At 41.4% G+C, this 72,089-nt stretch overlaps 1 protein-coding gene across 1 annotated transcript; it reads left to right on the forward strand.

The window, feature by feature from the left end:
• Positions 1 to 11,449: 11,449 nt before the first annotated feature.
• Positions 11,450 to 31,489, forward strand: LOC126144029 (protein C10). Its single transcript, XM_049915465.1, has 3 exons — positions 11,450 to 11,849; positions 11,972 to 12,148; positions 31,067 to 31,489. Exons 1-3 carry the CDS (start codon positions 11,783 to 11,785, stop codon positions 31,189 to 31,191), a joined length of 369 nt encoding a protein of 122 aa, XP_049771422.1. The 5' UTR covers positions 11,450 to 11,782; the 3' UTR covers positions 31,192 to 31,489.
• The last annotated feature ends 40,600 nt before the right edge of the window (positions 31,490 to 72,089 follow it).

A 72,089-nucleotide genomic window follows, 5' to 3' on the forward strand; every position in this document is an offset into this window, starting at 1 on the left:
CAGATGATCTCTTGTTATTTATGTACTTCTTTGTGTTTGCAACGACTTAATCAATTATCTCAGGATCAAACAATTTGAGAAAACTTTCAATTTCAGTTTTAGCCTCTCTACCATTGCGTTTCGGACCAGGTAGGACTTTGATTATATTCTTACGTTTTGGTTTCCCTGGTAGTGCTAACGGATTATTTATCCACAAAGTTCCTTGGTCCTTACCAATACAAAAATGGCAGTCATCATGTGGCATTCCTTTCACTTCATTCCCGTCAACGCGTGACTGCTCAGATTCGCTGGAATGACCTGCAGTTTCAATTATTTCTGCTTCCTCATCGCTGTCAGAGAAATCTGCGTAATCTTCTTCGTCAGATGATTGCAAAAGAAGACGCTCAACTTCTTCTGGTGTTAGTCCTTTCCTTTGTGCGGACCTGGGAGCAATAAAATAATTCTAATACCAAAGCAATGTTAATAACTAGATCATCATTCACCCACAGAGTTGTAAAACAAAGCTTCTAATCATCAAAACATTCAACAGTGGTACGGCTACATGTACTTACATTACCGGGCGCGTGCGGTACGCAGTGCCGTCTTGGTGCAGTCGTCCACTTCACAGGTGAGTCACGGGTATAATGAGGGTAGCATTCATCTCACGCTAGGTGTGGAGAACCCTACGTCATAATGACGTAACGCTACGTCATCGTGACGCAAATACCCTAAATCGACTAAATACGTATATCGATCTTTGCAGTTGTACCGATAACGTCAAAGCTAAATGTAAATACATTTAGATTAGATTAGATTTACTTTCATTCCAATTGATCCGTAGTGAGGAGGTCCTCCAGGATGTGGAACATGTCAGAAAAACAACAATACATGATAAATATTTACAACTAAAACAAATAAGCTAATGTACCATTCCACAGGTCCCAAGTGGAATGATCGTCATTTTTAATGAACACTAAGAGTCATTTTACAAATACTAATGCACTGAATTTAAAATAAAAAAGTTTTTTATTTATTTATAAGATAATAAACATGTAATACAACTACTGTAATACTTATTTACAATGAACACATTACTGCACTGAAATGGTGCAGAAGTTAGATTATACTTACACACAACCACACACACACACACACACACACACACACACACACACACACACACACAGACACAGACAGACAGACACAGACCACAAATTTTCAGTGAACACATTACTGCACTGAAATTGTGCAGAAGTTATGTTGTACTTATATACAAATCAGTTGGTTTTACTAAGAAATTCATCAATGGAGTAGAAGGAGTTGGCCACCAATAAATCCTTTAGGCTTCTCTTAAACTGAATTTCATTGGTTGTTAAGCTTTTTATGGCTGCTGGCAAGTTATTGAAAATGTGTGTTCCTGAATAATGCACACCTTTTTGTACAAGACTAAGTGACTTTAAATCCTTGTGAAGATTATTCTTATTTCTAGTATTGATTCCATGAATTGAGCTGTTGGTTTGAAAAAGTGATATATTTTTAATGACAAATTTCATTAAGGAATAAATATATTGGGAAGCTGTAGTTAGTATCCCTAGTTCCCTAAACAGGCTTCTGCAGGATGTTCTTGAGTTCACACCACATACACTCCTGGAAATTGAAATAAGAACACCGTGAATTCATTGTCCCAGGAAGGGGAAACTTTATTGACACATTCCTGGGGTCAGATACATCACATGATCACACTGACAGAACCACAGGCACATAGACACAGGCAACAGAGCATGCACAATGTCGGCACTAGTACAGTGTATATCCACCTTTCGCAGCAATGCAGGCTGCTATTCTCCCATGGAGACGATCGTAGAGATGCTGGATATAGTCCTGTGGAATGGCTTGCCATGCCATTTCCACCTGGCGCCTCAGTTGGACCAGCGTTCGTGCTGGACGTGCAGACCGCGTGAGACGATGCTTCATCCAGTCCCAAACATGCTCAATGGGGGACAGATCCGGAGATCTTGCTGGCCAGGGTAGTTGACTTACACCTTCTAGAGCACGTTGGGTGGCACGGGATACATGCGGACGTGCATTGTCCTGTTGGAACAGCAAGTTCCCTTGCCGGTCTAGGAATGGTAGAACGATGGGTTCGATGACGGTTTGGATGTACCGTGCACTATTCAGTGTCCCCTCGACGATCACCAGTGGTGTACGGCCAATGTAGGAGATCGCTCCCCACACCATGATGCCGTGTGTTGGCCCTGTGTGCCTCGGTCGTATGCAGTCCTGATTGTGGCGCTCACCTGCACGGCGCCAAACACGCATACGACCATCATTGGCACCAAGGCAGAAGCGACTCTCATCGCTGAAGACGACACGTCTCCATTCGTCCCTCCATTCACGCCTGTCGCGACACCACTGGAGGCGGGCTGCACGATGTTGGGGCGTGAGCGGAAGACGGCCTAACGGTGTGCGGGACCGTAGCCCAGATTCATGGAGACGGTTGCGAATGGTCCTCGCCGATACCCCAGGAGCAACAGTGTCCCTAATTTGCTGGGAAGTGGCGGTGCGGTCCCCTACGGCACTGCGTAGGATCCTACGGTCTTGGCGTGCATCCGTGCGTCGCTGCGGTCCGGTCCCAGGTCGACGGGCATGTGCACCTTCCGCCGACCACTGGCGACAACATCGATGTACTGTGGAGACCTCTCGCCCCACGTGTTGAGCAATTCGGCGGTACGTCCACTCGGCCTCCCGCATGCCCACTATACGCCCTCGCTCAAAGTCCGTCAACTGCACATACGGTTCACGTCCACGCTGTCGCGGCATGCTACCAGTGTTAAAGACTGCGATGGAGCTCCGTATGCTACGGCAAACTGGCTGACACTGACGGCGGCGGTGCACAAATGCTGCGCAACTAGCGCCATTCGACGGCCAACACCGCGGTTCCTGGTGTGTCCGCTGTGCCGTGCGTGTGATCATTGCTTGTACAGCCCTCTCGCAGTGTCCGTAGCAAGTATGGTGGGTCTGACACACCGGTGTCAATGTGTTCTTTTTTCCATTTCCAGGAGTATATAATTCTTACTGCATGTTTTTGTGCCCAGGAAACTTTAGCTTGGCTTGATGAATTACCCCAAAAAATAATCCCATATGACATTATGGAATGAAAGTAAGCATAGTATGCCAGCTTTTTCATTTTTATATCCCCTATGTCTGACAAAATTCGCATTGCAAACAGAGATTTGTTAAGACGCTTCAGCAGTTCTGTGGTGTGCTCCTCCCAGTTGAATTTATTATCAAGCTGTAATCCCAAACAAACGAGGTGGCAGGAGTTGTGCGATTTGCTCATCCCAGCATAATGAGTTGTTAAATGTAATCCCATCAATTTGCGATGTTATTGTGTATTTCACGAACATAATTAATGTCTGAGCGAAGGAGCCATAACTAAATACAAAAAAGTTAGTCATTCTTTTTAAATCCGATGAATCGTGCATAAATCGTGTGGACAGAAAAGTGAAGTAATTAATTATTAAGCTGCAATCCAAAGAATGTGGGATGTTATTGTGTGTTTCGTGAACGTAACGAATATCTGAATGAAGGAATCATAACCATAACGAAAGTTAAAAAACTGTCTAGTCATGTTTTCAATCCGATTAATATTGAATAAATCATGTGGATAAAAACGTGAAATAGGAAGAAATTAAAGTGTTTCGTATTTTTATAAAATCCAATGAATTATACATAATTCATGTGGGCAGAAACGTTAAACTGAGAAATTGAAGTGGTTCTGAAGATAATTCCGAATGTTGCTAGAAACATTAAACCATCTAGTTCCATTTAATTTTGCCTTCATGTTTTAAATCAAGTAAGAAAGATAGTGAAATCTTTCAGACTTTCTTCATGGATCTGCTCGAAAGATCTCTCATCTCCGTTAGAGCCCATGTTCAGAACGACGTACACGCTAGCAATACCGGACAATAGGACATTGAAAGCACATAAACAAATAACAATGCAGATTCAAGACGCACACAATAGTCGATATATAGAGAATGCACACAACAGTCGATAGGAGAACTCGTGAAACTCATTATGATGCGTGCCTACCTGACTATGGCGTAGGGCTCTGCTCACCTAGCGTGAGATGAATGCTACCTGTATAATGACGGCGCAGTAATGCAGTTTGGTGCGTGACTAAACAGTCGAAGCATGTCTAGCATCACTGTTGTGTGCTCGGTGCGCTGACGTAAATATTAAACGAAAACAAAATTGGCGGCACTGTATGCCGCCACGCGCCTGTTGCAGGGTTAATGCTTTTCATGTGAGTTCGAACTCTAGACCATAGATGCATATAGACCTTTCTTTCTCCCGTCTTTACTTTGTTTATGCTTAAAACGAACATATAAGTCAAGTGACAGACGACAAAAAGTCGAGTTTCTGTCATGAAGTGGAGCTTACAGTCTCATTTATAGCTGAAATAAAGCATTGATTTCGTTCCACATCAGTACAATTTATCATGTAAATGAACATGAAACTCACGCACTAACTAATTAACTAACATTGAACGCCTTCTTGCATTAGTATTACACATGCCGTAATGCAGTTAACCTAATTGCTTCGAAATTTTTGATATTAATTCGGTGGTTACCAATTTTACATTTGACTAGATGCACCAATGGTCTTTTTCCGAGTGATAGAAATACAGTTTTTCAGTGAATACTTGTGCTTGTTGCCCTACAAGTCATTGAGTTCACTGCTCCCATAGGAGTATTATTGACAAAGCCAGTTTACCCTGGCCATTGTGCCACATGATGTTAAAATTTTCCACCGTGCATTTCAAAAGTCAGCATTCACACAGGTCTTCAGCGCACCGTTACATCCCGTCACGTCGCATCAAGGTTTCTTTGGAAGAAAGTTTGAATGGTGTCGTGATCTGCTAACAACGGAAGTTAATCTATGTTCGCAACGCTCACTAACTTTATATTAATGGATTTAGTGCTTTTGCTACTTCTTAATCTTTATTTTATTATCGTGCTTTATTTTATAGGAAATTCCAACTATACCATGACGACATGGATGTTTTTTCTAGTGAGTGTTCTTCCATAAACTAAGTCACTGAAGATGAAAAATTATTTCAGATTTACATTACCAGAACACAGCTGACACCCATTGCATAGGAAGAAGAGAAACTGGTTGAAGCAATTTTCTTCAAATAACATTTCACATGAAAAAGTCAGCTGTAATGAAAGAGGAAAATGTAGTTGTCTATGACGTTATTAGTTGCGTAAAAAAATAAATAACTGATAAGGTAAAGAAGCTATATTTATTCCTCTATAAATATTGCTTCATGTTTTTGTAAGTACATACTTTCGCAGACAAATATCAATGTTTTAAAATATTCTACTAATTCTCGGCTATTTACCATGCAAAACTGATCTGGATCATATGTCGTAAAGTTTGCTTTGGCCTTTAATAAACCTTGATGTAGTTACTTCCCCAATTCTGATACTATACTCTGTATCATAGCTGGTAAGTCATAACCTCAGTTTTACCATTTGCTGCTGGGCTAAGCAAATTGACGTGACATGATGTAGCCAACAGTGTGAATGCACCATGACACAATGGCAAAGTGATGTGATATGGAATGAAATGATGTTTCTGGAATGAAATTTTGACTCTGCAGCGGAGTATGTGCTGACACGAAATTACCTGGCAGATTAAAGCTGACATGCCAGACCGAGACTCGAACTCGGGGCTTTTGCCTTTTGTGGGCAAGTGCTCTACCAACTCTGTTAGCCAAGCATGACTCACAACCCATCCTTACAGCTTTAATTCTGCCAGTACCTTGTCTGCTACCTTCTGGACTTCACAGCTCTCCTGGCAAGGCACAGGTCCCGAGTTCAAGTCTCAGTTCTGGCACACAGTTTTAATCTGCCAGGAAGTTTCATGATGTGAAGTGATGGCCAGTGTGAATTGGACTTTAAGCATTTGGTCTTTGACTTTTGCTTAATCCATACAGATATCGAAACAATATCATGATAAGAAGAATAGAATATGAAACGAAATGTTGCTTCCTTCCACATGTGTGTCACTGAAACCAAATGCATTACAAGCATTTTCGCTATTGTGATAAAGAAACCTTTACTGGATATACTACAGTTAAGATGAACTGAACAGCATTCCAGAGGCTGTCAGCATTGGATGCCACAACTAATCAGCTGATTGAGATGTTGGTTTCAGTATGCTGACATCACGCACAGTCTATGTCATGTACAGCCGTAAGGTTAAATCCCAGGCATTTTTTAATTCACCTGATGAAATAGTAATGCTTTGTGATGTAATGGGTTCTCTGCTATGACTGGCTGATAGAAGCAAACCGAGTACCTGCCATCTTCATACAAGCGTCTGCATATTATAATTATAATTAATATTAATCTTCAGAAGTAATATTGGGTATCTCTGATAATGAATATAATTATTCATTTAAAATCCTATAATATTCTCTTTTATCTTGGAATCTGTAGACCTGTAGCATGAATTACTAATTAAATTTTGTGAAAAACTTCTCAAGAATATCCTTAGAACACATTCTAGGTTAATATTTTTTGCATGGACTCTGTCATATCAAACAACAAATTTGCAAAGTATTGTCTAAATAGAAAAGCCGTTTGAGATAAGGGATCTCTCAATCCATTGTTAAAAAGCTGAAATACAGAACAGCTTCGTCGAAATAAGACATGGAGAAAGGTTATATGTTATACGTGAAAGCTGGAGAAAGAAGATTTACAAAGAACGATGGGAATGTCAAATTATACAAGGCTTCCCATCAGCAAGCCATGCGACTGTTGGAGGATCTGGATCAAGAGGATTATGAAGCTTCAGACATGAAAATTAAAAAGAATTATAAACATTTACGTGTTTGAGAACGTCTAAATCAAAGTACTTCATCAAAATTTGTAATTTTTAGAAGATAATTAGATAAAATGAACGTTTGCAGGTTAAAAATAATTAAATATATCCACAGAGGCATAGTGTGATGAATAACCAAGCGAGAGTTTAGACTGTATTAGCTCTGCGAATCAACTTAAAGATAACGATGAAAAGTGATCAATCAGTGCTAACTAGTGTTGGAACTAAAGTGCTGTTCATGTGATTGTGAAAAATACTACACAGGTCATGACACAGGAGTGCGAAAATGTGGGAATGGGTTGGGAGGCAACATGATAGATATGCTGGAACATCAGCTTGCTGGCATTACAACATATGCTGAAATGTTGGGTTATATGGTGGAACAGTTATCTGAAACTTATGGAGAAGCGGAGTTTGAAGTATATAATCAATGCAGTACTGCTAACACAAAAAACTATTTAAACCAAAAACGTTCGTGAAATCAGTGTTTCAACATACAGAAACAAAGTTATTTGTTGAGCCAAAGACAGTGATATCTCTTGTATAATAAATCGCAATACAGTGAATGATAGAAATCTAATTTTCTCAGTCATTATCGCACAAAAGGATGCTTAATTCCATCTATGTGTGATGTAAACAGAAACTTCATTTGTGCAAAAAGATACGAAAATTATGCTCAGAATGAAAGAAATCATCTCAAGCGACCAGTTGGATGTAAAACACATACTACCGGAAGTAAATTAGAACAATAAAACTATAGATGTTGTCTTCTATGCCGATAGTAACGGAAGAGGCTTAGCCAAAACACTACAATATAGGAAAAGATTCATAGCTACAGGTTTCATCAAACCAGGGGCCTTTATGAAAGAAATTTTAAAAGACTGTAAATATAGTAATCAACCATTGCAAAATGAATGCATAATTATATTATGTGGTGCAAACGACATATACAAAAACGAGCTTCCTGAAGCTACCCGAACACCAAAGATTATCTTAACCAGAATGAAATATCAGAAAGTTACTGTAACAGACTTTGCTCACAGGCATGATCTAACGGAATGGTCTTGTGTAAACAAGGAAATCCAGGAAGCGAACGTGATTTACCAAAAAATCTGCAGATCGGTGGATAATGTTTTCTTTCTTGATACAATTGATTTGAAAAGAATGTGCTTCACAAAAAATGGAATCAGCTTAAACAAGTAAGGCAAATACTATTTATGTAAAAAAATATGGTGATTTAATGAACACTATTTACATAGACAGTGGAAGATACGATCCAATTCCACTGAAGACAAGAGAACACTCAGACAGAAGAGGTTGCACTCAAGGATATAGATAGCAACTGTCTATTGAAGATAAGCCTGCCCTCATACATGCAGATGCCACAGTAGCAACAGTTGCAAATGAAGCAGATTTGATGACATTGGCAAAAGATGAACCAGTGTCAGCATCAACAACTATAACAGCAGTAACATCAAGGACTGTAAAATCAGCAGCAACAGAAGATCCACGATACAGAGTAATGGACAAATGGAGAACAACAATGGTGATGGTAGGAGCATCATTACCACAAGCAGGGCAGGAATCAACAGCAGCAGTAGCAGAACTGTGGAAGAACTAGTGTGAATCAGTGTGAGTAAAAGGAGGACAATGCCTCCTTCCTATCTAAATGATTTTTTAGTATAAGGAAGGAAGGAAGAAGAAGGGCCCAAGATAAGTAACTTGAAATATTTAACAGTATTTTAATAGAATATACAATCAATAAGAAACAAAGTGTAACAATTAGAAACTGAGCTGGAAGCCACAGACAGCTTGGTTGTCTGCATTACTGAACACTGTTGTAAAGGAACTGAAACTGAATACACAGTTTTACCCACTTATGAATTAGCTTGTTTCTATAGCAGAACATTAAAGACACGTGGTGGTCTATGTATGAGGACTCCAATTCATAGTTAGAAGTGATAAGCTTTCTTTGACTCTAGAAAAACATTTCGAACTCTCAGTAGTAGAGTTAAAAGACCAAAATACGCTTAAAAACGGTTTATATTGTGTTTATGTAGGTCTCCTAATGGTGATGTGAAAACTTTTTTCACTAAATTAATACAAGTGCTTTACAAGATATGTAATTCTACAGGATATATTGTTATTTGTGGAGATTTATATGCCAATATGATGAAAGCAGATTATGTCAGCCTCAGATTCCTGGTTATCCTGTACAGCTATGGTACCTCAAAACGGGTAACAAATGCCACAGGAATAACCAGCCATTCATCAAACATAAATGTTGCGAGGTAGCTGTCAAAATTCTTGGGTTATCAGACCATTTTGGTCAAATTGCAGAATTCAAAACACCTACAAAAAAACCAAAAGTGCTTAGCTACAGAAGAACATTTTCAAAATAAAAAAAGTGTGAATTTGCAATGCAGATGACCAGTCAGGCATGGTCAGAGGAATATGCAGGAACACATGTGAATGAAAAATTTAACAAGTTCATGAACATATCAAAATTAAAATTTAAGGAATTATGTTGGGGAATGTAGTAGAAAGAACTGGGTAACGAAAGGTATCAGGAAACCTGAAACTCTAAAATGTCTCATTTCTGTTAAAGAAAATGAGAGTGACCCAGACTTCTTAATGTTCTTTCTCAGATACAAAATAGTGTACAGCAAACAGTTGTATGAAGCAAAAAGAATCCAAAATGATAAGACTATCCAGAACTCCAAACATAAAAGCAAAGATATTTGGAATATAGTAAAACAAGGAATTTGTAACACGAAGTCAAAGCAGATAGGCACAAAAATTAAAAATAAAGATAGTTTAATAGATAACCCTCAGGACCTGGCCAACTTTGTGAACAACCACTTTAGCAATACAGCAACCAAACTGAAAGAAAATATTCCAAAAATACTACATAAAGCTACAAATAAGTATGTACCTGACACAATGATGCCGCTACCCACCACTGGCAAGAAATCAGTAGGATTGTACATACGTTTAAGAGCAAAATGTCCACAGGACTAGATAAAGTTCCAATGTGTCTACAAAAAGAATGCATAGCAGTATAAAAGTATCCCTGACAGACATTTTAAATGAGTCATTCTCATCATGTTGCTTACCTGATAATTTAAAGCAGGCCAAAGTTCATCCTATACATAAAAAACGGTGATGCAGAAAATGCAGAGAATTACAGAGCAGTTTCATTACTGTCTTCCTTTCCAAAAATAATAGAAATTGTTATAAAAACAGACTAATGGGTTATTTAAATAAATAACAACTTCTGTGCAAAGAACTATTTGGTTTCAGATCTGGAAAAGGAACGTAAGCTGCTATAGCAACATTTACAAAAGTAGTTTTAGAAGCCCTAGAGGAGAATAAGTAACAGACAGTTTCACAGATCTCAGTTAAGCATTTGACACAGTCGTATTATTGGAGGAGTGTTATAATTCATTTCTCTTGTTTGAAGCAGGCTCTTCTGCTTTATATAATGCAGTGATAAAATGTGTATATGTATATTTCTGTTATGGATTTCTTATTTATACCCTGTTTTTTTTTCATTTTCTTATGTACCTCTATTATAAATAATGCATGTACATATGTGTAAGACGATGTGTATACAAAGAAATTTGTCATTGAATGAATGAATAAGTAAACATATAAATAAATGCGAACAAAACAATGTCCTCCTACATATAGGGACATATATGGTAAACATATTGTTGCAGAGATGATAAAACTATTGGAGAATTAAAATATTCAGACAGTATAGTCTATGGAAAATAGCTAGTTGCAGAGAAAAGAGTTTTAAGTCACTATCATTCAGTCACTATGTGATCAAATGAATATTTACACAAATATTTGAAGCTCTTGCATTAAAAAAAAAATTATCTTTTCTGTGACTGCAAACGACCTTCATATAGTGTAAGAAAAACTCAGTAGCACAAATATGAAAGTAAGAATGAAAATTAACTGTAGTAAAATGTTAGACTGTGGTAGTGCGGTAAGATCAAAGACTTAGAAGGAAAACAGTAACATACTGAAAGAGTTCACAAATTTATGAAGGTACCAGTACAGTAGTTTTGTGTATTCTGTATACTTTTGTGAGCAACTATTCGAAAACCCGCTGAAGATTCCAACTGCTGATATTTTATCATTAAAAAATTTATCCAATCATTAAGTGCATAAATAGCTGTCTGAGTGAAGCAGCCCTTTTCGAATTTCAATGTTACAAATATGTCTTTTTTTTCTTCATTTTCTGTTTGATGTCCTTACACAGTGTTCTTTAAGTTTAATTGGAAACCACTGGGCTATAATAATAACAACTGGTTTGCTAGTCGATAGAATTCTGGCGCTTTATCCATTTTCATTGATCAGATTTACAAATCTGATATGATTGCTCTGCGTCTCTAAGCCTTTGAGGAGTTTTGAACTTTCTTTTGATTGTACCCAAAGAAGTAGTCATCGATGGAAAATTTTATGAATATAATTCCTCGGTTTATGTTAAAAGTGCAACTGCTTTTCGTATTTGAAAGCATTGCCATCGCTAGGGACTGCAACAAACATTGTGTGTAAAATCTTTGACATTCCCAAAAAGGGTGTTGCTTGTCATTTAGTGCTCTATGAAAATAAAAGACGTATGATGTGCGTCGAATTTAGAAATGTCAACGAGAGTGTTATGGTTGTCAGTATATAGGTTTGATAGTTTTGTATGTATATTCGGGCAGACCTGTGAAGTCAAGAGGTGTGTTTGTTTGTAATGTGACACTGTGACGTATGTGTTTTTTAATCCGCGACATTCGATAGATTTGTAATTGCGTCGCCCACGAAGTCTGCTGGATGGACTAAATAGAATATTGTGTTTCCACGTCAATAACACGAGGAAAGCCTCAGCAAGTATTTTGCGGCGTGTATGGAAATAATAATGGCTAGTGCTCCGATAACTAACTCCTTTCAGTTCACAGCGGAGAAAGCCAGAGGTAAGTTGGTTAAATTGTGTAATTTTCCACATGCAGCTAAATATTGGCACTTTCCTTGCCCTAAAACATTTATTAATTACTAAAGGTACATGCATATATCGATCATGCTTTCCTTACCACAGTTGCACTGTCGAATGTCTTGGAAGCACTAGATTCTCCTGAAAATTCCGTTAAACTTGGAGAAGCGAAAGATAATGCCGGAAACGATATGTTAAAAATGATGCAGTATGTCTTCCCCATTGTATTGCAAATACAGATGGATGTAATAAAAAATTATGGATTTCAGGAAGGTAGAGAAGGTAAGTTTGTCATTCATTGATACGTAATATTTTGTACATCCAATCACGAACAGGAACGTTTGATATTGTGCAGTTATTTAGTGTTCATACTAATATAACTATCTTTAACAATGTTCTGCTGTTCATGCTTTAAAATATTGTCATGAATGTAGCTGGTATGTCACCTGTATTGAGAAACAGTATTGACCTCACTGACACTGAAGGGTAAGAAATTGATATGACATTAGGTTTGGCAGCTGTAGTCTATTTCTGCTCTCCCTACATGTTTATGAACTTCCACACTCTGTTATAGCAATGGTCTATGTTATCAACAAATTGAAACCTTTCAGCCTGCTTCAGAGACAGTTATTTACCATAATACTGCTGACGAGGATATGAGACCCATGAATCTAGATCATATATTAGAGTAAATAGCAATACTTGGTTCTAATTTAATACATTATGAAAGTCGCACACCTTGTCTGCATCTAGTTTTTGTATACAAAAATATACTGAAAGTGTATATTGTTTGCAGTACAAATTTTGTAACGGTATGACGCAAGCTCTTTATTTTAGAAAATGCATTTGCCTTTGGTCCATTTACAACATGTGTTGATACAAAAATCCAGTCTTGTCTATTGCAAAACTGCTTATATTCTTTGTGGGATACTGTTCTCAAGGTTGAAATGTGGATGATATCAGTCTTCCTTACTTGTACACAGCTGCCTTGTGTAGGGTTAGCCAGAGTGGATGGCATATGCTTGTTATTCCACTTGAACCATCATTTGGTTATACCAAGGTTGGTTAAAGATGAAGTGCTGTGTTCTTTTACCCATGAAGCATGGGCATGGAAGAGTGGAAGTTGAATTATTCTGTCTAGGTACTGATTAATATACAAATTGCTGTGGAAATATTGTAGAATACTATAAAACTTGTCAGTTAGCACCATCAGTGCTGTCAACTCCTCTGACAACTGTGGTATTCAGTCCCATGTATTTTATCTGTCGAAGTTTTGGGAATCCTTCAGAAATACGGAAGTTTTTGGGTGTTGTGTGTCCTTGGTATCAGTATCTTCAGATACATTAGAAACTTGGAAATATGGGACCACATTTGAAAACGGGGATTCATTGGAATGACAAAACGTATTTTTTTTTTTAAAAAAGTGTCATAATGTGGTCACCAACTATCAGTTAAATCATGATCTTGCATCCTAACCTCTTCCTTAAGCTATGCTAGGTGTCAGTCTGTTACCACAACCTCCATTAGGGGGAAAAAAAAGCCTTGGTGATATTGCTGATCAAAGCACAAAGCAGAATGGCAGCATTGTGATCTTTCATACAGTGAAAAAGTTGGATAGTTTATCTTGGCATTGCTCAGCATATAGTTTTCCAACCATGAAAGAAATGGTGTTTGTCTCTCCCAAATGATTCTGGCCCAGAAACATACTATATGTAGGTCCTGGCTAAACAGTTGGGATCACGTGCTTGGGAGACACTTGATTGCCAGAATTTCTTCATGTTCTCAAACATGGTGAGCACCAAATAAATCTGCCTCTCAGTAAAGAGTGATGCACTATTACCCTGCAGTCTCCTAAAATGCTATAATGTTCATATATACTTAGCATCGCAGTGAGATGAAATAAAATGTAGTCTTCACCATGTACGTATGGAATTCACATTGGCTGCTTCATTGATTCCGTTACTTGTAATGGTACAATTTCCCAATGAGAGTTCGTCATATGTCTGTGTTCCTTTGGCATATATGTTCCTGTGAGCTGCACTGCATAGACAGCAGTTACTAACAGTTGCTACTGTGTATTGATAAGAAGTTGACATTGTGACCCTTGTTGAAGTTTTAATGCACAAGTAAGAAAACAGTATAAACACTGACATCCTAATACATTGACTAGCTTCAATAATGTGTACTTTCTTACTGTTGGCTATACTATCTTGTCCAGTAATACAAGAGTGTACTGGGAAATCATTTCTAGACATATCCTGGTCTGAGTACACTGCTGCAAAAAATCTCTCCATTTTATGCAACAGTTGATGTTAATGCCTCATTACCTGTACTCAGTATACAAGTGTGGTGACAAAATAATTTTGTCCAGTGTAAAACTCCATCCTAAATCCTAGCCAATGACGGAATATTATACTCAGGTTGGTTGTATTGTAGTCAGTCTCCCACATCGCATATCATGTGCCTTTCTCAGAGATGGTGTTCATTTGTCTGTCTTGTTGAGTAGGTTTCCAGTTAGTGTCTATCTCTACTCTGCAAGCCATTGTAGTATGCATAGAGGAGGGTATATTATTGACTTTTTGTTCTAGTCAGTTTGGGTATTCAGCAAGAAAAAATGAGTCTGCATGCCTCTGTACATTCCCCAATCTCTTATGTTATTTACCTAATCCTATAATGGGAGCTACACAGTGGTGGCAGCAAAATTTTCTGACAAGCTACTTGGAATTTTTACTGGTTTCATTAGTCGGCTGTAGAAAAGATACGAGGAAATCTATACTGCCAGCCAGGCGAAGTCACTGAGGATGCTGGAGCAACTGCAGGAATGTGCTGTTCTGGAGCTCTGCACTTGTCACTCCTTGATTGCCAACAAAATGAATTTTCTGGGCCATGTGGGTGCATAAAGCATATTAAAGTTTCCTTCTCCTCAGAGGAAGTCCCACACACATTTTCAATCACCCCACTCTGTTTCATAAATGTTGCAACGTATTATCGTGGCTGGAGTAAGATGTTAATACACACTCAAGTTCAGGAAAAACGGAACACCTTGACTGACTCGAGATTTGGTGTACACATTCACAGGACATGTACATTAGTATGTTATGAAGAAATGATTAGCATTTCAGTCATCTCAGTTAGCATATGTTCTGTTGCCTAGTAGGCACAGGGTCCTCCATGGGCCCTACTAACTTGTTCCATGCTGCATTCACCTGGTTCCAAGGTTCACTTGTGGTTGTTGACATCTGTCTTTTCAACATATCCCATGCCTTTTCATCACACTTGTTACAGTGCCCTGGACACTCACCAACGGTGATTTGTGGTTGTACCCAGTGTCACCTCACACCATAAGGCCTAGAGTTGGCACTGTATGTCTTGTGTGAATTCAGTAACTGTGATGCTGCTCCCCTGTCTGCGGCAAACCAAAATGTGGCCGTCATTTTCAAGCGAGCAACCTCGGTGGAGAAGTGGAGGAAGCGTATGTAACCCCTGCCATCTTAAAGGACTACGGGCTGTCATCCCCTGATAGTGTACAATGTGTTCATTGTTCCAGTGTTGTGCCAGAGCTGGGGAGGACACAGATTTGTCCCACAGTGACATTCGGACGAGATGTTGATCTTCTCGGGGGTGGTCTGGGTGGTGCAGCCTGACCCCCAACTCGTCATGTTGTACACCCGTCTGAGAACTGTTCTGCACACACCTGTTGCGTTGCTGAAACATTTAGAACCACACAGGTGGCAGTATCCTGGATGGATGCATCTCATTCTTTCATGCCAATAATGTGCCCTCTTTCAAACCCACTGATTTAATGGCACAGTTTTTGCATACATCTGTGAGGCATCCTGCACGTCTCGCCAATTCACACTGATCCATTACCTTTGGTTTGTGCTTACAATGACAGCCGTAGGCATATTTTTCCAGTAGGTGGTGTTGCACCATGATATCGAGGTTGACCTTGAACCTGCAGGCTGACCTGGTTCAAATGCTAATAATTTCTGCAGAACATACTAACATGAATCTCTAGTGAATATGAATACCCTATCTCAAGTCATTCAAGGTGCTCTGTTTTTTTCTGAATGTGAGTGTATTCCCTTCACTGTTGTCAATAATTTTAGCCAGAAATGATGCATCAAATGGAAGTGAATTGTTGTCCCATCAATTAATTGCCTGTAGTTCCTGCTTTAGTGTGGCCATGTAAAAACCACTCTTCCTGTAACACATTTTTCTTTCATCCAGTTTCTCCTTTACTGATGAAAGTTAATTTAATGGAACTGATGCTCTCAGTGACAAAGCAAATTGGATCAAACTTCCGGTTTGGACAATATGCTGCATAATAGAGGGAAACATTCCACGTGGGAAAAATATATCTTAAAACAAAGATGATGTAACTTACCAAACGAAAGTGTTGGTATGTTGATAGAATAACAAACACACACTCTCACACGAAATTCAGGCTTTTGCAACTCACGGTTCCTTCATCAGGAAAGAAGGAAGGCGAGGGAAAGACGAAAGGATGTGGGTTTTAAGGGAGAGGGTAAGGAGTCATTCCAATACCGGGAGCGGAAAGACTTACCTTGGGGGGGAAAAGGGACAGGTATACACACGCACACACGCACATATCCGTCCGCACATATACAGACAAAGGCAGACATATCATGTATATGTGCAGATGTGTGTGTGTGTGTGTGTGTGTAATAGAGGGAAACATTCCACGTGGGAAAAATATATCTAAAAACAAAGATGATGTGACTTACCAAACGAAAGTGCTGGCACGTCGATAGCCACACAAACAAACACAAATATACACACAAAATTCTAGCTTTCGCAACCAACAGTTGCCTCGTCAGGAAAGAGGGAAGGAGAGGGAAAGACGAAAGGATTTGGGTTTTAAGGGAGAGGGTAAGGAGTCATTCCAATCCCGGGAGCGGAAAGACTTACCTTAGGGGGGAAAAAGGACGGGTATACACGCGCGTGTGCCCCCCCCCCCCACCCCCCCCCCCCCCCACACACACAAACAGACATATACAAGGATCTCTGCCCAAACTCTTTGCCTCTGTATATGTCTGCTTGTGTCTGTATATGTGTGGATGGATGTGCGTGTGTGTGTGTGTGTGTGTGTGTGTGTGTGTGTGTGTGTGTGTGTGTGAGAGAGAAAGTGCTGAAACTTCCTGGCAGATTAAAACTGTGTGCCGGACCGAGACTCGAACTCGGGATCTTTGCCTTCCGCGGGCAAGTGCTCTTTGTTTCAGGATTGCTAGTTCTGCAAGGTTCGCAGGAGAGCTTCTGTAAAGTTTGGAAGGTAGGAGACAAGGTACTGGCAGAAGTAAAGCTGTGAGGACGGGGCGTGAGTTGTGCTTGGGTAGCTCAGTTAGTAGAGCACTTGCCCGCGAAAGGCAAAGGTCCCGAGTTCGAGTCTCGGTCCGGCACACAGTTTTAATCTGCCAGGAATTTTCATATCAGCGCACACTCCACTGCAGAGTGAAAATCTCATTCGAGAAAGTGCTGGTTGATAGACACAATAAAAAACACACACACAAATTTAAAGCTTTCGCAGCCCAAGGTTGCTTCATCAGGAAAGAGGAAAGGAGATGGAAAGATGAAAGGATGTGGGTTTTAAGGCAGACACACAGTGGAAATATCTTATCTGAGACTCCTGAGGAAAAGGATGTTTTTATAAGCTTCATGCACCCAAATCGCCCAGGAAATTAATTTTATGGGCCATCAAGGAGTGACAAGTGCTGGATTCCAGAACAGCATGTTATTACAGTTACTCCAGCACCCTGAGTGACATTGTCTGGCTGGCATTATAGTTTTCCTGATGGCATTCTATACCAAATTAATGAAACCTGTAAAACATTCTAGCTGCTTGAAGACTCTTCAAGCATTGCCCTCTGACACTTCAAGAAAAGTAAAAAACAGGCATGGGATCCTGTCTAAAGAAACCCATATCAGGCTTGGGAACCTATTGTAAAGAAACCCACTAGTGGCTCCTGTGGCTCAGCTACTGGATGTGGTGCCTATGGCAATGGGAATGCTGGTTTTCTCACTTCAAAAGAAATCAGCAGTGCTTAAGCCACTGTGGACCATGGTAACACATTTGCACAATTTTTTGTCGGTTCACATAAGCCACGAACTATACAAACTCAAAGTATACTGTACTTTAAACTGGAATGTCAGTACCATTCCAGGATAAAAAGACATACTGAAAATTCTGTACAACATCAATTCTTTCCAAAGAAACATCAGGCAGAATTTTATGAACTTCCCCAGAATTAACAAAATGTAATGATGGTGTAAAACTTGAAGGCAGTTTATATATTGTATGGTGTAGCTGTTGTGCAACAGTTTTACTACCATGTCCACTGCCTTGGTAATGCACAGTTAAATTCTGGAGTTTATAACTTGTTTGTTTCTGTAGTTATCATAGCAGAGAAACAGGCTGAAATTTGTTGTCAGCATTTTTACCAAAAGACGTGCTCCCTCCTGCCCCTAAGTTTGGACTCGATCTCACTTGCTAGTCATCAAGGCTTTCGATATTACTTTCCACAGAGGGTACTAAACAATTGTAGGACATAATAAAATACGTCAGATTTGAGTACCATCAGAACAGGGGTGTATTTTAAATGTATCTCCACCTTGTCTTTTTTTTAGGGCCTTCACTACACACATTACAAAAGCAAATCAAGTTTTTTAGGTGGTTTGGAACATGATCTTTCTAATGAAAACCTTCAAAAAGAAATTCAAAGATTTCTTTTAATAAAAGTGGTCTCAAAGCAACCTTTTTTTGGTCTTTTTACAAAAATTGTCAACTTTGCCTTCAGTTTGTAAACTATTGGAAAGCGGTAGGAGAATGAAATTTTATCTTCTACAGCCTTGTCTTGATAATTTATTATGTTTCAGGTTTACCCTGAAATTAGTTGCGGAAACATAAAAAGACATAAACCTAACATTACACATCCCCCTCCTTCCCGAAAGCATCTATTTTTTTGGACAAATTTGCTTCACATTATCCATATGAAAACTGTCTTTATCATATCATTTAAGAGAGTGCAAAAACTTGTACAAGATGGCATAATTTTGTTTCATTCAAGAAAACATTGCAAGAAATATTGTGTCTGAAAATTGTGAAAGGCTCAGTAGTGAATTTAGATAGTTGCGCTTAGGGATCCAAAAAATGACTGTATCTCTAGAAGTATTATATTGGGTAAAGTAAATCTTTGCCTATGTTCAGTGGAAGCATGTGCGAATGTTCACACAAAGTTTCAGCAAAATCAGTGATGGTCACCTGGGACCTTCACCAAGAGAGACATGTTCTGACCCTAGCAACACATCTCTGAATTCATTCAATATCTATCGCCAGTCCTACTTGATAAGAACTCCTAACACAGGAATAATATTCCAGAACTGTTGGTTTTGCATGTAATTTCCTTTATAGTATCCCCGCAATAAACCTTTCATTTGACTTCCTTAATACTGATTTTAAGTGATCATCTTATTTGATATCACTTGTCAGTAATACATCTAAAGACAACCAATCTTCCTTTATTACTGATTGAAATTTTATGTCCAATTTACATACTTGATTGTGAAATATATATAAAATCAATAGGTATTTACAAATGAGTAACCCAGATGCAAAAGCCGCTAACTGCTTGATAAGTGAAACTGAGATAATTGCGAAAAACTCATCCCAGCCAAGCTATTAAAGTTAAAGATTTCATTTCTTTTTTAAAAGTAAGTAAAAAACTGATTAATTACTCAGTATTAAAGGCTCAAATCGAAAATGATTATGTTTCAAAAATCAAACAATCGAAAATCCAGGATGGAATGTAACAATACGAGAGAAGGAAAGTTGCTTCTCACCATATAGTGGAGATGCTGAGCCGTGATAGGCACAATAAAAAGATTCACACAGTCATAGCTTTCGGCCATTAAGGCCTTCGTCAGCAGTACACACACACACACACACACACACACACACACACACACACACACACACACCTGCAGTTTCAGAGAGCTGAAACTACACTGCGAGCAGCATCACCAGTGCATGCTGGGAGTGGCGATGGTGTGTTTAAGGAGGAGGCAGGGGTGGGGAGGGGGAGGGATAGTATGGTGGGAGTGGCAGACAGTGAAGTGTTGCAGATTAGACGGAGGGCAGGAGAGAAGGTGTGGAGGGGGTAAGTAGCGGAAAGGAGAGAAATAAAAATAAATTAAAAGACAGGATGTGGCGGTGAAATGACGGCTGTGCAGTGCTGGAATGGGAACAGGGAGGGGGTTTGGATGGGTGAGGACAGTGACTAACAAAGATTGAGGTCAGGAGGGTTACGGGAAAGTAGGATGTATTGCAGGGAAAGTTCCCAACTGCGCAATTCAGAAAAGCTGGTGTTGGTGGGAAGGATCCATATGGCACAGGCTGTGAAGCATTCATTGAGATGAGGGGTATCATGTTTGGCAGCTTGTTTGCTTACAGGGTGGTCCACTTGTTTTTTGGCCACAGTTTGTTGGTGGCCGTTCATGTGGACACACAGCTTTGTTGTCATGCCTTCATAGAATGCAGCACAGTGGTTGCAGCTTAGCTTGTAGATCACATAACTGGTTTTACAAGTAGCCCTGCCTTTGATGTGATAGGTAATGTTAGTGACCGGAGTAGGTGGTGGTAGGAGGATGTATGGGACAGGTCTTGCATCTAGGTCTATTACAGGCGTATGAGCCATGAGGTAAGGGATTGGGAGCAGGGGTTGTGTAAGGATGGACGAGTATATTGTGTAGGTTCAGTGGACGGCAGAATACCACGGTAGGAGGGGTGGGAAGGATGGTGGGTGGGACATTTCTCATTTCAGGGCACAACGAGAGGTAATCGAAACCCTGGCAGAGAATGTAATTCAGTTGCTCCAGTCCCGGATGGTACTGAGTTAAGACAGGAATGCTCCTCTGTGGCCAGATTGTGGGACTTTGGGAGGTGATGGGAGACTGGAAAGATAAGGCATGGGAGATTTGTTTTTGTACAAGAATGGGAGGATAATTACGCTCAGTGAAGGCTTCAGTGAGACCCTCGGTGTATTTAGAGAGCGACTGCTCGTCACTGCAGGTGCGACGCCCATGGGTAGCTAGGCTGTACGGAAGCGACTTCTTGGTATGGAATGTGTGGCAGCTGTTGAAGTGGAGGTATTGCTGGTGGTTTGTAGGTTTGATATGGACGGAGGTACTGATGTAGCCATCTCTGAGGTGGAGGTCAACATCTAGGAAGGTGGCTTGTTGGGTGGAGTAGGACCAGGTGAAGCAAATGGGGGAGAAGTTGTTGAGGTTCTGGAGGAATGCGAATAAGGTGACCTCACCTTCAATCCAGATAGCAAAGATGTCATCAATGAACATGAACCAGGTGAGGGGTTTAGGATTCTGGGTTTTTAGGAAGGATTCCTCTAGATGGCCCATGAACAGGTTAGCATAGGATGGTGCCATGCTGGTGTCCATAACCGTATCGTGGATTTGTTTGTAGGTAATGCCTTCGAAGGAGAAGTAATTGTGGGTGAGGATATAGTTGGTTGTGGAGGCTAGGAAGGAGGTTGTTGGTTTGGAATCCATAGGGTGTCTGGAAAGGTAGTGTTCGATAGCAGTAAGGCCTTGGGCATTAGGAATGTTAGTGTACGTGGAGGTGGCATCAACAGTGAAGAGCAGGGCACCGTGTGGTAAAGGGAAAGGAACTGTGGAGAGTCGGTCAAGGAAATGGTTGGTATCTTTTATATAGGAGGATAGGTTCTGGGTAATAGGTTGAAGATGGGAATCTTTTTATTGTGCCTATCGTGACTCTGCATCTCCGCTAAATGATTATGTCTTATACATTAAGTGAAATATTGACCTAATGGTTTTTGCACCATATTTATGTAATAAGCAGGTTTTGCAAATGTTTCAGTCCAATTACGAAACAACATTTGGTTGCAAAACCAGCTATTTGGTGATACGTTAGGACTGACAGAAGGATGGAATGTAATTATTGTGGATGTAAACAATACATTTCATTTCAAAGGGAAATCTGAAGGTTCTTCAAAATCGGCATATAAAATACAAAGGTGATATTATTTTACTGGAAAAAACTGATTTATTTAACATCAAAAAGAGAACAGAAATGAATGTTTACCATAAAGTTTTTTTTTTTTTTTTTTTTTTTTTTTTTTTTTTTTTTTTTTTTTTTTTTTTTTACGCCATTGTACTTTTGATATCACAAGACATTGTAGAAAATATAATAAGCTCCAAAATTGTATCTTAATAAAACATTGATAAAATTTTAGAAAATGATAAAATTGGTGGAAAATTGCATCTTAGTTGAAACAATGACAAAAAGTTCTAGAAAATGAAATTGGCTGATAATTGCTTTTGAATGACACCGACCCTAACACTGTCGATCAACTCAAAATCGCTTCTGGCTTCTTCCTTGTTCTGAGAGTTGGCAGTGGCTGGAGTGACTCCAGGAGTGCCTTCATGCTAGTCTGACACTTCAATGTAGAATTTGAGTTTATCATTGGTCACGCAGTTTCCACCGAAATGTAGCTCCAAAAGCTGTATGATCTCTTCAAGTTTGGCTTTTGTAACTTCTTTGCTTGCTATGATTGATCTTGGGCCTTTTACCTTTGCTGAAATTTTTTCCCCTCTTCACGATGCTGTTCCCCTCACCAACTTCAGAATTGTAGAAGGGCTGACCATGAACTAGACAAATCTTTTTGCTTTCACTTTGAGAGAAAATGATTTTTTGGCTTCTTGACACTGGAAATGCCATCATAACATTGCTTTAATAATAATTTTCATGTTGTTATCTTTCTGTTCGTTTCCACTGAGCAGAACGCCACTTCCTTTTCTGGGAGGGACCATCGCCCTTGGCCCCATTCTGGACATTTAAACTGTTGTTACGTGTTTGATTTCTCGAAGATTTCATGTTATTTCAATTACTCTCACTTCCTTTGTACGATCTTCTGCATTTAAACTGTCCACAAAACCACTCATTTTCTTACAAACAGTCACGTAAATATGTCAACAAACATCCTGCTGACCAGCTGCCCGTACTGCAGTATATTTCGACAACTCGTCAGCAGTGAGAGCTTCACTGTTGCGTAAGTGTTCGCTACAGCTCAGCCAATGTATCTCTGGATAAGAAAAATATCCCACCCAATCCCAACAAACTAAAATATAATATAGATAGGTAAGTCTGATGTCAGTTGGCATGATTTGAATCCGGACATGGAATGGCGACCCCCATCCCTGTTGAACTTGGCGGGTTTTGCAAATGTTGGACATTAAATGGGATTTTGCATCTAAGTACGATTTTCGACAGCTGTTTTCAATCATTTACAGCAGGTTTTGCTCCCTGAAATCTATTCCATTGTGTAGGCAGTGAAAAAATCTGTGTCAGTGTACTCATCTCAAAATCAACCAAAAATGCATTTAGCAACTTTAGCATCTGGGCTACTCAAATATACTTTTTCCAAAGTTACCTTGGTTAGTAAGCAATGATGTGGCAAAATTTTTGAAGCCTTTCGAAAAATTGGGAAGACAGAGTATATCTATTCTCCTTCATCTTCTGTTTGTGAAATGATATGTATGGCCAAAGCAAACAAGGTATTTCCTGAATCAATGCAGGCTTTTTGAGATATGGGGATTGTCACAGTGTTTGAGAGTAGAATATGCTCTTGTATCTTGTAACAGATGGAGGTTAACAGTACTGGTCTGTAATTCTGAGTCCCTGATCTTTTACTCTTCTTATGAGTGTGGTTTGAAAAATTCTCAGAATCACCATGAGAGGTCAACACTATCGCAACGAGTTGTTAAAGTGTTATTCATCGGACTGTTGCATGTAGATATGTGCCACATCTGTGCTCTTGGAAGAGAGCTGTGGCGGTGATGCGGCTTTTTTGTTGTTCCCACATAGTGATTTGTGAAGATGGAAAAAATCGATATTTGAGCAGTGATTAAGTACTTCATAAAAAAAAGGTATGAAAGCAAAGAATGTTCATGCTGATTTCCAGAATACACTGGGGGATTCTGCTCCTTCATATTCAACTGTTGCCAAGTGGATAACTTGAATTTAAATTTGGTCGGCTGCACTGTGGTTGGCCAAGATGTGTCAGTATTCCAGAAATCATTGCAAAAGTGCACAAAATGGTCATGGAGGATCACCGATTGAAAGTGGGTGAAGTAGCTCATGCTTGCCAGATGTCATCTTAAAGGATATATCACATTTTAACTGAAGAATTAGAAATGAAAAAAATATCTGCAAGATGGGTGCCGCGACTCTTGACAATGCGTGCCTGCACACATGCCGTCGCCATGGCAAAATTACAGGAACTAAGGTATTAATTGTTGCCACACCCACCTTATTCACCTGATATGACTCCGTCAGACTACAATCTCTTCCCAAAACTGAAAATTTTTCTTGGTGGACAAAGATTTACTTCAAACGAAGAATTGATAGCCGGAGTTGACAACTATTTTGCAGGCCTAGAGGAAACTCGTTTTTGAGATGGGATCAAGGCACTGGAACATCTTGGACCAAGAGCATTAATCCATAAGGAGCCTGCATTGGGAAAACAAAAAAAGTTTCAGTCACTTCTTTTTTTCTATTCCTTTCCAAGAATTTCAAACCTCCCTCGTAAACAGGAATGGCCTCCATACTTCCCCAGTAGTGCAGTACTGCTGCATGAGAGGTTCTTAGCAGCTGTGAGCTAGGAAAGTAGCTAATTCTGCAGCGTGTAGTGTAAAAGCTAACTGGAATTATGTTAGGGTCTGGTGCCTTGTTTCTTTAAGCAGTCATAATTGTTTTTGAAAATTGAGGATACTAAAATTGTGGTCTCTCTCTCGTGAGTCTGTGCTGCAGTGTGACATTGGTATGGTAAACCCTAATTCATTAATTTAATATTTTTGCTCTCTGTCTGCCGTCTTAACCACAATATAGTTGATGGGAGGTTTGGACCCACTCATCAACTTTACATATGGCCACTATGATTTTTATGGTAGACCTTTTGCCAGGATCTTACTTTGAGAATAACTGAAGGCTTCATAAATAGTATTTCTTCTGGATAGAGTTGCTATTGACTTTCTCTCTGTTTCTCTCCAATCTCTTTTGTCCCATGAGTGTAGCAGTATGTTTTTGCAACATTTGCCATATGGTACAAGTAAACCAAAATGAGATTTCACTATCTTTTGTTACTTTGTTTGGCACATATTCATCTGGATTGGAGGTTTCAATTTGTCATTCAGTGTTCAATTTATTGTGACTGCCTGTAACAAATAGTAGCCTATATTTTCTGATGACATTTTTGCCTTTTTCAACTATTATTTGTGCTCCAGGTCTCAGTTGCATGCTGTCCTTCAGCGATCTATTTATAGTAAATTCTGGACCTGCTTGAGTCACATTTGCTGAATATGACAGTAGAGTGCTGTGACATGAAGAGTTGGGTCCTTGGCTAAACTGTCCTGATCATGATGATGTCCAAACGTCTCTGAAGCATGATCCTCAAGTTATGCTGTGTATTGATGAAATGGAATGGGTAGGGTAGGTGTTGAGGCAAAACAGCGATTAGTGGGTAACATCTGTGATACCTGCTGCATGTCCGTTATAGTAAACTTAGTCACATGCACGGGAATTTGTTTGGCTCAAAGCCAATTTCTCTAGTAGTTTGCTGAATCAGATATGGGATGTTCATTTAAAAAATTAGATCTACCAGTGGAATGTCCATGCAAGTGATAGGGATTAATACTCAACAAAGCAAAAAGATGTTGTGAACAATCTTTTGTCGTAGTGGGTGTAAGTAATGGGATTCAGTTGGGGATAGTATGTATTCAATATGGAGGGGTAGAGATGGGAATTTAGTTGTTCTCCTCTTAGTATTCAGAAACCCTTAGAAAATGCAGCCCATGTATGCAAATCTTTGCAGATATTTTAAAGTGGCACTATACTAGTTCATTCTGCAACTTCTATAAATGTGGATAAACGTCTTAAAGCCAAGGAGCTTGGTGAATACCCTGTGGTTATTGAGCTACATAAAATATTAAATAGTAGCTGTGTAGTAGTATCCTACAGAGACATAGTGCACTTATATCCAGTCAATTTACTGTCAGAATAGGCTGGTAACGGTGTGCAGGTAAATGGGTGATAGAAAGAATGAATATCAGTTTGGAGAAAACTGGAGCCATTATTTTTAATTTTTTGCTTTACCTTAACTTGTAAAGCCACTTAATATTCACTTGAATTTATGCTCATGTATGGGGGGGAGTCGTCCTAATGTTTAAAAACCCCCAAAGTGATGCAGATGTTGCTGAGACAAGTAATTTAATATAAGACACAAGAGACTGCTAATGTCCAGGAAACACACCAAAAGTGGATAGCAAGTGTTGAACGTGTGACATCACCATATAACCTACTTCACTCCATGTGCAGTGATTGGGCTTGTTGACCCTGCCCTCACCAGTAGCATACTGTGCTTTCTATCACCTTTTGTAAATGTGATCTGTTGTAAATGTAGAAATTAGAAAATTTTTGTCTTCACTTAAACCAAACAAAGGCTGTTGTTTTGTGTTTCCTTCCTTTTGTCACTTTTTTTGTTTATGGACTTTTTTAGTAAAGAACATGTAGGTTATTTACTGGTAGCAGTACAGTTTGGAAGCTTATGCTTATTTACTTGTGATGCTATACAACAGGTTTTTGTTGTGATACACTTTGCAACTAACCAGTGGAGACTGCGAGACTGGTAAATAAAATAATAAATCTTATCTCAGTACAAACACATAAATGTCTAAAAAATGAGCAGAAAAAAAAAACTGTCTGCCTGATGCAAGACTCGAACCGTGAGCCCTAGTGCTACGGTAGTGTAGGTAGGCCGGGAGCCACACCAGTGTGACTACTTGACTTGGGTTGGATGATCAGGTGTGATAAATCAATAGTCCCCAACACTGCACATGTGGTGAGATAAGTCATCTGGTGAAGTCATACGTTCAAGGTTTGCCATCCAGTTTCGAGGCATTTCCCGACATTTGTAGCTTTATATTAAATTAATTGTTTCAGCATCATGTATGTCAGTTTGGGATTTTTTAAACATTAACAAGAATTAACCTGTATGTGCAATGCTTTATGTGGTGGAAGTACATTCATACTAAAATTGCGTGCAAAACCAGTACTACTTGCAGGAAATGAGGCACGGAATGTCATGCCTTGGCAGGGAACACTCAGTGTTAAGCAAGCTCATTCGTTTTTAAGTTGCAGAGTAAAAAAAATCCAGAATTAAATGTGCATCATATGATGATGCTGAAATGCTATTAAATGCTACTCAGCTGCAACAATTGATTAGTGAACTCTGGATGCTGAGTGTGTGTGTGTGTGTGTGTGTGTGTGTGTTTTGAGGTTTAGCACCCGAAAACCTCAAACCACACACACACACACACACACACACACACACACACACACACACACAGCATCCAGAGTTCACTAATCATTTGTTGCACCATTGGAAACCAGTTTTAAAAGTCCATGCTTTTATGCAGATAATAGCAATTGAATTTCTACAGTTGCTCATGCAAATACTCAAGTGTCTCTCTCCAGTAACTACCAAGCCAGTTACACCCCTGCCCCCCTCCAGAAAAAAAGAGAGAAAAGATGACCAATAAGTGTGTCTCCTTATTGAAAGAAAGGCTACATCATTATCTTTCAAGGAGATGCATATTCAAAAATATCAGCTCACAGGTATTAGCTCATATTTCTCTAGCCCTTTCAGAGGAATCTGAGTAACTGCAGTTAACAGATCACGTGAATACTGAAGTTTGCCCGAGAGAACTAACTAGCGCCTTAATGAATGCCTTAAACATCAGAGCCATCTCATAGAGTCAGTAGGAAAATGAAACAAGGGGGGGGGGGGGGGGGGAGGGTGGAGCATCTTTAAGATTACTTTTATTAATTATTATTATTATTATTTTATTTTAACGGATACAGGGTTTTGTCGGAGGAACTAAGACTCTCAACACAAGAGGTGTTGCTTTGTTTTTGTGTCAGAGACTCATCTAAAAAGATTTTCATGCTGACAATGTGATGTAGAGCCCCATCACTATATGCTTCCAGATTAGAGCTTTATGCAGAGACAAAAAACAAATATTACAGATATTGGACAGATCTCACATTTCAGTGCTGGTGGCCATTCTGTTGTTGATCCCTTAATATGCTATCCACCTCATGAGGACATTGCTCAGTGAATAACTATCAATGGCTTCACCTCAAGTGACCCTTTCCTAATGTGGATATGACTAGCAGATCAAGTACTGCCCAAAAGGAGGTTGTCGGACTTGCAGTGTCAATTTCAAATTATAAACATGATATGTCTTTCTGCTGTTCCATCCACTCCAATGTCTTCAGGCCACTTGCGAGTACTTCTGATTGAGCAATGAGTGCTGTTATGTAGTCAGTGGCAGGTTATTGAGCAGTCTTCATCAACTGACATTGATTTACAAAGGAGAGCCTAAAGATATTACAGTTTGTGTTGCTGTAGTTCATAAATCTTTCCACAAAATTAGTCATAGTATGCAAGACCATCAGAAGGATTTTTGAGTGAGGTTGGAGGAACCTCTTAGAGGCAGTAGCCTGGAATTGAACCTGAGGGATGCAACCCATACTGTAGCATAACATTGTATATAGATAACTGCAACTGCCTGCCAGGCACCAGTTTCCTGTCTATACCGTAGCAACTGCTTCCAGTAGTGACCAACTCTACCAGCTGCACCTTCTCCAAGTGAGAGCAGGATTAGACATTGTCTGCATCTGATACCATCGAAATCCATTACAATATGTGGCACCTCGCAGCGGAAGCTGAGAACATCATCCATACCCTGTTGAACATAATGTGGGATGCAGAACAGTTCCCAAATTCATTATGCACTGTGGTCCAAATTGCTCCTGCTCAAACCAGGGAAGGGACTACATATACAATTAGTCTCCCTTTTTGGAGGTAAATGATTTGATGAGCTTCCTGGACTTATATGTGATTAAAAGCTGTCTTGGTCACCACATCTAATGGATCCAAAAATAGGCGCTCAATCTTAAACTGCCCTATTCACTGATCTCGGGGTACAGATAATATACATGCTCAGTTTTACAAAAGTATTGTGTTATCCCTGCTAGATCATGTGTGTCAAATGTATTGATCAGCAAGACCTCTGAATCTAAATATGATCGATGCTATCCAACATAAAGAGATCGAACTGGCAACATCTATATACAGAACCATCTCACTTGCCAACCCGTGTGCCAAGGCTGAAGAACTACCACTACACCTCTGGCAGCGATTCTTTGTTGTGTCGCTCGTAAGTCTCGCCCAGAGTGATCAGCATTCCATCCAGTAAATTTATCACCATTGTTAATGCATTTATTAAACTATCTATGAACAACAAAGCCATTTAATCCTTGCATCTTGTGAACATGCCAGCTTTCTCCGATGCTACAACCTAAACTACAAATGTTGGTAAATTTAACATGCTTTAGGAGGCGAATGTGGCGAGGAACTCTCCCATATCTTTAGCCTTGCTGCTATCTCTAAGTTGCTTGTGTCTTTTCTCTGATATTATCTTGTTCAAATTTGATTACAAAATTGTTAAAGATGTCTTCCATGATTTTGTCTCTGTGCCAATAATGATCTTCTGTCTTTAGTATTTCATGAAAAAAATAAGATCAATTATTGTTCGCTGTCACACATTGGATGCTTTTCTAAGTCACCTTCCTGTACTCTTTTCAGTGGCATGTTACCATCATTGTATTTTGTCTCTCACAATATTCTTTCACTTGATGCCAAGCTAGCTTAACCACATTACTATCACATGTGGCAGCTGAATGCCCAGTGCTAGCCAGTAGCTTGTTAAAATAACACGTCTCTCTTCTTGGGGTGTATCTGCATGTCATGCCAAGTTCCTCAAATAATCAAGCATTCATCTTTTAAGCAAACTTTTTTATGTTTGATTGTAGATATGTTTCTCATGATATGGAGCATTGTACACGACAAGAAAACATGTTTTCAGTGTAGCTATTCTGGGAATAACTTTCTTCCCACTTATCAAAATTAGCACAGTTTATCTGCCCATGGTGAATTAATTCAAACCTTTCAACAAAGCCTGAGAGTCCGCTAAAATGTACAACAATCACCATGTCTGCTTGTGATTCCTATACCATCACTATGTTTCCAACATTTTCTGTAAGTCAGGTTCAAATCAACTGAAGTCTCATTGAAATAAAATAGTGATCCACCATCACTAATTAATTTCCTTGCTTTCTGCAAATAGTGCTGCTTCCAGTTTACAGTATTTGTTTTGTCTTCTAATAGTAACTTTCATTACGTATACCATATTTCTTTAAAGCTGTCTTTCCATTGGAAGATAATTAATTCTATGAGAAAAGTCAGGAGTTTGACATATGCAGGAATGACATTGTCTCTCATAAAAATCCTCACTAATGTATTTGATTATATGGTTATTGAAATTGGTATGTTTATTGTGATATTTTGAATGTTTCCAATTTTTGCAAGAGTTGACAAGAAGCTGTTTCCTTCATTATAACAACTTAGCCTAATTTACTTTTTGTTTCTTGGACTGTTTTCTGAGAAGTGTTACAATAGTTTGCAAACCTGGTGGTTGGCTTTGTTAAAGTAACAAAACTATGTTGTTTTGTAGCTTCCTAGCACTTTGCAATGTGTTCATCTCTAACAATATGAACTGTCTTCCCATATACCATTTTTGAAAAAAATAATCACTTAAGACGGCATCATTGTAACACAGAGAGAAAAGTCACATTGTATTAGTATAAACCACAGTGTTTCAACACAGTAATGTTGCAAACTGCACACGAACAGTGAGATGTATGACAGTTGATGTTAGGACATTGTTACTTGTTTTGTACATTTACATGCAGCACTTTCCTGACTTTCATTAGAAAATAGCATGTCTGGGTAGAAACAAATAGAAATGAAAAGTTATAGTGAGTGGATGATATGCACTGCTATCAGCCAGTATCTTAACTGGTTAAAAAAGGATACTGACACCATACTTAACACATTTAGGATTGCATGTTTTTATACTTCACCATTTTAAAATTGTATTCTGTTCTCCCATTTGAGGATGAAAATTCGTTAACTTCGCTAATAATTCTGTCTATACATATGTGATATTAATTTCTTTCTTTCTTCTTAGGTATTGTGCAGTTTGTGCAGTTAATACGAACATTGGAGAAAGAGGATCCAGAAGTTGCTCATCTGCATGCACAGATTAGAGCCCATTACTTGCCTCCAGTGTCCATCAGCACTGAATCATCTTGAGAATGTCTCTTGGATTGTGAGGCAACTTTGCCAAAAAGGACATATTTGCAGTTTACACATTCCACTGAGTATTTGCTTTCCCCAAGTTTTGTGGAGAGTTTAGAACAATACAAAGTATTTTATAACTTGTTTACAGCACAGACTACCATGTGTTGAGTGCAGTTGTGCAATAATGTGAGATACATTGATTTCCCTTTATTGAGCAGATTATTTATTACTGACATACCAAGTTCATTTACAGCTTTGGTAGTGTTTTCTTGAATATTAATGGTTTCTAATAAAAATATAAAATCCTTAATCTTTCTACCAACTATTCATTGTGGTCACCTGTAAAAAGTGATCAGCTAAGCCTTAGGCTGTGCAGATAATCATGCTGCATGCCATATTGAGTGCTGGTTTGTAATAATCTAGTTTGGGAACCTCTTATTAATGTCTTGTATTTTGATTTTTACCCTGTGCTTGAGTTACCTGTGCCCTGTACCCTCACATTAGTTGAATATTTTCAGAATGGTGACAGTGACTTCTCCTGCTGTTGTTCAGTTTTGTAACTGTCCAGACAAAATAAATACAATAGTTAAAGCTTCAGACTTAAACATTTCTTTGCAGATGAATCACAACACACACACACACACACACACACACACACACACACACACAAATTTTATAGTCCATTATGTAAACAATGTGGTGCATAGTTCATTTCAGTAGTTCAGTGTTCCTTTCTAGCTGCCCAAATATATTGACATTATTACTCAAGAGCTGACTGAACCTGTTAATCACCTCACAGGTATTCATTTGATGTGGTTCGGATTGTGATTTCACTGTTCACAAGAGCTGCTGTGGCTTACCTTTTTTTCTTTTAAGTCAGAAGCATTATGTTGGTTTGGATTTACATGAAAGGAAATAAAGTGGCTGTATATGTTATCATCCTATAGTGTTTGAGCATTCATAGTGAATCAATAACAGTTTCTGGCCCAATTTAGTTGAATCCATGTCAAATGTTTTGTAGCTTTGTGTAAGATTTTTGTTTTGGAATATAGTTAGAAGTCGCAGCAGATTTGGGTATATTGTCTTGTCCACAATGAAAATCCATTTCTTGGAAACAATATTGAAAGGAATACAATAACAAAAGAACTTGGGTGTGATAAAAGCAGCCACAGGTGCCACATGATTGAACCAGAGAGTTAAGGTGACGAATCAAGGGCCTGTGAAATTAGTAATGTGATGGAGTTAGTGAAGCAAGGTCTTTAAGACAGTAAATGGCTGAGAACAGGGAGAGCACGAGCCTGAGAGAAAGAAAAAGGGGGGGGGGGAGGGGGCATGGGTTGTAGAAACTACACTACATCACAAGAGACCAGTGAAGGGCTTAGGGCATCGACCACATAAGGAAAGGCTCCCTATTTCCTACACTCTACTGCTGAATACATGAAGAACAATGCGCAAGGATAGCTACTGAGGCAAAGAGGTGTTTGACATTATGTGTTTCCAGGGACAGGCTTGGTCAATGGGGAAAACAAAATGAAACTCCAGGGCCAAGCATCCTCAGATAGTCAAGGAGGAACCAGTTACAGATAAAGTGAGTCAGATGTTTTAATAAGTAACTAACTACTGGGAAGTAGTTACAGAACTGCGAGGCTTTGCAGGTCATTGATTTTGAGGGTTCCTTTAACCCTGTCGCTGCTGTGGGTGTGTGTCCACGTCCGGCTACACCTTTCCCCAGGTGTTGTGGACATGTACACATGCAGTGTTGCCAGTTTGGTGATACTTAAAGCTCCCAAAAGCTGTTTAAAAAGTCACCATTTTTAATGCAAATATCCCAATGTAAAACAAATATAGAAACAAATAAAATAACAAATTTCATGTAAGACTTCATGTTATGTTTAAATGAAATTGATAATGATAATCATATACTACCTAAAATGAAGTGTTTTCTAAAACTTACTTACATCAAGTCGTCATCCTCACTTCCATACTCCTCCATTCTTGAAGATGACTGATGAGATCCTGCTGCTCCATTGTCAGGAGCAGACTGTCTGATGTAACTTGACATTGTACCTATGGAATCCAACATGGAGTCTGGTGGTTCATAATAATTGACAACACTTTCCTGTGCACTTCAGTCCACTTCTTAATGTAAGAATTGAGTTCAGAGTATTGATATTAATCCTGTTATGCAATTATGGATTCCGTAGAAATGTTGGAACACGTGAGGCAATACTGACCATACGACTTATCTTAGAAAATAGATTAAGGAAAGGCAAACCTACGTTTCTAGCATTTGTAGACTTAGAGAAAGCTTTTGACAATGTTGACTGGAATACTCTCTTTCAAATTCTTAAGGTGGCAGGCGTAAAATACTGGGAGCGAAAGGCTATTTACAATTTGTACAGAAAGCAGATGGCGGTTATAAGAGTCGAGGGGCATGAAAGGGAAGCAGTCGTTGTGATGGGAGTGAGACAGGGTTGTAGTCTCTCCCCGATGTTATTCAATCTGTATATTGAGCAAGCAGTGAAGGAAACAAAAGAAAAATTCGGAGTAGGTATTAAAATCGATGGAAAAGAAATAAAAACTTTGAGGTTCGCCGATGACATCGTAATTCTGTCAGAGACAGCAAAGGACTTGGAAAAGCAGTTGAACGGAATGGATAGTGTCTTGAAAGGAGGATATAAGATGAACATCAACAAAAGCAAAACGAGGATAATGGAATGTAGTCGAATTAAGTCGAGTGATGTCGAGGGAATTAGATTAGGAAATGAGACACTTAAGGTAGTAAAGGAGTTTTGCTATTTGGGGAGCAAAATAACTGATGATGGTCGAAGTAGAGAGGATATAAAATGTAGACTGGCAATGGCAAGGAAAGTGTTTCTGAGGAAGAGAAAATTGTTAACATCGAGTATAGATTTAAGTGTCAGGAAGTCGTTTCTGAGAGAATTTGTATGGAGTGTAGCCATGTCTGGAAGTGAAACATGGACGGTAAATAGTTTAGACAAGAAGAGAATAGAAGCTTTCGAAATGTGGTGCTACAAAGAATGCTGAGGATTAGATGGGTAGATCACGTAACTAATGAGGTACTGAATAGCATTGGGGAGAAGAGGAGTTTGTGGCACAACTTGACTAGAAGAATTGGTTGGTTGGTAGGACATGCTCTGAGGCACCAAAGGATCACTAATTTAGTATTGGAGGGCAGTGTGGAAGGTAGAAATCGTAGAGGGAGACCAAGAGATGAATACACTAAGCAGATTGAGAAGGATGTAGGCTGCAGTAGGTACTGGGAGATGAAGACGCTTGCACAGGATAGAGTAGCATGGAGAGCTGCATCAAACCAATCTCAGGACTGAAGACCACAACAACAACATGCAATTTTGATTTCACAAAGCTCATTTAATTGAAAACCTTTCCCACTTAAATTGTAAGACAGCAAAAGTTGTGAAAGGAATTCATGCCTATGGAATCTTTGTAAACACCTACTTCAGCCCAAAAATCCACTGTATTACTTGTGTTGTGCCATTTTATAAATTGATATTCCGTCACTGTCTGATGATGGATGCAGTTACATCAGCCTTAATATTACCATATGTTTCAGGTAATTCAGTAATCAGTTCTTTAAGAGATTTGAGAACCTTATTTATAGAGAATATGTCCCCCCCCCCCCCCCCCCCCAGGATGTTCATGCTGTTAGGAAGCCTATTTCCTGCTGCGCAGAGTGGCCGCGCGGTCTAGGGCACCATGTCACAGATTGCGCGGCCCCTCCCTTGTGTGTGTGTGTGTGTGTGTGTGTGTGTGTGTGTGTGTGTGTGTGTGTGTGTGGGGCCATTGGCCGAAAGCTTTTAGTGTGAAAATTTTTTTGTTGTGCCTATCTGCGACTCAGCATCTCTGCTATTTGGTGAATAAAATAAGTTGTAGGTTTGTAAAACCAAAAAGTCAATATTTCTTAGCAATGTCTCTTCCGTTGCATGAGATTGCTAACTACAGTTAATTACAGACACAACGCATCATAATCAGGCATGGTAAGTTTAAATATCATTTCAGCCTCTCATATGCACTATTGTTTATCTCTGTGTTTACGGAAACATTGTCAACCATGACCCCAATCATATTTTCTGGGTTAAGCTTGACACTCCAAGAAAGCTTTTATTGAATGAACAATGGCTTCAGCTCTGCCACATTCTAATTCCACCAATTGCATTGAGACGCTGAAATGGCGTATACAAACGCCAGTTAATTATGTAATGGATATATCTTTTGATTAATTGAAAATTAAGCTGAACCCATTTTCACCAAAATCTTTACTCAACATTTCCAAAAAGTGTGGACCTAACATATTTATGAAAATTTCTCTGCAATTAGTTCTGTGTAAGTGGTGTTCTCACATATTTGCTAACTGAAAACTGTTTTTTTACATAATTCTGATGAGTGATTATATAAAAGAAATGAACTGTGTTCAGCAATGAACGTGCAGATTCCTGCTTGTGATGATTTATTGGCATTTGTTTTAAACAGAAGTTCCATTGACGAGAACTTCCGCAAGGTTCGCAAAATTTGCTGCATTTTAACATGCTCTGCAATGTCTGTTAATTTTGCACTTGCAGTAAAGACTGTTGTTGTAACTTTCTTACTTGTTTCGTTTTTAGACTAGAATGAGGGAGTTCAGAGTGCTTCATATGTGGTGGAATACAAGAGGGAATCATGTTCATCTACTCAACAAAGCTCTTACTGATTATATGAAGATGGTATGTCCGAAAGAACAGATACCATTATTGATGTTGCAGCACTCGAAGAATGAAATTACAATGAAATCCAGACCATTAGCTGCTTACTGGCTTTGATAAATATCAACGGGGACAGATGAAAATGTGTGCCCCAACTGGAACACGAACCTGGGATCTCCTACTTACATGGAAGACGCTCTAGCCAACTGAGTCACCGAGAACATATAGGATATTGAGACTACAGGGACATACCTCTGGCATGCTCCCCGTGAGACTCGCCCTTCAATCTTACTGTCCACACACTACATCTGTAGTGCTGAATGTGTCCGAAAGAACAGATGCCATCTTCATATAGATCAGGCTTACCGGCCTATGATCTTCTTCAATGCGCATGCACTCACATTGCTCAAACTCTTACGGTAATTGGTAGATTGACTACCGAAGTAATGAGTATAGTGGGCTGGGGCACTACTAATGTACTGTGTGGACAGTAAGATTAAAGTGTGCGTCTCTTGGGGAGCATGCCAGAGGTAAGTCCCTGCAGTCACAATATCCTCTGTGTCCTTGGTGGCTCAGTTGGATAGAGTGTCTGCCATGTAAGCAGGAGATCCCGGGTTCAAGTTCCAGTCAGGGCACACATTTTCAACTGTCCCTGTTGATATTTATCAACACCTGTAAGCAGCTAATGGTCTGGATTTCATTGTAATTTCATTCTTACTGATTATTGTTGGTATGTAAGCTGAGTGCTAACATCAGAAATACAATGAAATAAGGCTTACTCAACTCTTACAATGGAAAGAAAGGTTCTTTCTTTCCCCTCATGCACTAAAGAATCCACAATCTCAAGAGAGGTATTTATACATATTTTCTCCAGATGCCTCTATATTATTGTAAAAGTATTATAGAAGTACCACTATAGAGTATAATTTGGGAGTTATGATAGTGGAAAAATTTTGAAATTTTCCTTAATATATCGAAGCAGACACCCCCCCCCCCCCCCCCCCCCAAAAAAAAGGCACCAATACCAAACATGAATTTTAGTCACTGCTGTGCTTGTCAAATACCCCATATTTACCATCTTTTCCTCCAAATTGACAACACTTCTATGTGTGCTGCTTGGATTTTCCTATAGTGATAGAGATGTTTGAATGCATGCTGTGCCATTGGCTTCTCCCTCTTGCGAATGAGTTATTCAATCTCAGTGTATATAAAAATTTTGAGTATTTATTATACAACATATATGCCTTATTGTGTGCTTTCATTTGCAAAAAACCTTGTTTCGATATCTCGAATTGTTTATAAGATATGACGATTTTTGTGACCACTGCGCACAACCGTCCTTCAGATTTAAAGCACAATAAGTCGCAAATGAAATGGGGTATTCTACTGCTCTCAATCTTGAATAAAATTTTGGTATATCATCTACTGGAATCAAACCATAAGCAATGTTCAAACAGTGCATTTTTACCTCTGCAAAATCTTTTTAAAATTCTTCATAGTGTTTTTCTTAATTTGATGCAACCTCGTAACTGTGGCATATAACGAAAAGAAATTCACTGTGTTATGAAGTGAAGATAACAGACTGGAAGATGTGAAAAAATCAGATTTTGTCACATGATGATTTTCTTAAAAATTTCATAGCAGTCGGCAAGTCTGCGTAGACAGAACTGAGTGCATTGTGCCCTACAGACCTTCACATATAAAATCGAATAACTCCTGAACCCATTGAGATAGCACTCTGCTCTCAGTTTTAAACAAAATTTCCTTATCTTATCTAAATTTTATTCACTGCAATGTCTGAGCTAAAATCAACAATACTTAAAGTTTATGAAATGCGTTTTTACCTCTGCACATACTTTAAAATTTTGTGCAATGTTTTACATGCAGCACAGTAAGTATAATGTATAATGGAAAGAAATTCAGTCCTTTGTTGAGTGAAGATGACCCTGTAATACGTGCAAAAATCTTTTTTTTTATTTATAATTTTCGAAAAATTGGTTTAGTATTTCATTTCAACTGGAATGTTGTCTCTCAGCATAGCCATCACTGTTTCATGAGCAATACAGCCATAAGAAGCGCCACCTCAGCATGGAATGCAGAGGGCACATCTGTAGCAGCAAAAGTTTTAGAAGTTAATTATATCTTTCGAGTTGATTACATCTACTCCACTTGCAAAATGGGACATCTCCCACCTCAGGAAATTTAATCCAGACAAGTAAGTATTCCTCACATTTTGGGAAATGGCTGAATTGCCGTTAGCAAAAACCCCTGTTTATCAATCCCTTGCAAAATTTATATGACATAAATAAATGCCAGGAATGTGGGGTACTTGTGCATAGAAATTGATAGGTTTTGCTACAGTGACTGTAGCGCCTGCATGAAAGTTGTGGTGGCTCATCTCTCTAGCTGAAGGAGATTAGAACAATAGAGGCCAGTAACAGCTACAGAAGTGACCTCAGAAAAGCACTGTTAAGAGTATGCTGCCGGAATGTCTCATGGCTGAGCAGAGTTGTGTGCTGATAAAAATAATCAGCAGGTGATGAGCATTACTGGTGGCAGCAGGATGTCCTAGGGTCAAAGACTGGGGCCCCGAGCAGCTGCAGCAAGTGAGGAACCAACACTGTCCAAGGGGTATAGCAGCCTACACATTGCAGTGCACAGTGACACACCTCATTCCAGCTCAGCATGATTTGTCACGGTGCAACACAGCAAGGAGGTAAATTAAGACATTGCAACTTTTTAGAATAGTCTCTCGTCTGGTTGAAAGGCTTATTTAATGAAGTAAGCTCATCTGCAAGTGGTAGAAGTACTATAGTGCTAAGGAAGCACTGTAGACAGAATGTTTAGAAACAATCTGTAAAGCCTGTAAGAGTGTTGTAGGGTAAGTTGTGCTGAGAAATAATTGTTAAGAGAAAAATTCAGTATGTTGTACCATTTCCAAGTTATTGGCATTGAAGTTAGTCAATCAGGCCACTGTACACAGAAAATTTAAACTGTTCGCTAGAGATGGTGTCACCAAATCTATTCTTCACTCGGTTTCCTAAAACTGAACAAGAGTGCGATACAAAAATTGGACATGGAGTGGTAATAAGGATCAAATCTGAGCTAAAGGCTGAGCAGTCTCATGCGCTGTCATCTGCGCTGTAAGAACTAACACTAATTGTGTGGCAGGCTAAATGAATTTGCACACAATGGCCTCAGGCTAATTTCACTGCTAATTAACTTGGAAATGATGTAAAATATCAAGTTTTTTCATGACAATTACTTCACAACACAAACTACCCTGCAGCACAATTACAAGCTTTTGAGGCTTTCTGACCATCCTGTATAACAGAAAAGTTTTTTGGTAATAATGAGAAGGACCTTAGGGACTGTACTAAACACACTGATTCTACATTGGACCTAGTGAATCCAGAGGAACATGAACTTTTATTTAAATTTGTATAGGCAAAGGCAAGATTGCAAGTACGAGAAAGGACGGGTACTTGGGATGAAGTTTAGCAGGTTCTTGAATAAAATTATTCCAGTTAGAGAAAAATTGATTATTATGCATGTAAAAAGTTCAAAGCCAAGAAAGGGCAAGGGGAACCGATTAGAATGTGGGCAAAAATGATGAATGATATGCAGAGATATTTCAGAGAACTTGTCAGTAGGGTGACAAGTAGGGAAAATTTAAAAGGGGCAATTCAGTTTGTTGACTCTCTAAGTAGTGTGTGTTCCTTACAAGAGCTGAGTAACTGTTAAGTACAAACTATTTTGAGAACCTGAGGTGATGAGAGTAGACTGTTGGCTACTGTAGAATTAGGGGGAAGTAAGTGGGATAATGCTCACCATATCTATGATATATTTCATTAACACATCCAAAAAGAAAGATAATGAGACTCACCAAACAAAAGCGCTGGCAGGTCGATAGACACACAAACATACACACAAAATTCAAGCTTTCGCAACCAACGGTTGCCTCATCAAGAAAGAGGGAAGGAGGGAAGGAGCTCCTTCCCTCCTTCCCCCTTCCCTCTTTCCTGATGAGGCAACCTTTGGTTGCGAAAGCTTGAATTTTGTGTGTATGTTTGTGTGTCTATCGACCTGCCAGCGCTTTTGTTTGGTGAGTCTCATCATCTTTCTTTTTGGATGTGTTTTTCCCACGTGGAATGTTTCCCTCTATTATATATTTCATTAAGCCAGACATACCACCTAGGCTGCTCTGAATGGCCAGTGCCTCAAGGTACTCAGCATTAGTTTTCTGGGACTGGGCTTGGCAACAACGGCTTTTCTGTGCGGCGTACTGGTGAGGGTCACCAGTCCTCCATAGCTGTAAACTTTGGGCATGCTTCTGTGACCACCATACGGCTTTGCAATGGAATGTTGTGTGTCACAGGGATGGGGATTTTGGCTTAGCCATCTGGATTGGAAGGATGATAACATCAGTCTCAAGGTATGCTGTGTGCTGATGGCATGGATAGTTGTTGATGGAGAACAGCCTTTAGTGGCCAACCTCTGGAGAACATACTGCACTTCAGTTATAGAAGGCTTACCCTGGCTAGAGGGACTCTTTGGCTTGACGTGTATGTTCCTAGCACCTTCTGGGTTTTTTCCGGAAGCCTAGATCTCCCCCGCCCTCCTCCTCCTCCTCCTCCTCCTCCTCCTCCTCCTCCTCCTCTGCTCAGGGGGCTCACGACTCTTTGGCAAGAACTTGGGTGGTGAGAACAGGGCCACCAGTTAGTGCAACACCTCGTTTCTCTTCTGTGCAGCAATTGCTCATATCAAACTATCTTTCCTTCTCTTGCTCTGTTTCTCATGGTGACAGCTTTTCATGTTAACGTGGCTGTTTCCTGGGTTCTGCCTTGCTTTTTGAGAACGTTCTTTCATTACCTACCTTTTGACTGAAGTAACTGGTGGTCCCCTTCCGAGATTGATCGTCATTATGCAAATTTTTCTGTTGTGTGGACAAATTAAGGAAGAACATCTTAAATAATGCCTACAGCATGCTGAGTTGAAGATTGGTTGTGCACAATATCTACGCAGGATCTTATTTGTGCTAAAAGCCAATGTGATGGGATCAGTATGTACCCTTTCAGTTAAGTCCTCTGGCAACACAGAGGATGCCCAGGCTGCTAGCTCCCCATTCATGCCCCTCCACCCCCCACCCCCCACCCTCCCCTGCGGGTCCGGGGGTTAGAATAGGCCCGAGGTATTCCTGCCTGTCGTAAGACGGACGGTTCCACGACTTACATTTGTGGTCATTTTGGTTTTTCGCTTATTCTGGTTTCTTCCTTCCTTTGTTTGGTTCCTTTCTTTGTCCTTCTCCCTCTCTCACTGTCTTCCTTACTTTTTACCTTGCCTTCTTCTCCTTGCATTCTTGTCTACCCTATGGTCTCCGCTTCGGCGTTTGAGACAGTCTGTCCTTTCTCTCCCTCTCTCCCTTTTTTTTTTCCTCTTCTTCTTTCCTCCCTCTTCTTCTTTCTTCCCTTTGCGTGCCTGAAGGCCAACCCTCACGTTCGCATGCGTAGCTGGTGACGGGGTAATGCATAATTCCCCGCTCTGGGTAGACATGTAAGGCACGCACGTACCCCCTGGTAAAGGCCAGGCCCAGGGAGGGGTGATTGCCGGAGCTGACACTTTCCGACCATGCCGATTGGTCCCTCAGTCTGTTTCTCGGGAGGTGTGACCTGAGGTGTAAACATTCGCCTAAGGCGGGAGCGGCGCCCTCTGAGAGGGGCCCCACAAGGAAGGAGCGTGCCATCGGAGATGCTGGCATTTGTGGGGGATTCCTCTGCAATGGATTTCTCTTCTTCTCTCTCAACTTCTGCCCAAAAACGGAAATTTGACCAGCCACCAGTGACAAAAGTACTACTGCCTGCCCCGAAGTTCCTCGTAGTTTCTAGATCTGAGGACGGAAAGGATTTTTCATCTGTCAACCCTTTAATTATTCAGAAGGGCATAGATGCCATAGCCGGACCTGTCAAGTCTTGTACCAGGATGCGTAACGGTACCTTGTTGTTAGAAACTGAGAGCGCATTTCAGGCACAAAAACTGCTTCAGGCCACACTCCTGTACATGTTACCTGTCCGGGTGGAGGCTCACCGCACTTTGAATTCGTCACGTGGTGTGGTGTATACTAGATCACTTGACGGATTGACTGACGAGGAGATTCAGTCTTTCCTCGCTGAGCAGGGCATGGCGGCTGCCCATAGGGTCATAAAAAAGGTCAACAATGACCTTGTACCGACCCGGACACTTTTCTTGACCTTTGATACTGTTCAGCTGCCGTTGCGCATCAAAGCAGGCTACGAGGTTATTTCTGTTCACCCCTATGTCCCGACACCGATGCGCTGCTACCAGTGTCAGCATTTTAATAACACCCGCCAGTCTTGTTCTAATGCGGCTAAATGCATCACTTGTGGCAGGGACGCCCATGAGGGTGACTGTCCACCTCCGTCTCCTCGTTGCATGAACTGTCAGGGTGACCATGTAGCGTCCTCCCGCAACTGTCCCATCTACAAGGATGAACGCTGTATACAGGAAATTCGGGTCAAAGAGAAAGTGTTCACCTCGGCTGCTCGCGAGCTATTTGCTAGTATGAAGCCCACACTGCTCCCAGCGGGGAAATACAGTACTGTCCTCGCCTCTCCTTGGACTACCAGGGAGGTGTCGACGCAGATATGTGATCTGACCTTTAGCGCTACGGTCGTCCGTTCAGCCAGTGCTAAGATCACCTGGTCAATATCTCCTCTTCTTCCCATCACCCATAAGACACAAGCACCTTCATCAGCTTCTGCGAAGACTAAGACCCAGAAGTCAGATGCATGGTCCTTCAAGAAGGAACTGTCCCGTGAAGACTTCCTACGTACCTCGAACTCCCAGCCATCGACCAGTACTTCGATTAAACAACCTTCCAAGAAGGCTCATAGGAAGCAAAGTTCTCTGCCACGGTGCATTTCATCTTCTGCGCCACCCAGCGGTTGCCACCCCAGGCTGTCATCCGTTTCACCTGGCCGCACTGCTGGTAGCTGAACATCTGGCCGTTCACCGGCGAAGGAAGCTCCCTCTCCCGGCTATCTTAACAAGATGGCCGACGAACCTATTGAACAAATGGATGATGACTCTCTGCCTATTGATAGCGGTGGCAGTGCTAACTTGAAGCCAGGCCCTCAGCGGCCTTCGAGGTGACCGCTTCTTGCGTCTCCTTTTTCTTTTTCTTTTTCTTCTCATGATGGCAATTCTTCATTGGAATATTCATGGCATTCACTCCAACCAAGAGGACTTAAAGTTGCTGCTACGCTTGCACTGTCCGCTCGTCGTAGCTCTCCAGGAAACGAAGCTACACCCATGCGATCAAGTTGACTTGGCACACTATGCCTCTGTGCGTTTTGATCTACCCCCTGTGGCAGGTATTCTGGCTCATGGAGGGGTTATGTTGCTGGTCCGGGATGATATTTACTACGATCCCATCATATTGCACACCGACCTGCAGGCAGTTGCCGTCCGAATTACTCTCCCCACTTTTACATTTTACATTTGTACCGTTTACACTCAATCGTCATCTGCCGTTACAAGGGCAGACATGATGCAAATTATTGCTCAGCTACCTGCGCCATTTTTGTTGACTGGAGACTTCAATGCCCACCATCGCCTTTGGGGCTCTCTAGCATCCTGCTTGAGAAGCTCCCTGTTAGCTGACCTTTCAACCAGCTCAATCTTGTCTGCCTCAATACTGGCGCCCCTACTTTTCTTTCGTACACAACTCACACCTATTCCCATTTAGACCTCTCTACATGTACTACCCAACTTGCACACCGGTTTGAGTGGTACATACTTTCTGATATGTATTCGAGCGACCACTTCCCTTGTGTTATCCATCTCCTGCATCATACCCCCTCTCCATGCTCAACTAGTTGGAGCATCTCCAAAACAGACTGGGGGATCTTCTCTTCCAGGGCGACCTTTCAGGATCAAACCTTCGCAAGCTGGGATAGTCAGGTCGCACACTTCGCGGAAGTCATTCTCACTGCTGCTGACTATTCCATCCCTCACACTACTACTTCTCCACATCGCGTACTGGTCCCCTGGTGGACCGCAGCATGTAGAGACGCTTTACGTGCTTGTCGATGTGTTTTACGCACCTTTAAACGCCACCCTACGATGGCGAATTGCATCAATTATAAATGATTATGTGCGCAGTGTCTTCTTGTTATTAAAGAAAGCAAGAAAGCCAGCTGGGCTGCTTTCACAAGCATCTTCAACAGTTTTATTCCTTCTTCTGTTGTCTGGGGTAGCCTGCGCTGGCTATCTGGCACTAAGGTCCACTCACCAGTTTCTGGCTTGACGGTCGCAAATGATGTCCTTGTGGCTGCTGAGGATGTCTCCAATGTCTTTGGCCGATTTTTCGCAGAGGTTTCGAGCTCCGCTCATTACCACCCTGCCTTCCTCTCCCAAAAACAGGCAGAGGAGGCAAGGTCACCTAACTTCCACTCCTCGAATCATGAAAGTTATAATGCCCCATTCACCATGCAGGAACTCGAAAATGCACTTGCCCGGTCATGGTCCTCCATCCCAGGGCCTGATTCTATTCATATTCAGATGCTGAAGAACCTTTCTCCTGCAGGTAAAAGTTTTCTTCTTCGTACTTATAATCGCATCTGGTTGAGGGTCATGTTCCCACATGCTGGCACGAATCTATTGTTGTCCCGATTCCTAAGCCGAGGAAGGACAAGCACTTGCCTTCCAGTTATCGACTCATTTCCCTTACCAGCTGTGTCTGTAAGGTGATGGAATGAATGGTTAACTCTCGTTTGGTTTGGCGGCTCGAATCTCGATGCCTACGTACCAATGTATGCTGTGGATTTCGTTGGCGCCGCTCTGCTGTTGACCATCTAGTTACCTTGTCGACCTTCATTATGAATAACTTCTTGCGGAAGTGCCAGACCGTAGCTGTGTTCTTTGATTTGGAGAAGGCTTACGACACCTGTTGGAGGGTGGGCATTCTCCGCACCATCCATATGTGGGGCCTTCGCCGTCGCCTCCCTCTTTTTATTCGTGCCTTTTTAATGGATCAACAGTTCAGGGTACGTGTGGGTTCTGTCCTGTCCGATGCCTTTTGCCAGGAGAATTGGGTGCCTCAGGGCTCAGTTTTGAGCGTCGCTCTCTTCGCCATAGCAATCAATCCAATAATGGATTGCCTCCCAGCTGATGTATCAGGCTCCCTTTTCGTGGACGATTTTAACGTCTATTGCAGTGTGCAGCATACATGTTTCCTGGAGCGCTGTCTTCAGCGTTGTCTTGACTGTCTTTACTTCTAGAGTGTTGCCAATGGCTTCCGTTTCTCTGCCGAGAAGACGGTCTGTATTAACTTCTGGCGCTACAAAGAGTTTCTCCCACCGACCTTACATCTCGGTTCCGTTGCTCTCCCATTTGTAGAGGCAACAAAATTTTTAGGTCTTATATTTGACAGGAAACTTAGCTGGTCTCCACATGTCATATTTGGCTGCCCGTTGTACCCATTCTCTAAATGTCCTCCGTGTTCTCAGCGGTACATGGTGGGGAGCGGATCGAACTGTCCTACTTCGCCTATATCGGTCGATCGTCCGCTCAAAGCTGGATTATGGGAGCTTTGTATACTCCTCTGCACGGCTGTCCATCTTACGCCGCGTCAACTCTATATGATGTCAGGGGTTACGTCTTGCGATCGGAGCATTTTATACTAGTCCCGTTGAGAGTCTTCATGCTGAAGCCGGTGAATTGCCAGTAACCTACCGGCGCGATATACTGCTTTGTCGGTATGCCTGTTGGCTATTGTCAATGCCCGACCACCCATCTTATCGTTCCTTTTCTGACGACTGTCTCGACTGTCAATACAGGTTGTATGTATCTACCCTGCTACCCCCTGGAGTTCGCTTTCATCGCCTCCTTCAGAACCTTGATTTTTCACTCCCTGCAACCTTTCACAAGTGGGCAAGAGCCAAACGCCACCTTGGTTCCAGGTTCAGGTTAGCGTTCACCTTGACCTCAGCTCACACCCAAAGGAGGTTACCCCAGCTTCGGTATACCGCTCCCGGCTTGTCGAACTTCATTTGAAGTTCATGATCTGCATTTATACAGATGGCTCTAAGACCAATGACGGTGTCGGGTGTTCTTTTATTGTTAGGGCACACAGTTTCAAATACCGACTCCATGGCCATTGTTCGGTCTTCACAGCTGAGCTATTTGCCCTCTACCAGGCTGTTCTTTACATCTGCCGCCATCGACATTCTGCTTATGTCATCTGCTCTGATTCCCTGAGTGGCATCCGGAGCCTCAGTGATCTGCATCCGGTTCACCCTATCATGCACCAGATCAAACGCTCTCTTCAGCCGCTGGCGGACGACGGTTCTCCGGTTACCTTTATGTGGGTTCCTGGCCATGTCAGTATCCCTGGGAACGAAACTGCAGATGCCGCAGCCAAGGCTGCGATCCTCCAGCCTCGGACAGCTTCTTGTTGTGTGCCTTCATCTGATTTTAGCAGGGTCATTCATCAGTGCATTTTATCGCTGTGGCATGCCGATTGGGCTACACTTACTGAAAACAAGCTTCGGGCCTTGAAACCTCTCCCTACGGCTTGGGTGACCTCTTCACGCCCTTCTCAGCGGGAGGAGGTCGTTCTGGCCCGGTTACAAATTGGACACGGCCGGTTCAGCCATCACCATCTGCTGATGGCTGCGCCGGTGCTGTTTTGCCCATGTGGGCAATTGCTGATGGTACGTCACATTTTAACATCCTGTCCAAATTTTAATACACTATGCATTGATCTTGGCCTGCCATGTACTCTTGGATGCCATTTTAGCGGATGACCCAGGAGCAGCTGCTCGTGTTCTTCGTTTTATCCACTTGACAAACCTGTCTAAGGACATTTGATTATGCTGTTTTCTTTTAATCCCTTGCCTGTTAATGTGCCTTTTATAGTGTTGTCCTTTTTAGTTGCTGTTTTAACCTTGTGCCTCGCAGTGAATTCATAACATAGTCTGGGCGTTAATGACCACTGTAGTTGTGCGCCCTAAAACCACGAAAAAAAAAAAACCAAAAAACGAAAACACCATTCATGCCAAGTAATAGATGCCTGTATTTATGGGATATCAGGACTCCTGGCAATGGCCATTTTGCCACATAGCCTTTGGTGCGGTTGGATGGTGCCTGTGGTGAGAGCCCTTGATTGGAGTAGGTGCATCAGTGTGGCTGTTTCACACATGAAACACATTAAATTACACCAGAAAAATGGCCATCCTGATTTGGATGTCTCTTCTGACAGGAAACAGAACTTTAATGTGAAGAGTTGCAACCCTACCGCTTTCCCCACCTGAGATACTGCATGCAAAGAGGGACAAGCTGGGTGTCTAGTAGTGAAATGGTTTGTTCAGTACTTTTATATACTCCAACTGATGGTGAATCTTTTACTGCAACAAATTCATTAGCTTTTTTGGAGCGTATTGAAGATAAATTTGGAGAAGTTGAGTGATAGGAAAAATATGCAAAGGATTGCTGTTGATCAACATCTCCTCTGCTGCACAGTCTACAGCTCTTCAGGCATGTGAACATTTGAGTGCGATACCAGTGACCACTGACCCATACAAGACTTTGAATACGGCCAAAGGAATCATCTTCCACAGAGACCTTAAACTCTAAACAGATGAGGATCTCAGTGTTAATCTTGAGTGATGAGGTGTACATTTTGTCAGACATGTTGGAAGAGGTCCCAAGGATAACAGATATGGGCACATTTATCTTAGCATTTGAAGGGAATGTCTTCCCAGAAAAAACTGGTAATACTATACAGGTGTGAAGTGGAACCTTACATCCCACCACCCATGAGCTGCTTTTGATGGTTGTGCTTTGGCCATATGTCATTCCACTGTATGACAGACTAAATGTGGTATCTGTGGACGATCACTTTGTGAAGATAGTTCTTGTGAACAACCACTTGTGTGTGTTAATTACATGGAACATCATCCGTCATGTTCACTGGTTTCTCCAGTCATCAATAAAGAAAAGAAAATACAAAATATAAATTTGTTGACTGTGTGTCATACGCTCATATACTGAGGCTTGCAAAAACTATGGACACCTACAGCCTGTTGATATGAAGTCCAATTGTGTGAAAGTCACAGCCATCATTCCCTCTACCTTAATGTTTTCAAAACAAGTTTTCCCACTGCCCTCCTATCTTGGTATTCCTGTGACACCATCTTCAGGAACCATTTATCACACCCAGCTGGAGAAGCAGCTTTTTCCTTCATCTACTGGTGAAAGGGTTCCCTCTGGGCACCCACTCCTCACAAACTAACAGATTAGAGGTCAGACACCAGCCAGTGTCTGAAGGAACTGCAATCTGAGAATCCCAGAGCTGCCTGCTCTTCAGCTGTTCCACCCTTGTTCCAAACAGACTGTCTCAAGCATCCCAGCCACCAAAGGCTGAGGGGGGGGGGGGGGGGGGGGAGGAGGAGGAGGAGGCTACTCTGGTGACCCCAGAGGTGCTATAATGGCTGTCATGAAAATAGGCATATCCAGGTCATTTTACCATCATACAACACTGCCATTTAGTGATAATTTCAGATATTAGTAAAAATTCTGAAAAAAATTCTCCTGATCTTTCTTCATAGTCAAGAATATGATGTAATACTTTCCAGAAGTAAATTCTTGCTAGCTGCTTAAAAAAAACCTAATACAATAAGAAATTTTGAAGAGAAACATACTGTTATTCTTTATTTAAACAAGTGAAAAGAAACATACCGGTATTCTTTATTTAAACAAGAGAAAAGAAACAGAACCACTGATATGTTAGGGCAAAAAATAATATATGAACATTCTCAAAATTTATGGATACATATTTTATCATTGGACTACTCTCTTTCATATTCTGAAGGTGGCAGGGGCAAAATACAGGGAGCAAAAGGCTATTTACAATTTGTACAGAAACCAGATGGCAGTTATAAGAGTCGAGGGACATGAAAGGGAAGCAGTGGTGGGAAGGGAGTGAGGCAGGGTTGTAGCCTCTCCCCAATGTTCAATCTGTATATCGAGCAAGCAGTAAAGGAAACAAAAGAAAAATTGGGAGTAGGTATTAAAATCCATGGAGAAGAAGTAAAAACTTTGAGGTTCGCCGATGACATTGTAATTCTGTCAGAGACAGCAAAGGACTTGGAACCCCCCTGCGGGTCCGGGGATTAGAATAGGCCCGAGGTATTCCTGCCTGTCGTAAGAGGCGACTAAAAGGAGTCCATCCCCCTCACGGGGGTAGTTAGAGCCTGCGTCCGGAGAAGGACGGTTCCACGACCTATAATCGTGGTCTTTTTGGTTTTTCACTTCTCGTCTCTTCCTTCCTTTTGTTGGTTCCTTTCTTTGCTCTTTTCCACCTCACTGTCTTCCTTACTCTTTCCCTCGACTTCTCCTTGCCTTCTCATTGCCTTTTTCTCCTTGCCTTCTCATTGCCTTCTTCTCCTTGCCTTCTCATTGCCTTCTTCTCCTTGCCTTCTCATTGCCTTCTTCTCCTTGCCTTCTCATTGCCTTCTTCTCCTTGCCTTCTCATTGCCTTCTTCTCCTTGCTTTCTCATTGCCTTCTTCTCCTTGCCTTCTCTGGTCTCCGCCTCGGCGATTGAGACAGTCTGTCCTCTTTCTCTCTCTCTCTCTCTTCTTTTTCCTCTTCTTCCTTCCTCCCTGTGCGTGCCTGAAGGCCGACCCACGCGTTCGCACGCGTAGCCGGTGACGGGGTAATGCGTAAGTCCCCGCCCTGGGTAGACATGTAAGGCACGCGCGTACCCCCTGGTAAAGGCCAGGCCCGGGGAGGGGTGATTGCCTGAGCTGATACCTTCTGACCATGCCGATTGGTCCCTCCGTCTGTTTCTCGGGAGGTGTGACCTGAGGTGTAAACATTCACCTAAGGCGGGAGTGCCCTCTGAGAGGGTCCCCACAAGGAAGGAGCGCGCCATCGGAGACGCTGGCAATCATGGGGGATTCCTCCGCAATGGATTATACTCCATCTCTCTTGACTTCGACCCAAAAACGGAAACGTGACCAGCCAACAGTGACAAAAGTACTACCGCCTGCCCCACAGTTCCTCGTAGTTTCTCGATCTGAGGACGGAAAGGATTTTTCCTCAGTCAACCCTTTCGTTATTCAGAAGGGCGTAGATGCCATAGCCGGATCTGTCAAATCTTGTACCAGGTTGCGTAACGGCACCTTATTACTAGAAACTGAGAGTGCCTTTCAGGCACAAAAACTGCTTCGGGCCACCCTCCTGTACACGTTCCCTGTCCGGGTGGAGGCCCACCGAACTTTGAATTCGTCTCGTGGTGTAGTCTATACTAGCTCCCTCGACGGATTGACTGACGAGGAGCTTCAATCTTTCCTCGCTGAGCAGGGCGTGACGGCTGTCCATAGGGTCATGAAAAAGGTCAACAATGACCTTGTACCGACCCGGACACTTTTCTTGACCTTCGATAGTGTTAAGCTGCCATCGCGCATCAAGGCGGGCTACGAGGTTATTTCTGTTCGCCCCTATGTCCCGACACCTACGCGCTGCTACCAGTGTCAGCGATTCAATCACACTCGACAGTCTTGTTCCAATGCGGCTAAATGTGTCACTTGTGGCAGGGATGCCCATGAGGGTGACTGTCCACCTCCGTCTCCTCGTTGTGTGAACTGTCAGGGTGACCATGCCGCATCCTTCCGCGACTGTCCTGTCTATAAGGAAGAACGCTGTATCCAAGAAATTCGGGTCAAAGAGAAAGTGTCCACCTCGGCTGCTCGCAAGCTATTGGCTAGTAGGAAGCCCACGCTGCTCCCAGCGGGGAAATACAGTACTGTCCTCGCCTCTCCTCGGACTACCCGGGAGGTAGCAACCCAGACATGCGATCTGACCTTCAGCACCACGGTCGTCCGTTCGGCCAGTGCTAATATCGCGCGGTCGACGTCTCCTCTTCCTCCCATCACCCCACAGACACCAGCCCCTTCCTCAGTTTCTGCTAAGACGAAGACCCCGAAGTCAGATGCATGGGCCTTCAAGAAGGAACCATCCCATGCAGACTTCCTCCGTACCTCGACCTCCCAGCCTTCGACCGGTACTTCCACCAAACGTCCTTCCAAAAAGGCGCATAGGAAGCACAGTTCTCCTTCTCCGCCACGGCGCATTTCTTCTCCTGCGCCACCCAGCGGTTGCCGCCCCAGGCCGTCATCCGTTTCGCCTGGCCGCACCGCTGGTAGCCGTACATCTGGCCGTTCACCGGCGGAGGAAGCTCCCCCTCCCGGCCATCCTCCTGAGATGGCCGATGACCCTATAGACCCAATGGACGATGACTGTCCGCCTACTGATAGCGGCGGCAGTGCTCGCTCGAAGCCAGGCCCTCAGCGGCCTTCGAGGTGACCCCTTCTTTCATCTTCCTTTTCTTACGATGGCACTTATTCACTGGAATATTCGCAGCATTCGCTCCAACCGAGAGGACTTGAAGTTGCTGCTCCGCTTGCACCGTCCGCTCGTCGTAGCCCTCCAGGAAACGAAGCTACGCCCATGCGATCAAATTGCCTTGGCACACTACACCTCTGTGCGTTTTGACCTACCCCCTGTGGTAGGTATCCCAGCTCATGGAGGGGTTATGTTGCTGGTCCGGGTTGATATTTACTACGATCCCATCACGTTGCACACCGGCCTGCAGGCAGTTGCCATCCGCATTACTCTCCCCACTTTTACGTTTTCCTTTTGTACCGTTTACACTCCATCGTCATCTGCTGTTACCAGGGCAGACATGATGCAACTTATTGCTCAGCTACCTGCACCATTTTTGTTAACTGGAGACTTCAATGCCCACCATCCCCTTTGGGGCTCTCCAGCATCCTGCCCGAGGGGCTCCTTGTTAGCAGACCTTTTCAACCAGCTCAATCTTGTCTGCCTCAATACTGGCGCCCCTACTTTTCTTTCGGACACATCTCACACCTATTCCCATTTAGACCTCTCTATATGTACTCCCCAACTTGCACGCCGGTTTGAATGGTATGCCCTTTCGGATACATATTCGAGCGACCACTTCCCGTGTGTTATCCATCTCCTGCAGCATACCCCCTCTCCGTGCTCCTCTAGTTGGACCATCTCCAAGGCAGACTGGGGGCTCTTCTCTTCCAGGGCGACCTTTCAGGATCAAACCTTCACAAGCTGCGATCGTCAGGTCGCACACGTCACGGAAGTCATTCTCGCTGCTGCTGAATATTCCATCCCTCACCCTCCTTCTTCTCCACGTCGCGTACCGGTCCCCTGGTGGACCGCAGCATGTAGAGACGCTTTACGTGCTCGTCGACGTGCTTTACGCACATTTAAACGCCACCCTACAGTGGCGAATTGTATCAATTATAAACGATTACATGCTCAGTGTTGTCGTATTATCAAAGACAGCAAGAAAGCCAGCTGGGCTGCTTTCACAAGCACCTTCAACAGTTTTACTCCTTCTTCTGTTGTCTGGGGTAGCCTGCGCCGGCTATCTGGCACTAAGGTCCACTCACCAGTTTCTGGCTTGAAGGTCGCGAATGACGTTCTTGTGGCCCCTGAGGCTGTCTCCAATGCCTTCGGACGCTTTTTCGCAGAGGTTTCGAGCTCCGCTCATTACCACCCTGCCTTCCTCCCCCGCAAACAGGCAGAGGAGGATAGGCCACCTAACTTCCGCTCCTCGAATTGTGAAAGTTATAATGCCCCATTCACCATGCGGGAACTCGAAAACGCACTTGGTCTATCACGGTCCTCCGCTCCAGGGCCTGATTCTATTCATATTCAGATGCTGAAGAACCTTTCTCCTGCGGGTAAAGGTTTTCTTCTTCGTACATACAATCGCATCTGGATTGAGGTACATGTTCCCGCATGCTGGCGCGAGTCTATTGTTGTCCCGATTCCTAAGCCGGGGAAGGACAAGCACTTGCTTTCCAGTTATCGACCTATCTCACTTACCAGCTGTGTCTGTAAAGTGATGGAGCAAATGGTTAACTCTCGATTGGTTTGGCTGCTCGAGTCTCGACGCCTACTTACCAATGTACAATGTGGATTTCGTAGGCGCCGCTCTGCTGTTGACCACCTGGTTACCTTGTCGACCTTCATTATGAATAACTTCTTGCGGAAGCGCCCGACCGCGGCTGTGTTCTTTGATTTGGAGAAGGCTTACGACACCTGTTGGAGGGCGGGCATTCTCCGCACCATGCATACATGGGGCCTTCGCGGTCGCCTCCCTCTTTTTATTCGTTCCTTTTTAATGGATCGACAGTTCAGGGTACGTGTGGGTTCTGTCCTGTCCGACACCTTTCGCCAGGAGAATGGGGTGCCACAGGGCTCAGTTTTGAGCGTCGCTCTCTTCGCCATCGCGATCAATCCAATAATGGATTGCCTCTCAGCTGATCTATCAGGCTCCCTTTTCGTGGACGATTTTACCATCTATTGCAGCGCGCAGTGTACACGTGTCCTGGAGCGCTGTCTTCAGCGTTCTCTTGACCGGCTTTACTCCTGGAGTGTCGCCAATGGCTTCCGTTTTTCTGCCGAGAAGACGGTCTGTATTAACTTCTGGCGCTACAAAGAGTTTCTCCCACCGTCCTTACGACTCGGTCCCGTTGCTCTCCCAATCTTGGAGACAACCAAATTTTTAGGTCTTATATTTGACAGGAAACTTAGCTGGTCTCCACATGTGTCATATTTGGCCGCCCGTTGTACCCGTTCTTTAAATGTCCTCCGTGTTCTCAGTGGTATGTCGTGGGGGGCGGATCGAACTGTCCTACTTCGTCTCTATCGGTCGATTGTCCGCTCCAAGCTGGATTATGGGAGCTTCATATACTCCTCTGCACGGCCATCCATCTTACGCCGCCTCAACTCCATACAACATCGGGGTTTACGACTTGCGATCGGAGCATTTTATACTAGTCCCGTAGAGAGTGTTCATGCTGACGCTGGCGAATTGCCACTCACCTACCGGCGCGATATACTGCTTTGTCGGTATGCCTGTCGGCTACTGTCAATGCCCGACCATCCGTCTTATCGTTCCTTTTTTGACGACTCTCTTGACCGTCAATACGGGTTGTATGTCTCTGCCCTGCTACCCCCTGGAGTTCGCTTTCGTCGCCTCCTTCAACACCTTAATTTTTCACTCCCTACAACCTTTCGAGTGGGCGAGAGCCACACGCCACCTTGGCTCCAGGCTCCAGGCTCAGGTCCGCGTTCACTTTGACCTCAGCTCGCTCCCAAAAGAGGTCACCCCCGGTTCGGTCTACCACTCCCGTTTTTTGGAACTTCGTTCGAAGTTCATCAACATGACTTTCATTTATACAGATGGCTCTAAGACCAATGACGGGGTCGGGTGTTCCTTTATTGTCGGGGCACAAAGTTTCAAATACAGGCTCCATGGCCATTGTTCGGTCTTCACAGCTGAGCTCTTTGCCATCTACCAGGCTGTTCTTCACATCTGCCGCCACCGACATTCTGCTTATGTCATCTGCTCAGATTCCCTGAGCGCCATCCAGAGCCTCAGTGATCCGTACCCGGTTCACCCTTTCGTACACCGGATCCAACGCTCTCTTCAGCAGCTGGTGGACGTCGGTTCTCCGGTTAGCTTTATGTGGGTTCCTGGCCATGTCGGTATCCCTGGGAACGAAGCTGCAGATGCCGCGGCCAAGGCTGCGGTCCTCCAGCCTCGGACAGCTTTTTGTTGTGTCCCTTCATCTGATTTTAGCAGGGTCATTTGTCGGCGCATTTTATCGCTGTGGCATGCCGATTGGGCTGCACTTACCGACAACAAGCTTCGGGCCTTAAAACCTCTTCCCGTGGCTTGGCCGTCCTCCTCACATCCTTCTCGGCGGGAGGAGGTCGTTTTAGCCCGATTAAGAATTGGACACTGCCGGTTCAGCCATCGCCATCTGCTGACGGCTGCGCCGGCGCCGTTCTGCCCATGTGGGCACTTGCTGACGGTTAGACACATTTTAATGTCCTGTCCAGATCTTAACACACTGCGCCTAGATCTTAACCTGCCAAATACTTTCGATGCCATTTTAGCGGATGGCCCACGAGCAGCTGCTCGTGTTCTTCGTTTTATCAATTTGACGAACCTCGCTAAGGACGTTTGATGATGCTGTTTTTTAATCCTATACCTGTCAGTCTGTCTTTTATCGTGTTTTCCCTTTTAGTTGTTGTTGTCAACTTGTGCCTCGCGGTGCTTTCTTAGAGTAGTCAGGGCGCTAATGACCATTGAAGTTGTGCGCCCTAAAACCCACAAAAAAAAAAAAAAAGAACTTGGAAGAGCAGTTGAACGGAATGGACAGTGTCTTGAAAGGAGGGTATAAGATGAACATCAACAAAAGCAAAACGAGGATAATGGAATGTAGTCGAATTAAGTTGGGTGATGCTGAGGGAATTAGATTAGGAAATGAGACACTTAAAGTAGTAAAGGAGTTTTGCTATTTGCGGAGCAAAATAACTGATGATGGTCGAAGTAGAGAGGATATAAAATGTAGACTGGCAATGGCAAGGAAAGCGTTTCTGAAGAAGAGAAAATTGTTAACATTGAATGTAGATTTAAGTGTCAGGAAGTCGTTTCTGAAAGTATTGGTATGGAGTGTAGCCATGTATGGAAGTGAAACATGGACGGTAAATAGTTTAGACAAGAAGAGAATAGAAGCTTTCGAAATGTGGTGCTACAGAAGAATGCTGAAGATTAGATGGGTAGATCACGTAACTAATGAGGTACTGAATAGCATTGGGGAGAAGAGGAGTTTGTGGCACAACTTGGCTAGAAGAAGGGATTGGTTGGTAGGACATGTTCTAAGGCATCAAGAGATCACCAATTTAGTATCGGAGGGCAGTGTGGAGGGTAGAAATCGTAGAGGGAGACCAAGAGATGAATATACTAAGCAGATTCAGAAGGATGTAGGCTGCAGTATGTACTGGGAGATGAAGAAGCTTGCACAGGATAGAGTAGCATGGAGAGCTGCATCAAACCAGTCTCAGGACTGAAAACAACAACAACAACAACAACAACAACAACAACAACAAATTAAAAGTATTCTGAGATAAAAATAAAATACAATAAGAGATGTGAAACTCTTCTGCCTGCGTAAGAAAAATGTTGTCTATAATGAATTTTCATTCTGTTGGACCTTGTAGAAACTTTCAGCTGAAAGTTGTTAAGAGAACTTCGAAATTAATTTTGGTAACATCTAAGATGTCATTATTGTATCACGCCTTGTGTTACGAGAGACTCCACACATGAGTACTTGTATGCTGATGCCAGTATTGTAGTTCCTGCTGTAAACAACCGAGAATATTCCATACCTCCAGAAAATTTATTTGTAGCTCTTACAAACCCATTGCCAATGCACCCGCCACCCAAATTGCTCATACATGCTAAGCGGAAGTAACTGTAGGTTCTTTCAGGCCAACATTTTTGTTGAAGCCAAGCAAAATATATTTTTGTGTATGGTTCTGTGAAACCACAAGTTTTATTAAGTATACTGCAAGAGCATGCAGTAAGTGCATTTTATGCAAAACTTCATTCTTGCTACTGCAGTGGCTCTGCATTCCATTAAAACTTTCTGAATCAAAGCCCAAGTGAATGGAGAAGATGAAGAATTGAAGTCTTTAAGCCAGAATAATTAGTTTTTTAACAGAGATCGCTCTGTATTTTTCTAGCTATCAGGTGCTCTCATCTGTTATAGTATTGAAATACAGTTCTATGTACTAATGTTTCATCAAAATCATCAAACTCCATTAATTTAGGTTTTCATTTATATACCTTTCTTGGAGAAACAAAACACATGCTCACATCTAGAGAATGAACTTTGTGAAGTTTATATCATTTGTGTCTTTGTCACTGTAGGCCAGATCAATAAAAATCTTCACTATGTTCAATATGACAATTCTAGAGTATTTTTATATGGTCTTTTCACCTTTTATGCACACCGACTGGAGTAGTACTACATGTAGGCCCTTGCTGTCCTGTATTTTCCTCATTACCAAACGCAAAGCAGTGTACCGTTCCACGGAAGACTGAAACCGCACATGAATACACAAAATCACATGGACACACAGCATTCATGTGGCACAGACATACTGCACTGTTAAGTGTACATGCAGCAACTATGGGCAAGTCAGGGCTTAGCAATGGCTGACTGCAGGGAGTGGGTGGGTGTGACTCGGAGGTGACTAATTTTGTGACAGCAACTTTAGGTCCCCCACGCCATTGGATTCTGAACCAACTCTCATTGATGTGGTTCCCCCGCCATCAGTGGCAAGCAGTGACCTTGGTGCATGACTAGTCCTTTTTGCCCCTTTATGCCTATCTTGGACACCCATAAAGCAGTCATTCAGTGGAACTGTAGTGGATATTATTATCGCCAGCTAGAATTAGAACACCTTATTTCCTCCTCTTCTGCATTTTGTGTTGCTCTAATAGAGATGCACTTCACTGAAGACCATTCTGCAACACATTGTGATCATCATGCATTCCGTGGGAAACCTGCTGGCCCTGAGAGGGGTTCATGCAGATATGGTCAGTGAATGAATTCCTCTTTGTACCATGTTGGAAGTAGTAGCAATGTGAGTGCAAGTGACCTCAGCAATCACCATTTGCAATGTTTACATACCTACAGTCAGGCCACTTATTTCCTTTGAGTCAACCACCTCAGTCCAGCAGCTCATCCACCAAGCCACTTTTCTCATACTTGGGGGTTCTCAGTGTGCAGCACCACCTGTGAGCGGAGTACCACTTTGCCTCGTAGCGGCTTTCTATTTGACCAGTTTCTTACGAATGATGTTCTGTCTTTCCTCAATGATGGTATTCCTACCCACTTCATTGCTGCACCCATAGCACTTTCAGCTACTGGGCTAACAATCTCTTCCCCAGCCTCATGGCTTTATTGCATGTGCTACTACATGATGATCTTTGTGACAGAGACCACTTTCCGATGAGTCTAAAAACAACTTGGAACTTAATTTTATCTTCTGAGCTGATGATTCTGCTTGTCCTCTGATCCTACATATCCACTTCAGAGAATTTAATCCAAACAAGGAAGGCTCCCTCCCACTTCAATCAATTGGAAAAATTTCCTCTTTAGCACAATCCCATGTCTCCCAGCATCAAACCTCACACTCACGACACGACAGTGTGCAGATATCCACAATAATAATTAATTTGTGGTCAACAGCTTAAATCTGTGTGGATAGCTATAGGTATGTCTGTGGATATCTGCAGTAATAATTACTTTGTGGTTCGAATTTATGGGAAGTGTCAAAATTGCAATTTTCATTAATTTGTGTTATAAGTGATTGCAGGCTATGCCACCACATGTGAGGATGTAAAGATAGCTGAAAACTCTCTCTCTAAAGATGTTCTTGGAATATTTTCAAGATGTGGGCTCATTGGAAGTCTATTTCCATCTTAGGTTCTTGATACAACTTCTTTAGTCAGTTATTTGAATGTTCCACAGATCATATTTTAGATTTTTCACTTTATTGTATAAAAAGTCAGCTTTAGAAATATAATTCTTCCTCAGTACATACTGACTATTTACATGATTTTCTTCATTTGCCTATTGTTATGGATGGTAAGTCATAATGAAATTTTTTTGTTTCTATGCAGTTCTCATTTTTTTTTCTTTGTGAATCCTCTTTCTTTCTTCAGTGCATTTCATTTCTCTTTTCTTTGTAGTTTTGCACTCTCAGTGTATTTCCTATATCTCTTTTACTTGTGTGATATCTAATGGTTACAGTCAGGAAATGGGAAAATACATGTCTTTTGTGAGATGATAGATCAATACATCTGAGACAATATATTTCTACCTCCTGGACACAACAGTGTGAATGGATGCACCATCTACTATAACTGAACCCAGTATGCAGTCAGAGTAAGTCCATTAAATTATGGCTCAGTGTGGCAGAGCATTTCTTGAGGAGTGTGATCCTCCATGAATACATTAGTAAGGGATAACCAAGCAAAGCAGAAAAATCCATCAATACTCCAAGAGAAGTTTGGGGACTTTTTCAGTGGAAATAATTCTAACAGAGAACAGCTTCCTGTTGAAGACAGAAGATCTTTTACGATTATGGGCAATATGAATAATCATGTTTTGACTGTAGGTGATGTTATTGTACCCTTCATGTGGACAAATGCTTTATGATGTATCATACATATATGAGGTGTGTATGAATGCTTGATACTATGTCTGATAAGAACAAATAATTCTACACGTTTTGAAAATAAACACAAATATGTTAAATAGAGGCATGTACAGTAAAAATAATTGTACTCATATGATGAAGAAACTGAGCATTGTTATTTTTGTCACTTATTGTAGAATACAATACTAGATTTAAATTTGAGACATGATTCACCAGCATCAAAATGGTAACTTTGTATTTATTGTAATTCTGATAACATAACATACTTATATTTTTATAAACAGAAGTAACACACGAAAATTAACATGTTTTGTTTTGAGAAAACCAAATCATTTTTTCAAACTTCCAATTTAATTCAAAATGATAATCACATTTGAAACTACCATTCTATAATTTTTTGAGTAATTACACTACTTGCCATTAATATTGCTACACAAAGAAGAAATGCAGATGATAAACGGGCATTAATTGGAGAAATATATTATACTAGAACTGACATGTGATTACATTTTCATGCAATTTGGGTACATAGATCCGGAGAAATCAGTACCCACAACAACCACATCTGGCCGTAAAAACGGCCTTGGTATGCCTGGGCATTGAGTCAAACAGAGCTTGGATGGTGTGTACAGGTACAGCTGTCCATGCAACTTCAACACGATACTGCAGTTCATCAACAGTAGTGACTGGTGTATTGTGATGAGCCAGTTGCTTGGCTACCATTGACCATACATTTTCAATTGGTGAGAGATCTGGGAACATGCTAGCCAGGGCAGCAGTTGAACATTTTCTGTATCCAGAAAGGCCTGTACAGGACCTGCGACATGCGGTCATGTATTATCCTGCTGAAATGTAGGGTTTCGCAGGGATCAAATGAAGGATGGAGCCACGGGTCTTAACACATCTGGAATGTAATGTCCACTGTTCAGAGTGCCGTCAATGCAAACAAGAGGGTACTTGACAAACTTTCATCAAATTTAAGGAGAGATCAAATGAAAAATATTAGTAAAGTTTTCCCAGAAGAATTATTCAATGTGGTCATCAGAAAAGTTGTTTTCTACATGATTACATGGATTCTCAGAAGGAATTTAAAGAGACACAATTACCAGCAAAGGAAGAATCTTACAGTAACCTGAATGACAGTAAAATAAGTGAAGAAGATTATAAATATACAAAATTAGTTTGGGAAAAATTTGATATTAAAAATCTTGGTGAATATTATGATCTGTACCTTAAACCTGCTGCAGTGTTGTTGTGTGATGTGTTTCAAAATGTTAGAAAAACTTGTATGACAGTACATGATTCAGATCCTTCTTGGTACTTCACTGCACATGCATTATCATATGATGCAATGTCGAAAGTGACTAAACAACAACTAGAATTATTACAAGATTAAGATATGATTTTAATCGTTGAAAAAGGAATAAGAGGTGGAGTAAACCCAATGTTGTAAAAGATAAGTCAAAGCAATTAATAAATATATGAAAAGTATTGGTGAAAATATGCTATCAAATTAACTAGCATTTTTAGATAAAAATAATTTATATGGTTATGCTGTCAGTCAATGTGTACCATATGGTGAATTTGAAGGGAATCAAACAAATAATTTTGATTGTACAAAAATATTTGAAATTTCAGATACTGCTATAATTGGATGTTTTTGTGAAGTAGGTATAGAATATCTAGAAGAATTACATGATTTAGATGAAGATTTACCGCTTGCTCCTGAAAATAAAATAATACCTGGAACTAAAGAAAATAAGTTACTGACTACTTTGAATGACAAATATAATTCTGTAGTTCACTATAAAAATCTTAAACATTATCCATATCTAGGACTCAAATTAACAAAAATACATAAATTCTTAAAATTCATAGAATCTGATCGGTTGAAGAATTATATAAATTTGAACACTCAGATGAGGAAGCAATTGAAGATTGATTTTAAAAAGATTTTTACAAATTGATGAATAATTGTTTTGGTAAGAAACAGAGTGGATAAAAAATTAGTCTCAGATGTTACAAAATGTGATAAATTAATAGATAAGCCAATTTTGAAAGCAATAACTATATTGAATGAAAATCTTATTGCCATCAATCTGAATAAGACAAAAATCACATCTAATAAACCCATTTATAATGATATGAGTATAGTTGGTTTATCAAAAGAACTAATCTATGATTTTCACTATAGAATAATGAAACCAAAATATGGGGAAAATATCGGAAAAATATTGAGTTGTAATCGAGATACCGATAGTTATATCTACAATATAAAAACTGAAGTTTTCAATGAAGACATGAAAACCATGACCGATATAAAAATACTAGTGATTATCCTGAAAATAATATTTATGGTATTCCACAAGGAAACAAGAAAGTTTTAGAAAAAATGAAAGAAAAACGTTATGGAAAAATAATGGAAAAGTTTTGTGGTTTAAGATCAAAAATGTATGCTTATAAAGTTGGTGATAAGGTAGTCCTCAGTCCAGTAAGCCAAACAGAGCTCCTAAATACCATTAATTCACTGAAGAGTAAGTATTCAACTGGTATTGATGATATTACAGATTATATTATAAAAATAACAGCAAGACAAATAATTTTGCCTTTGTTGGACATACGCAATTCATCCTTATCATGTGGTGTCTTCCCTCAGCAACTGAAAATGGCAAAAGTAATACTCCCATATGAAAAAGGTGATCATCAATGTTTGGATAACCATAGGCCTGTGTCTCTATTGTCAGGGTTTTCGAAAATTATTGAAAAAGTGTTCCTTTCAAAACTAATTACATGCTTCGACAAGAATAATATTATTTCTGGTTGTCAACATGGCTTCAGACCGCAGCGATCAATTGAAACAACCACTTTGTCTGATAAACCATGTCTTAAATGCAGTGGACAACCACAGAAATATCTCAGGTTTATTCTTGGATCTAACAAAAGCTTTTGATGTGATTGACCATTCTATACTCCTGAGGAAGCTTGAATGGTATGGTGTAAAAGGTGTGCCAAATCAGTGGATTGAATCATATTTGGCATATCGCTCTCAGGTAACTGAAATTAAGTACACGGAAGGAAATGAACTTCAGGTACACCTTTCAGAACCATGTGGACTAAGCCAAGGTGTTCCACAGGGCTCCATTTTAGGTCCCTTTCTTCTTTTGGTCTACATTAATGATTTCCCATCACACGTTAGGGATTCTGTACCAGTACTGTTTGCAGATGACACCAGTCTATTGATTGAAGGGAATACTGCATCTGCAAAAGATATTACAAAAAGTGTCTGAATGGTTTACCAGAAACAGGCTAATAGTTAATCCCCAAAAAACGGTACTCATGAATTTCCAGATTGATCAAAATAAAAATCTGGCACAACCTGTAATATGTATAGATAACCAAAAAATTAGTGCTGTCAATGAAACTAAATTTCTTGCGATTCATATCCAGGAGAATCTTAAATGGAGCACTCATATCACATCCCTAAATTAAAAACTGGAAAAAATGATCTATGTAGTAAGAATTCTCTGCAACAATATTAGTGTAGTAACAGTTAGGGCTGTATACTTTGCTCGTGTACATTCAGTACTGAAGTATGGTGTCATTTTATTGGGAAATTTACACCAGGCCATAACAGTTTTCAGGAAACAAAAGGCTATTATAAGAATAATGAAACGAGTGAGCAGCAGAAAACCATGCAAACCTTTCTTTAAAGATTTAAAGATCCTACCCCTTCCCTGCATTTATATATTGGAAGCAGTCATGCATGTCAAAAAAAGCATACTGAGAAAAGAAAACCTTTTTCCTCAAAACAAAAGTGTCCATGATTACAGTACCAGGTCAGACAGTGACATACATGTTAATCATTGTAACACAACATTATGACAAAAAGGTGTATATCATGCTGGAACAAAACTTTACAACAGATTACCAAGACATATAAAATCTGTGCCTGAACTACAAAGCTTTTAAAAGTCTGTGACAGCCTACCATCTGAAAAACTGCTACTATTCAATCTCACAGTATCTTATGCAAGGAAAAGAATGTAATTTGTATCTTTAATTGTAGAAATAAGTTATAAATATACAATATTTCAGAAATCTGTAATTATTGACTGTATAGATCCAATTTGTCATAAAAATAGAAATCATGTATGTTTGACGTTTGAAAAACCAATAGCTAAAAAAGGTTTTCTGCCAATTATCCTGTGTACAATATAAGTACTGAAAAAGTGATTTATATGGACAATTAAATAAATAAATAAATAAAATAAATAATAACTAGTTTAAGGTTATTTTACCAGATGGATAATCTAAATTAATTACTAATGGGATTTTGAAATTGTTGAAGAAGGACAAATGAAACTGGAATGTAATGGTATGAAGGAACTTACAAAATAAAAATAATGATTTTCATGACAGAGTTCATGATGTGAAATATGGTTTAAAAATCGACTTTATTTTTTCCTGTTAAATTTTGTAGTCTTTAAATGGACAATACCAAACACTTAAAGCAGTGTAGTAATTGTATGTATAAAAAATATTGAAGTATGAAAAAGATGGAAATCATAATATTTGTGAAGTATGTAGTAAAGGATACCAGAAAATTAAAGTTACATATGAATGTGGTAGAAGTGTAGTCAAGAGCCGTCTCAAAAAACATGAAAAGCCAAAAGTTTATAAAAATCTTATGGTTGCTCAAGAAGAAAGAATTAGGAAAATTTTGGGCAAAGATCTTCAACATATAAAAACCAGTTTTTTTTCTTACAGTCACTGGACTAATGAGCCATTAAATTGTAAGAAATTTTAGGTATGCAGTAGAACATAAAAAACGGTTTTATTTACTTTCTTATGTTCACCTTATATTCACAGAATAATGAATTTATTTTCTTATATGTACCTTTTTTCAGAAAATATTAAATGATTTTTCTTATGTACACATTTTGTGCGAAAAAATATTTTTTTATAATAATTGAGTGTGACAAGCAAAAGTTGTCATTTTTCTTAACTGTTATAAGTTATTTATAATGAAATAGGTGTCCTTTAAATGAAAATAAGTGAGTTACACATCAAAGTTGGAGTATAGTAGGATAATTCAGGAGATTCTAGGTAACATTTTTCCAAGCTATCGAACTTTTTGGCTCACAAAGTGAGCCAACAAATGAGCTGACATGGGAAAAAAGTGAGCTAGAACCTGCTGAATTATCCTACTCTCCAACGATCCAACAGTTCGATAATGGCAGGGAATTTGGTAAGCAGCCTAGAGGAGTACTGGCTCACCTCGAAGACCATCCATGGTAACCTGCTCCTCTCACAGAGTCAGGGGAGTGTCGAAAGAGCACATCAGGACATTGAAAATATGCTGTGTGCTTGGATGCAAGATGAAAAAACTAGCAGCTGGAATGATGGACTGTAGTTCACCCAACTTCTGAAAAACAGAGCTTTTCATTCTCTGATTAACAGGTCACCATACAAAACTTTGCTCTGCTGCAAAGCTAGAGTAGTCTCTCAGCTTCGTCTCTGCCCCTTTTACAAGGCATTGAGGCTAAAAAAAAAAAAAAAAAAAAAAAAAAAAAAAAAAAAAAAAAAAAAAAAAAAAAGAGAGAGAGAGAGAGAGAGAGAGTACAAACAACACAACAGCAGAAAGACAGACAAGATGAATCAGTGCAAGAGGCAGAGCTCCCTGCAGAAGGCATAGATGAGAATGCAGTTCATGATGGAGGAAACCATGGCTGCATCACAGCCATGGTTATTGAAGAGCCTTCCATTTCTGTGGTTACCAAAAAATCCTTCTTTTTCTGACATCTGTTGTGTCTGCTTAAAAGAAACCAGCGGTGCTCATATATTTCAAAAGTGTCGCAGAAACATTCATGCCATCTGTGGACATTTTCCTGAAGACAATGTTGGTGATGAAGCAGAAGCTTATGGGGTTAGCATTTTGTGCAGTGTTAGCTTAATTATTGAGTAAGTTATACAAAGTTAAACAGAATCGAAACTTAATCTTGAGATTCAGGGGGAAAAAAATCCTCCTCTGCCTTTGGGTGCCACTGTGCGAGTTCCAGTTCCTGACCTTGACAAATGGCGGGGTGACTCACGCAACCTGTTGGCAGCTTTTATGAATATAACGGAAGATGGCTTTTATCGACTTGGAACTGCAGAAGGAGTGTCGAAGCAGCTCTATGGAAGATCAGAATTCTTTGACCTGCAGATACTTCTCAGTCCAAAGGAAGCAGCAAAAGATTCATCAGGTGTATATGCAATACAAAATGCCAAAGAATGTGGTGCCTTTGAGTAAAAAAGAAAATTAAGTGCAATTCAAAATGTCACTTTGTCCTTCCCTGTTGCAACAAGTACGTCATGCCAGTTGTGCATTATGTTTCACCAGTAACAATATTCTATTCACATTCTTCTTTAAGTCGGGAAATGTATGTACAAGATCAAATTGCCAAAATGTGAAGTGTTTTTTTTTTTTTTTTGTGAAGAAGTGAGTACTTACTGTAAAAACTACTTCAATCTCAGTTCTGTTTTCATTGTTTTTCGGTAATAACCTACTGTTATTTTTTCGTAGTTTTATGTTTCAGTTTCAAACGTATGTTAATTAATAAAAGCTTCTCTTCTTGTGCCCTTTTAACACTTTGCGTATGTGGTACTGATCATTCTGTATAATACCTAGGAATTGTATAGAATGCATAAGAAGAGTATATAACATTGTCACAAAAAACTTATATTTCATAGCTTGCCTAAGACCATCAGGCAGTCAATACATTACCTAGGCATTCTACAGAAGACCGAGATTTCACACAATGTTGGTAACATATACAGGGTGTTTCACTAAATGTGTTTGCCTCTGTAAGTTACGAAGTAATAGGCGACAGAAACATTTATTGTGGTACGTCCCCATAAGAAACGTTACACTATCTGTGGAGCTGTGAACATAGTTTATTGTGTTATTATCCAAAGAGTTACAGCAAAAAGATACAATTTTTTAAATGGAACAATGATTGTTTCTATCATGCACTGGAATCAGTAAGATCAGCTGTGTGTATATCAATTTAAATTACATTCCTATCATTTTTAGTTTTGGAGCTACAACCCGTCAAAGTTTCAGGGGCAGCTACCACACACACTGCGCATAGAGCACTGTGCCTTCTAAATGTTGTGCGACCGAGTTGTAACGTCGCTGGTGTCACGGATTGAAAAGCTTCTTCAATGCGCTATTAGACTGCTGAGTGTCGCTGCACACGGCGGTATACCCGACAGTTCGAGCCACACAAACAAACAGGACTCAATATACCACAGTTACTGACATCAGATGAAAATGGCATACATGAGCAACGAGTATGTTGACATGTTGCTGATGCTCAGCGAGTGCAGACACGATGCCACTGAAGCAGCCATGGCATACGTCGTGGTATATCCTAGGCAAAGAGCTCCAGCAGCCATTATGTTCTTATGTACCGAGCAACGACTTCGGGAAACAGGCAGCTTGGTAATGCCACACAGTAACAGACGAAGAACTGTACGAAGTGAGGAGACGGAGGTGTTTGTTTTAGCTGCAGTACACCACGATCCTCATGTCAACTTATGAGCTGTTGCTGCAGTCGCTGGTGTCAGTTTCACATCTCTGTGGCATATAGTACACGGCCACAGGTTTCACCAGTAAGGCCTGTCACTGACACAGGAGCTGCATGGGAACGATTTCCGTGTGAGAGTTACATTCTGTGAATGGGCCATGCGTAATTTCATGCTGGAGTCTTTACAAGGTGCTATGTTCTCTTAGGAGTCCACGCTCACAGATTGTGGTGTAGTTAATCGCCATAACGTGCACTACTGGGCCACAGACAATCCTTGGTGGGTACGACCTGTCGATTGTCAACGTAGGTGGTCTATTAATGTGTGGTGTGTAATCCTTGGGGATGAAGTCATCGGTCCACACTACATCCCAGGTACACTGATGGGTGAGTTATATCGCGCATTTATAGTCAACAGTTTGGATGGTCTCCTTGAACATGTGTGTCTACACATGAAAGTCTATCGTGGATGCAGCATGATGGTCACCCAGCCCATGCTGTGCATGCTGTTGTGGAAGACCTAGACAATAGGTTTGCAGGAAGGTGGTTGGGGCACCATGGTCCTCATTCATGCCCCACAAGGTCGCCCGATTTAACACCATTACACTTCTTTTTGTGGGGATATCTAAAGGATCGTGTTCATGTCACTGAGCCCACATCCCCAGATGATCTAAAACAGCACATCATGGACACATGTAGCTCTGTGACACCGATGATGTTACATCTCGTCTGCAGATCCTTTAGAAGGCACATTGCATTGTGCATTCAGGAACATGGACACACATTTGAACATCTCATTTAAATCATCTTCCCACCGCCAGAACATCCATCAGCCACCACGCTGCCATGTATTATGTACAGCATGTGGTATCTGCCCCTGAAACTTGGTTGTACCTCCCAAACTAAAAGTGATAGGAATGTAATTTAAATTGATGTATACACAGATGAGCGAATGTGGCTAACTGAATTAATAATTAATCTATAAGAAAAAATAGTTCGGTGAGTGACATATAAAAGTCTGGATCAGCCTGGGGAGCATGCTCGGATAGCCTAAGTTGTCGGGCGGCCAGTCACAATATGTGGGAAATACGGGTTCGAATCCCAGTCTGCCACAAATTTCCATATGTCTCTTTAGGTTAGCACATCCATATCTGTCACATCTGAGTCGGATTTCAGGAATAAATTTCAGTATTTGGAACTATTGTTCCTTATCAAATACTCGCATATACTGAAGAACCCAGAAACTGGTACAACTGCCTAATATTGTGTAGAGTCCCCACAAGCAGGTAGAAGTACCGCAACAGGACATGGTATGGACTCAGCTAATGTCTGAAACAGTGCTGGAGGGAATTGACACCATGAAGCCTGCAGGGCTGCCCATAAAGTAGGAGGGGGTGGAGAACTGTTCTGAACAGCACGTTACAAGGCATCCCAGATATGCTCAATAATGTTCATATCTGGGCAGTCTGGTAACCAGCGGAAGTGTTTAAGCTCAGAGGAGTGTTCCTGGAGCCGCTCTGTAGTAATTGTGGATGTGTGGGGTGTCGCATTGTCTTGCTGGAATTGCCCAAGGCCGTCGGAATGCACAATGGACATGGATGGATGTAGGTAATCAGACAGGATGCTTGCGAAGTGTCACCTGTCAGAGTAGTATCTAGACGTATCAGAGGTTCCATATCACACCAACTGCACAAGTTCCACACCATTACAGAGCCTCCACCATCTTGAACAGATCCCTGCTGATGTGCAGGGTCCATGGATACATCAGGTTCTCTCCATACCCGTACACATCCACCTGCTCGATACAATTTGAAACAAGACTTGTCCAACCAGGCAACATGATACCGGTCGTCAACAGTCCGATGCAGGTGTTAATGGGCCCAGGCCAGGTGTAAAGCTTTGTGGCGTGCAGTCACCAAGGGTACACGAGTGGGCATTGGGCTCAGAAAGCCCGTATCGATGAAGTTTTGTTGAGTGATTGTCACTTTGACACTTACTGATGGCCCAGCATTGAAATCTGGAGCAATTTGAGGAAGGGTTGCATTGAACGATTCTCTTCAGTCGTCGTTGGTCCTATTGTTGCAGGATCTTTTTCTGGCCGCTGCGATGTCGGAGATTTTATGTTTTTTTACCGGATTTCTAATATTCACGGTACACTTCATCGCTACCTTGGGGCTGCTATGTCCCTTCGCCTATGCGCCGACTATAACACAATGTTCAAACTCAATTAAATCTTGCTGACCTGCCCTTGTAGCAGCAGTAACTGATCTAACAACTGCACCAGACATTTGTTGCCTTCTACAGGCGTTGCCTTCCGTAGCACCCTATTCTGCCTGTTTACATATCTCTGTATTTGAATACGCATACCTATAGCAGTTTCTTTGGCGCTTCCATGCAAATAGAGCTTGTTAAGATATCAAAGAGATTAAGAGGTTAGCGATTTGCTTTAAATGCTGAGAATTGTAAAATTGTGCACTTCACGAAACGGAAAACGTAGTCTCCTGTGACTACAGTATTAATGTCACATTTGGAATAGGTCAACTCATAGAGATACTTGGGTGTAACGATTTAGAATGATCACATAGACATTGTATTGTATTGTATTGTATGTTAACCGGGAACCTAGAAACGATGGAGAGGCTCTGTCCCCGCCACAGCCGCAGTGGTCCACAACCCCACGACAACTACTGCAGTCCACTTCATCTTTCCGCCGGCCCACACCGAACCCAGGGCTATTGTGCAGTTCGGCCCCTGGTGGACCCCCCAGGGAACGTCTCACACCAGACGAGTGTAGCCCCTATGTTTGTGTGGTAAAGTAATAGTGGTGTACGTGTACGTGGAGAACTTGTTTGTGCAGCAATCGCTGACATAGTGTAACATAGGTGGAATAAGGGGAACCAGCCCGCATTCGCCAAGGCAGATGGAAAAGCTCCTAAAAACCATCCACAGACTGGCCAGTTCACCGGACCTCGACACAAATCCGCCGGGCGGATTCGTGCCGGTGATCAGGCGCTCCTTCTCCGTTAGACCACACGGCCAACCGGGTGGGCTCACATAGGCATAGGTACAGGGGGTGACAGACTTCGACTCATTGATAGAATACTGAAGACATTCATTCTGTGTACAAAGGAGATTGCTTACAAAACACTTAAGCAACCCATCCTAGAATATTGTGCTGGGACTGTACCAAATAGGAGTAACAAGGGATACTGACTGTATTCAAATAAGATCAGCACGAATGATCCATGAGAGAGAGTTTTAGATGCCTAGACTTTCCCCATACCTTTAACTGAGTCTGGGGAATACCCTACGCGTTAAAAATGCAACCTCCAACACCTGCCAGGTCAGGTCAACGAACTGCCTACACACTACGGCAAAGGCCTCTGATTAAGAACAGTGTGAAATACATGACCAGTCTGTTAGTAACAATGCAATATCATCTGTTTTATCCTTCAGAGTACAATGGTGGGTGTTCTGTTCCTATATTTTTGCAAACAAGATATTTTATAGCGTAAAAAACTAGTTCTGCCACACCAGAAATCGTAAACAATCCGCAATGCCACCAGAAGGTCGTGTGTAATCGTTCTGGCATGCATACACTGAAGAACATGGCAAGAGGTGGTACAATGGTTCAACTACGGGGCTTACTGTTCTTAGGACTGTGTTTAAATCTCCGTCTGGACTCCTGATTAGGTTCCCATAGTTTCCATACAACTTTGCACAAGAATGCTGAGATGGCTGCTTTGAAGAAGTTAAAGAGATAACGCGATGGCTCTCCTCACTGCTACAGAAAGTGTGTTTATTATTGAAGCATAGCCGTGCGGTTAGAGGCGCCATGTCACAGACTCTGCGGCTCTCCCGCCAGAGGTTCGAGTCCTCCCTCGGGCATGGGTGTGTGTGAGTTGCTCTTAGCATAAGTTAGTTTAAATAGTGTGTAAGTCTAAGGACCGATGACCTCAGCAGTTTGGTCCATTAGGTATCCACACACATTTGAACATTGAAGCATAGCAATTCATGAAGGAGATACCATGTCAGCACTTGGCAAGAAGAGAAGGGAACTATCAAAGAACCCTGGCTTCTATGACGAACTTGTGAACAATTAAAAAAAATGGTTCAAATGGCTCTGAGTACTATGGGACTTAACTTCTGAGGTCATCAGACCCCTAGAACTTAGAACTACTTAAACCTAACTAACCTAAGGACATCAGACACCTCCATGCCCGAGGCAGGATTCGAACCTGCGACCGTAGCAGTCGCGTGGTTCCTGACTGAAGCACCTAGAACCGCTCGGCCACCACGGCCAGGGAACAATTTAAGTCCACAAGCACCTAAGCTATACATGTTGTATGATCTGCATAAGAGACATAAAGAAGGCTTACTACTAAGACCAACATTTAGTATTATCAGCTCTCGTCCATAGATACTGGAAAAATATTTGACTTGTTTATTGACTCCCAGAGTTGGCCATTGTGGACACACTCACATGTTTGCTGAGATCATAAAGCAGATGAGGATAGACCCAAGTGAAATCCATTCACAACTTGGTCTTCAGTTTTATGAAAGCACCAGTGGAAGAACATTAAAACTATTGCCTGTTCATTTCCCTTCTGAAAATTTCTAAATGTTTCGGCATAATTTGAAGACCATTTCTTTCTGTATGGTGGAAATTAATTATCATATGACTGGTATAATAGCCACTGTCGCCAGCCATAGCTTTTTTCGTGGAGAGTTTTGAAGAATGAACGTTGAACAGTGCCTCCCTCCATCCATCTGTCCTGCTACTTTCGACATGGCAGTGAGATGCCGGGACAGTTCATCAATCATATGAACGATATACATCGAAGCACAATATTTACAGTAGGGGAGGAGGACTATGAGTTGCCTTTCTTAGATGGTCGAATGGAAAGCGGATTCTGTGTGTTGAAAACAAATGCATACGAACCCATAGCTCAACAAGTGTAGCTTTCATCACGTAGCCATAATATTGCCCAGAAAAGAGCTGTGCTGGACACCTTAATACACAAAGACCATCCCTGCTGCGAGATTAATCGTCTGATGATGGTGCTCAGAATGGACGGATTTTCGGTCTGTCGAGTGAACCAAACCGTGATGCTGTTCAACCAAGCCAGGAGTACCAACACATAGCGTGGCCTCCGTTCTGTGGTGCAACAACTATTAAAATAGGTAGAGTCGTATACAGGCAAGAATCAAAATGGCTCAAATGGCCCTGAGCACTATGGGACTTAACATCTGAGGTCATCAGTCCCCTAGAGCAGGCTGTTCCAGCCGAGCTCCAGGGAGCCGGAGCGCTCTGGAGCGCTCACTGCGGCTGCTCGGAGCCCGCGAGGAGGGGGAAAGCGAACTCACTGCCCCCTGGCCTCATGCAGCCGCCACTGACGCAATAATCCGTGTTCAATGACAGCTACGACTAGCCGCGGGGGCCCTGTACCTCTATTGGAGGGTACCT

This window comes from Schistocerca cancellata, chromosome 2 (assembly GCF_023864275.1).
Source record: "Schistocerca cancellata isolate TAMUIC-IGC-003103 chromosome 2, iqSchCanc2.1, whole genome shotgun sequence".
NCBI lineage: Eukaryota > Metazoa > Arthropoda > Insecta > Orthoptera > Acrididae > Schistocerca > Schistocerca cancellata.

Coding starts and splice junctions, on each gene's coding strand:
- LOC126144029 (XM_049915465.1), top strand. CDS start 11,783: ATGGAAATAATAATGGCTAGTGCTCCGATAACTAACTCCTTTCAGTTC. Junction 11,850..11,971: donor CACAGCGGAGAAAGCCAGAG/GTAAGTTGGTTA, acceptor TCCTTACCACAG/TTGCACTGTCGAATGTCTTG. Junction 12,149..31,066: donor ATTTCAGGAAGGTAGAGAAG/GTAAGTTTGTCA, acceptor CTTTCTTCTTAG/GTATTGTGCAGTTTGTGCAG.